Source organism: Homo sapiens, chromosome 2, assembly GCF_000001405.40.
Source record: "Homo sapiens chromosome 2, GRCh38.p14 Primary Assembly".
In the NCBI taxonomy this organism is placed as follows: Eukaryota; Metazoa; Chordata; class Mammalia; order Primates; family Hominidae; genus Homo; species Homo sapiens.
In genome coordinates this window covers 136,453,870-136,507,190 of record NC_000002.12, presented here as the reverse complement: position 1 = coordinate 136,507,190, position 53,321 = coordinate 136,453,870, and the positions used below count along the sequence as shown (strand labels likewise).

The following is a 53,321-nucleotide window of genomic DNA, read 5'->3' as shown; positions in this document are numbered from 1 at the left end:
ACCCTCCAGCCTGGGCAACAAGAGCAAAACTCTGTCTTAAAAAATAATAATAATAATTACAGGGGTAGTTTTTATTGTTAGGCATGGAAAAGAAGCATAGTGTTTAAAAGTCAATATCCTGAAACATTACCTCTGGGTTAGATTTTCAGGTGAAATAAACAAACGTAAAGAATCTGTCCCACAAATAAAAGTTGACCCTGGGTCCCTTAGACTTATGTAATGGCTGCTCAGACACTTCTGGAAAACAAAGTAGATGACTGAAAAGTGCTTGTATTGCCCCTGGGTGCCATCCATCAGCAAGAGAAGCCTAACCCCAGATTTTATTTTCTATGTTAAGAGAAGGCCAAAAGAAGGGGAAGCAAAACCAATTAATGAAAATGTAATTGACTTCAGAAATTCATGAACACAGAGCGTCATTCTTTTACTCTTCAAGGAAAGCCTTATCTGCATCAAGTGTGGTTAATAACACCAAGCTAAAACACTTATTTATTTATGTTAAAAATATGCTCTTCTTTTAAAGCCTCAGGAACAAAGTCTAATCAAGTCACTGCATAAAATACTGACACTGGATTATTGCTGCAGCAATGAGCACAATCCCAGTAGCAATACGGTGAGACCTGCTGAGGACCCCTCAGTCTAAAGGGGATTTCAAAAAGGGGCAATGTGAGCATCTGGCTCAGGACTTTTAAAATGCAGGAGCATGTCCAGACCTCACAGTCCAGCCATTAGTGTCTGGCCACACAGGTGCCTGCCACAACCTGGGGCACTCAGCCTCCACCTACCCCACCCCTTCCTCCTGGACTCAGACACCCTAAATCCCAGCTTTGCCACTAAGAAGGTTGAGTGACACACCTGACCTCTCTGAAGTCTCAGTTTTCTCAGTTGTAAAATGGGGAAGACAATATTGACCATTACCCAATCAAAGATTGTTTGAAGATTAAGAGAAAATGCATGCACAGTCCTTAGTTCAGTGCCTGGCACACAGTGAACACCCAATAGCTTTTTCTCTCTGTTCTTTGAGTCCCCATGACTCTTACAGACTGCCACCTCATGCTCTTTCCTAGAACATTATGGTCTGGGTTTAGCAATTTTGTCTCGCTCCACCAGGATACATCTTTTCAACCTAACAACAGGATAAATTATTTAAAGCCAGAGATTGTTACTTAATAAACACATAGCATGTTTGTGCCAATCGTGGCTCTAAAACTTTACAAGCATTAACTTGTTAAATCCTCATAACAACTCTATGAGGTTGTTACTATTAGGATTTCTGTTTTACAAATGAGGAAACTGAGGCATAGATAAATGTAATAACAGATAAATGTAATAACAAGGTGGCAGCTCATCAGCTTCCATGTTGAGATTTGAACTTAAAATGGCTGGCTCCAAGATCATGCTCTTAACCACCAGACACTCTGTGTTTTAGACTTCTGTGCCCCGCAGTGCCCATCACATGGATGGCCCTCAACAAAGACTCTTCAACAGACAAACGACTTAGTCAACAAGTATCACTTTGCAGATAAGGAAACTGAAACACAGTGAGGTCACACAGCGTCTCCAAGGTTAGAAAGACAATTGGGGAGCAGACAGTAGCCTAAAGTGTCATATCTCTAGTGGCTTGCACTTTCTTTCATGCCATCCTGATGATATTCTGAAGGAAGAGCCACCCACTGGTGGAAGGAGAGAACATGGACCTCTGTCTATGATCCCAAACCTGGACCAGGTGAAGGCCACACTTCTTTTATCCCATGACCTCAGCCACCATGTCCCAAATGGGGTCTTTACACTTTGGGTCAACAACGACTCCTCATTGTTTTATTTATTTTCGGAAATACCTAGAGTTGGGCATGTACATGACAGCCAGCTGACTGAGTGCACAGGCATCTGGCAGCCCAGGCTAGCAAGGTAGAAGGTTAGTGCAGATGCCCTATGGGCTATGGGCTACTGCTTGGGTCAGGCCATAACTGACTTCTAATAAGTACCCCAAGCAGATGAGATTTTCCAAGCCACATCTTGCTTCTGAAGTGCTGCAACATATTCAGAAAACTATATGCTCTAAACTCAGTAGACTAAATCCCTGATTTTCACCCTTTGCATTCTATTGATGTCTTACCATGTGCTGCTAGGGAAGCTCACTGTTCTGTGAACCTTGTCACAATCTTGGGAGCCAGTTTCCAGGGTTCAGATCTTAGCTCCAGAACTTTGTAGCTGTGGGGCACTGCCCAAGTTCTTTAACTTCTTTGTGCCTCATTTTTACCGCATTTGAAGGGCAAATAATTATAGTACCTACCTCAAATGCTGTTTTGAGGATTAAATGAGTTTATGTGTATGTGTATATATGTATACGACATGTATACATATATACACATGCACAAATTTATATGCGTATATACTAAACATATGTATACACACACAAATACACACACATATATATATATATACACACACACATATATGACTATATATGTGTTATGGGTTGAATTATGTTCCCCCAAAATTCATATATTAACATTCTAAACCCCAGTACCTCAGAAGGTAACTTTATTTGGAGATAAGATCTTTGCAGAGGTTATCAAGTTAAAATGAAGTGATTAGCATGGGCCCTAATTCAATATACTTGGTGTCCTTATAAGAAGAGAAAATCTGGACACAGATACGTACAGAGGGAAGACAATGTGAAGACACAGGGAGAAGATAGCCATCCACAAACCAAGGAGAGAAGCCTAGAACAGATCCTTTCACCACGGCCCTCACAAGGAACCAAACCTGCCAACACCTTGATCTCAGACTTCCAGCCTCCAGAACTGTGAGAAAGTAAGTTTTTGTTGTTAAACCCACCAGGTGTGTGGTATTCTGTTGCATATTACAGCAGCCCTAGCAAATGAATATACATTAAGTCCTCTCTTAAGATCATCCATAGGTTTTGGCAACTGCAACTTTACCAATTTTACCACAAGCTAATTGATATAAATGAGTTAAGTTCCTACAGCATATTTCCAGGAATGAAAACATCACCAAACTTCCTAATGAAGACCAAAACACTTCTAATATTAAACATTGAAATAAATGGGAGCTGTACAGACATTTAAGAAAGATTGGTAAAAATAAGTAAGATAATTATTTATCCTCTTATTCCAGCTCAGGGTCAAGGGTGGCTGGAGCCTATCCCAGCAGCTCAGGGTGCCAGGCAGGAAGCAACCCTGGACAGGACACAGTTCCATCGCAGGGTGCACCCTCACACACCCACATTCACTCATGCTGGGACAATGCAGACACACCAATTCACCCCATGTGCACAGCTCGGGGATATGAGAAGAAATTGGAGTCCCCAGAGAAAACTCACACAGACATGGGGTGAACGTGCTGACTCCACACAGGTAGTGGCCCAGCAGGAATTGATTCTTTTTTCTCATCGACGTTATGATGAAACAATGTTGAGCAAAATGACATTATTTGAGGTCCTACCGTTACATAAAGTTTGTCCCCAACTTACAATGATTTGACTTAAGATTTTTTCAACTTTACAAGGAGGATGTAACCCATCGTAAGTTGAGGAGCATCTGGAAGTGAATGGTTCAACTTAATTTTTAAAGCTATCGGTTTTATCAGGGCATTAAATGCATCTTGACTTGTGATATTTTTGACTTATGATGGGTTTATCAGGACATGGCCCCACTGTGGAGTAAAGAGCATCTACGTTTGTGTGTGTGTAGGTGTGTGGATGTAAGTGTGTGTGTAGAGACAGAGAGTGAGAGAAGGTGTCCACCATTCAAGAAAGTGTCCAGCACATGTAAGGAATAGAAGTAAACTGTTAGCTAGTAATAACAGTAACTATGTTACTAACCAGAAAGTGTGTTGTTTTACATTGCACCTTTTGAAAAATTCCAACCCTGTGGATAGAAAACCACATCAGAGGAACAGTATGACTGCTACAGTCCACATGTCCATCACTCAAGTGCCAGGCCAGCCAGGCTCATCTCTTCAGATCTAGATCCAACTGAGAGAGCTGCATGATGACAAGTGACAACGTAGAGTTTCTCTACAGCTTGTTTTAAGTCCTCAGTGCTTTTTTATGATGCTTATAAGTAAACATGAGTCCATATAATCACTTCTTTAACCTTGAAACAAACATCCCCTACTGTTTCTCCTTTTGTCTTCCAAATGAGTTTAATGGAAACACATTCTGCTATATCAAGGCAAGCCACACATAAAAAGTTACATTTCATAGCTACTTGTCTGTGAGACTTCTGTGAGTATCATGCAATCAAGTCACAAGGCAGAAGGTTGGGCCCTGAGGCTGATGTAAGATTGCAACTGCCCTCCATAACCCCAGATTCCATATTTTTGTGTTCACCAAAAGTCTCATTTCCCCTCACTGGCTGTTTACAATAAGTAAATAATCAACCTGAACTCTTGATACTACATAGATTGATACTAGTACAGAATCCTGATTCTTATCTGTCTCCTGAATTAAGGTTATGTTTGAAAGATTATGTTTGAAAAAGAAGGGGATTGTGATGGTTAATTTTATGTGTCAACTTGACTGGGCCACAAGGTGCTCTGATATTTGGTTAAACATGATTCTAGATGTGTCTGTGAGGGTGTTTTGGATGAGCTTATCATTTGAATTGGTAGACTGAGTAAAGCAGATTGCCCTCCCAGCTGGGCAGGCCTCATCCAATCTGTTGAAGGCCTGAATAGAATGAAAAGGCTGAGTAAGAAAGAATCTGCTCTCTCTGCATAACTGTCTTTGAGCTGGGACATCAGAAGGCAGAAGCCTTCGGACTAAGATTCAGACTAAAACATACACCTTCAGCTCTCCTGCTTCTCAGTCTTTGAATTTGGAGTGGAACCACACCATCATTTCTCCTGGGTCTCCAGCTTGCTGCTGCAGGTCTTGGAATTTCTCAGACTCCACAATCACATGAGCCAATCTCTTATAATCAATCTAATTTTATCTCTAACTCTATCTAAATATAAATATCTATTTAAAGATAGATAGGGAGACCAAAAGAGATTTATTATAAGGAATGATGTATCCTTATATTTGTGTATGTGTGTGTATGTGTGTGTGTGTGTGTACACCAATAGGATAGATTAGATAGATTAGACAGATAGATTAAATAGATAGATTTGATAGGTATAGACAGATTACATTAGATAGATAAATAGACCCATAGGTTAGATTAGATAGATTTGGTAGATAGACAGATGTGATAGATAGATAGATAGATAGATAGATAGATAGATAGATAGATAGATAGATAGATTCTGTTTCTCTTGAGAACCCTGACTAATGTAAGTTCTGTTCTGCTACTTTGGGAGAAACCACCTTTTGAATTTCATTCAAATAAATTTTGTCTCATCTAATCACCGTTGCTATGCTCCTTCCCTTCTGATTAATGAAAATGCCTCCCTCTCATTTGGCAGCTGGGAAGCTCAGACAAAAGGTTCTGCTCCCCAACCACAATAGCATCGCCCCTTACAGCTGGCCTCCTTGCTTTCTCTTCATTCTCAGGCTACACGATAGGTTATGAACCTGATTTACTAATCTCATTGTACATACCAAATTCTCTTTGGGAAAGTGAGAGCGTAGTCAATAAATAATTTTGGTGAACCTCTAGATCCAAATTTCATTGGCCTCTACCTTCGGTCAGGTATTTTTTATGAAGGAAACTAGTGGACAACATTTGGCTTGTCTTTTCCTACTCTCTTTCCGTTCCATCTATAGGTTTTTCCTCTATACTAGAACTGAATAATGTGAAAAGTTATGATTTGAAAATGTCCCACCACCTTACAGCATCTGAAGCATCACCATGTTCTCTTACAATTATTTTTAACTGTAGGCTCAACAGGCAGATATACTGGCTTATCTCCTCCTGCCCAGGTTCCTTCAGCAATTACTGTTAAAGCAAAGAATTACAAAAATCATGCATCTTTAATGAAAGACACAGGAATAGAAATATTATCTAGCTCAGATGGTTCCCAGTTTGACCCTCTCATGAGCCTGTCCTGCCAGTAATTCTAGGGGGAGTAGAAAGAGCTTTGCACTGGGCAGTCAAGATCCTGGGGTTCCAGTCCTGAACCTGCATTTAAGCACCTACATGACCTTGGGAAGTCAGTTATTCTTTGCAGCCACAGCTTATCATCTGTAAAATACAAAAAAATGTGGAACACAGCATGATTAAGGCAGTTTAGCATAGTGATCAGGGTGTGGTCTCTGGGCCAGCCAAGGTGACCTTGGATAACTTAATTGTGTCCCTCAGTTTCCTTATCTGTGAAATGGAGACAATAACAGACTTCCCTCAAAGACTCCTCATGAGAGTTAACAGAAGGTACATGGAAAGTGCCAGGACAGTGCCTGGCCCAGAGTAAAGCCCTTTCTATATGTAACCTATTATGATGATCTTCAAAGTGCCTTTCAATTGTAAAATTATTCAACTCTATGACTCTGATACCTCCTCCCAAATTTTTAGTATCCTGGGATTTCTCTATTGGGATGGAAAGTGAACACAGAAGAAAGTAATGAAATTGAAGAATCATCTTTGTCTCCCTGTATCAATAGATTAATAGAAAGTTTAAAGTAACATAAAATTTTTAGGTATAAAAGAGATAAAATACCCAATAAAATAAGCAATTTCACATAACAGCTTTAAGAGAATTAGAGAAAAGACAGAAAAGATGTTTTGTCTCTTAAAAGAAGGAAACAACATTCCCTGAGGACCCAGTAGCTGTTGGGTACACTACAACCTCATGATATCGCCATGAGGCAGTCCTTGCTGCCCCCATTTTACAGATGAGGAAACTGAGGCTCAAGGAGGCAAATGACAGTCACTGGGTTATATGGCTCTTCGAAGTCAGATTCAGATTCTACCCAGGCCTGACTGCAAAGCCTGTGCTTTTTCCACACCACAAGGCTGGCTCCAGACCACAGCCATTCCTCAGCCGGGGTGGTAGTGGTCAGGGAGAAGTTGGTTTTTCTAAAAGAAATTATTATTTAAACACACTAATAGAGTTTTTCTTTCATTTATTTATTTTGTTTATTTGCGAGACAGATAGAGTCTCACTCTGTTGCCCAGGCTGGAGTCCAGTGGTGTAATCATGGCTCATGGCAGTCTCAATTTCCTGGTCTCAGGTGATTCTCCCACCTCAGCCTCTGTAGTAGCTGGGACTACAAGCACGACCCACAACACCCACCTAGTTTTTGGATTTTTTGTAGAGGAGGGGTTTCACCATTTTGCCCAGGCTGATCTTGAACTCTGGGCTCAAGCAATCCACCCTCCTTGACCTCCCAACATGCTGGGATTACAGATGTGAGCCACCAAACCCAGCTAGAATTTTCTCTGTAAGAGAACTCTTACATAAGTTTTGCTATGAAGTAAAAAGCAAGATATTCTACAAAATATTATATCATTTTCTAACTTCTTAATATCAGTAACAGTATCTTAATAAAAGTAGAAACAGTTGTCAAATTGAGGATTGAGGTGGAATAGAAAATAGGAATGGAATGGAACAGTATTTGAAATCAGATGACATGGGTTTCAACCCTAGTTTTGATATTTACCAGCAGAATATAGTCACTACCTCAAATCTGAATAAAGGTAATTGCTGGACATTCCTCATGAACCTATGAGGATACAGTAGAGGATAAGAAAGCCTCCAGTCTCTGCAATGGTACTTCTAATTATTTGGTTTCATCTTAACAAAGGGTTTCTAAAGTGTCTTACAGATCTATTGTATAACATGATGACTACAGTTAATAACAACGTATTTTATACTTGAATATTGCCAAAAGAGATTTTCACATGTTCTCACCAAAAAAATAAAAAATAATTTAAAAAATAATAAAATGTCTTACAAGTTCAAATACTCTGATGCAATCTGAGTTTGCATTCTTTCTAGACTCCTCCAAGACCAGGCACAACTGTGAATTCACTCCTTCTCCCTTATTTGGGCCTTGACGCCCAAAGACCCAGCACCTTTAAGAACTGACTGCAGGTATGTCTCTGGCAACCAGGAAGCTCCTTCGTATTTTGCATCTTGTACACCTGGCACTAATGATATACAGATCAGGTATTCGGTCAATGTTGCTGAATTAATGCATCAATCTCTGAATTCCACCTATCTGTACCTGGGTACAGAATGAGCTACATAACTTATGGGGCCTGGTGCAAAATGCAAATTTGAGACCCCTTGTTCAAAAAGCAGGAAAAAGTAATACTGAATGATACAGTTTGGCTGTGTCCCCACCCAACTCTCATCTTGAATTATAGCTCCCATAGTCCCCTGTGTTGTGGGAGGGACCCAATGGGAGGTAATTAAATCATGGAAGTGGGTTTTCCCATGCTGTTCTCAAGATAGTGAATAAGTCTCATGAGATCTGATGGTTTTATAAAGGGTAGTTTCCCTGCACACGCCCTCGTCTGCTGCCATGTAAGATGTGGTTTTGCTCCTCATTCGCCTTCCACCATGATTATGAGGCCTCCCCAGCCATGTGAAACTGTGAGTCCATTAAACCTCTTTCTCTTTATAAATCACCCAGTCTCAGATATTTCTTCATAGCATTATGAACATGGACAAATACACTAAAGGTACTAAAATATAAATCTTTTTTCTTTGTTCTAAAGTCTCTCTCTTGACTTGTCATGATATCTTTTATTTGCTATTTAATGTCATTCTAAGTAAAAAAAAAAAAAAGTTAAATATTGAAATTATTAGTAAGATTTTATTGTTCATCTTTATATTGTATAATGTTAGTTTTAAATGAAACTTTAAGAGTGAGACAACACAAGTCATGTGCCCATGAAGTTGGCCCAGCCTGGGTACAGTCCTAACAAATTAAGGAATACATGGCAAAATTCAAGTATCTCCTGGCATGAACTCACACAACAGTAGAAAGCAAAGTCGAAGAAATCTGCATGTGATAGGCAGAGGGCATTGCAGAATAGCTTTCTTCAATTTGTAATAACACTGAGAAAAACTTTCAATTAACTGATTGCAAACCAAATTTATTCCCATGAAGATGAAGTCCTTCAACAGTATATAAAATGCTCACACAAATAAGTTTCTATCTTCTTTGGGGGAGAAAATAGGAGAGAGAATAGAGAAAAATAAGCTATTGATATAAAGAATTACGAATGGAGAAAATTACTGGGTTTAATTTACTCATATTACATTCTACCTCCGCGCATGCAAGAGGCTGGCAAGTTATTATATCATAATTATGGACTCCCCTAGCAGCTTGAGTCTCAATGGTTCCTATTGTTCCAGGCCTTTAGCAAGCCCATAAGTGCCAAGATTGCATCACACAGAAAAAGAGCAGGAGCTAATTGCATTGCATATTTATACTTCCACAATTCCTGCCATTACCCACATAATTCCCAGTGGGTTCTAATTAGCTCAATCAGGGCTGGGGGAATAAAAATTCAAGCAATTTCAAATAAATATGGGGTTTGCTACCACCACAGAATTTGGCAAAATGCTAACCTTACAACTACAACTTAAAACTATGATTTATCTCTCACTTCTAAAAACAGTGGATAGCTGTTTTGTTATGCTTAGATTTAGCCTAATACAATAGCTTTTTAAATATTACAAAACTATATGGTTTGCATTTTGGTGTTTTTCTGTAATTAGAGGGGAAAAATCCATTTTGAATATCATTTTTGTTGGGCTCTTAAGCGATACCTCTGATGACATGCGATAACTTCTCTGCTCTTTCCTCCCTCATTTTATAATCTGCATTAACCAGAAGTCTTACCTTTCAATCCTATGCAACCTATAATGAACAGTGCTTAGGAAAATGATTTTCCTGAAGGGCCATACTCCGGGAAGATGAGCTTAATTGCTCTAGTCATCATCGGTGGTTTAAAATTTAGAGAAATAATCTTTTTTTTCAAGTGAAAGCAACTAACATTTCTCTTAACATAAACAAGAGAGCTGTCACGGAGTCTCTCTTTCTCCCCATCACCTCATTATTAATTCATCTGGCTTCAGGATCTCAGTTCTAATCAGGGAGTTGGCTCCTGCAGCTTCACTTACAATCAGCTCAATGCCAAAACGGCCTCATGCAATCACCCTTCTCAAATCTACAGATGACTCCTAGTGAAGAAAATTATTTGAAAGGAAACGGGTATGCTAAGACCCAGTGTGCAATCTCTAGTGGCTGGAGTTTGGAGGCTCACACCAGCTTTCCTCTTCTCAGATGTCCAGCCTTGATCCAGGGGAAGGTCAAGGAAAGTAGAAAGAAGGGAAACTCAAAGAGACTTCCAGAGAGTATCTGAGGCAACAGCCTAGACCAAAGGCCAAGCCTGGCCACCCAAGGACTGAATGCAATCCACAGACACGTTACTTTCCCTCTCCCTTCCTCTTACTGGTACATAGCATAGTGTTTTATGAGTGGCTAACATTTAAATATTAGAAGCATTTACGTAAAACTCCAGGGTGCCAGCTTCTTCTGAAAGTGAAGTAAAGGAGGCCTGTATTCTGGCATGTTAAAAATTGGTCAATTCTGAATGGAGGTGACCGTATTTCAACAAAACAAAGAATCTTCATCACTATGGTCCCACCCCACCAGGCTTGCTCACCCTTTTACCTGCCTACCTCCTGTAGACATTGGCGTCTTTCCTCTGAAGCCTATACCCAGTATTCTCTAAGTAAGCCCCTTCTCCAAGTTTCTTCAGATGGTGGTTAGGCTAGTCCAAAATACCAGAGGGGTAAGCAGTCCAAAAAAAAAAAGAGGAAAAGGAGTAAAACAGAAGCTTTTCTGAAAACAATTTACACTTAGAAACCTAACTAAAGGATGAGACATCATCGTCTCCTCATGTAACCTGCATTTTCTGGGCACCCACCATGTGCCTGGCATGGTTTGCAGAGCAGAAGAGACAGCAGTGACAAGACCAGACCCCCTTTCCTCACCAAACTTTCTTCCTCTGTGACACAGGCAATCATCAACTAAAAACTAAATATATATTACATCTGGTAAACAATAAGTGCTGAGAGACTGAATATACAAATGGACAGTGGCCAGACTGTGTATAAAAATAGAACCAGTCCAGGAAGACAATCTACTATATATCTAAAGTTATCAATTCAGGAAGTCAGACTACTATCTGTAGCAACCAGTCCCGGAAGCCAAACAACAGCCCAGGTAATGATCAGCCCCAAATGGCAAGGCCGGGATTAATCACTGACTGTCCTTAATTTTTGTTCCTGCTCCCAACTCAGGACAAACCAGAGGAAGTCAAATATGCGTCCCTCACCAATCACATAGGATGCTGTGCTTCTAGTGAGCTGCCTATGGCTTTTCCACACCAACAGCCTCCAGTCAGGGTGCCCCTGAGAACTTCCCTTTTCTCCACTTTCAAGCTTTCTCACCCCTCTGCCTGCCCGCGAGTCTCGGCCCAACAGAAGTGATGGTGGCTGCTGCCTTGCTATAGCAAGCTCTGAGTAAGCAGCCTTTGCTTATTCTCATTTGGGTGGTCTTTGTTGATTTCTGTGGGGTTTTGAAAGTAAATAAAGCAGATTAGAGGAACAGAATGGTAAATGGATGGGAAGTTTGGGAAGGTGGTGGTGTTGGAGTCAAGTCCTGAAAAGGGAGAAGGAGGGAGTGGAGGATAGAGTAGGAGGGAGGGAGGGAGGGAATTAGAGAGGGAGGAGGGAATTAGAGAGGGAAGGAGAGAAGGAGGGAGGGAGGGAGGGAAAGAAGCAGGGCAGGAGGGAACCATGTGACTCTGGTGGAAAAGCATTCCAAGCAGAGGGAATAGCAACACAAAGCCTGGAATGGGCAATAAGCTGGCATCTTCCAGAATTAACAAGGAGAAGAAAGGAGGGAAAGAGTTCTGGGGGAGGGGATCGGAGAGGCAGCCACCAGCCAGATGGCAGGTGGCATGGGGCTTGTCAGCCACAGGAAGGACTCGGAACCTCCTCAGACGCTGTTAGTTGTGAGCAGGGCATATCCACACTCCACCTGCTGTGTGAAGAACAGGGGTCATGGGGGGAGACTGAGACTAGGTGGGAGGCCACGGCAATGATCCACATGGAAGATCCTGGCAACCCCGACTAGTGTGGAATAATGAGGGTGGTAAGAGGTGGCCAGACTTGGGATGTAGATATTGGACTTGCTAAAGTGTTGAATGTGAGGTGAGAAAGAAGGTGAGAAACCAAGGATGGCTCCTACTCTCCTCCTCTCCTGTTCTCCAGCCAATATGAGTGACCCCTCCACACCCCCACACTCTCACTACCATTCCTCTTTAAAGTTCCTTGCCCAGCAGTACAAACAGAGATCAAAGAAAGCAGCCAATAGTGAAGGAAGCCAAGCATGTGGCAAGTTTCTGTGGAAGAAAGGACAGAGTAGTAACAACCAAGCCAGAGTGGCTTTTGCACAGAAAGACCTAAAGGTCTAAAATGCACCACCCCAGTCAGGAAACCCCAGGCCCCTCGGTGCACCTTCCTTCAGAGGGCCCAAGCTTCTTTTGTTTTCTCAGTCAGCTTCACCACCCTTTTCTGGTGGTGCCATCACTTGTAGCCAATATTGTCAGTGCTCACACCCTCCAACCCCCTTACCATGTCTGTGCAAGCCTGCTTGATCCAGACTAGAGGGGCCTGGGAGTGACTGCACCTTCCCACCCCCATCCATCCCTCTTCTCTGCACTCCCCTACCCACAAACAGCAGCCCTGGACCTACAGCTGACAGGTGTGGGGTATAAATACCCCAGCTTTCTCATTCCTGACTAGGATGGTTTTGAGGTGTGTGTTTTGCACCATTTTCCAAAGTGTCTCCTGTGGAACCAGCCTGTCAGTACCCTTCCTATCTCACTCTCTCCTCACCTAGCAGCACCCATGATCCTCCCATCAAAAGCTTCCCCTTTAATTCTTGGCTCAGGGTCCGATCCTAAACTCAGATCACCTATGATATATTTTTTAAAATTTCACGCCTATAATCCCAGCACTTTGGGAGGCCGAGGCGAGCAGAACACCTGAGGTCCAGGAGTTCGAGACCAGCCTGACCAACATGGCAAAACCATGTCTCTACTAAAAATACAAAAATTAGCCAGGTGAGGTGGTGCACGCCTGTAATCCCAGCTACTCGGGCAGCTGACGTAGGAGAATCGCTTGAACCTAGGAGGTGAAGGTTTCAGTGAGCCGAGATCACACCACTGCACTCCAGCCTGGGAGACAGAGTGAGACTCCATCTCAAAAAAAATTTTCTTAATTGTTTTTTAGACAGTGTCCATGTGATGCAAAATTTTAAAAAAAGATCTTGTCCAGACCTTGGTTACTAGACAATACCATTGTCCCCTAAAGGGATCAGGCTTCTTGGAGGAAAGGCTGACTCCAGGGTGTGGCAGGGAAGGTATGAGACAATCATGGAACATCTTACTGTACCAAAAAGTAAGGATCTGCTCAAGAACAATAGGGACATATTAAAGGGACATGACAGCCAGCTTTAAGGAATTCTTACTGGCTAAATTTGGGACGATTCAAACAACAAAAAGAAGTAACAGTAATGGGCCATAACTTATCAAATAAAAAAAGAATCTAGGAGTCTATACAGATACTAAAGATATTAAATAAGTAAACACAAAAGAAGGAAAAATGTTTCCTTTTAATAGAATGCTGACTAATAAATATAGAGGGAATGATAGATTAGTAAAACTCTATTTTACAACCATCAAAGCACAAATTGAGGCAAAAAAGTCATTAATGAATGCTAAATCTAGGAAGGAAAATTTAATAAGGAATAGGATATTTATTTGGTCTCAAAATCTCTCCCCACAAATTACTAATTTATAAAAGAAAAAAATGGTAACTATACAGTAGAAAAAATGGACAAAACAAAGACCATTTCCTTAGACATGCCTAATGATTCCCACTTCTTCCTTCCTGAGGAGGAAACGGAAAATAAAATCAGAACCTCACTGACTATCTCACGTATACCTTCGTTATATATGCTGTGCTTACGTTATGCACTAGTTACATAGACACGGGGGTAGCACATTTCTAATACTCCTTTGACAGTTTTCATACACTTAGGTTTTGTTAGAGAACCACACCACATCTGGTGAGCCCTTACGCAATCATTCTTCAAAACCATCAGTGTTCAGTGTCAAGATACAAAAAGACTGAGTGGTTGAAATTGAGCGAGCTAACCCTTTACTGATGAGTTGTAATGAGGCCAATGGTCCTCAAGGGAGCTACCATCACGTTCAGTCCTGGATAAATATGCATTCTACTCCTTTTGTGCAGCTTACACCACCTTCCCTTCCTGTTTTATCTACATATTCAAACATCACATGGCAGCATAATTGTATTTCTCTTCCTTCCCCTCCAAAAGGTTGAGGCTTTTTCGTTTTTTTTTTTAACCAATTCTTTCAGGTTCATCATTTAAGATTTAAAAAGTTTCATACCTTTTTTAACAGCATGTAATGGGCTGAATGATGAGCCCAAAAAAGATATGTCCACATCCTAATCCCTGCAATGTGTGAATGTCACCTTACTTGGAAGTCTTTTGTAGATGTATCTCAGCTGAGGATTTAGAGATAAAAAGATTATCCTGGATTATCCCTGTAAACCCTAAACAACATCACAAGTATCCTTATAAAAGACAGGCAGGGGGTATTAGACACCTCTACAGAGAAAAAGATGACATGAAGATGGAGCAGAGAGAAGCAGACACAAGCCAAGGAACGTGGACAGCCACCAGGAGCTGGAAGAGGCCAGGAACGGGTTCTCCCCTAAAGCCTCCCACAGGAGTGTGATGCTGGGCACCCTGTGATTGCAGACTTCCTATCTCCAGGACCATAAAAGAATAAGTTTCTGTCATTTCTGACATTGCCACCAACCTTATGGCAATTTGTTATAGCAGCCACAGGAAACTAATACACAGCAGAACCTGTCTTTCAAATGAAATCTTACACAGATCCCCCCACCAATATGTAAAAGGAGAACTATTGTGGTCAAGTGGGAGTGTGAAGCAGCAGCCTCCCATCCCTTCCCTTGCAAGTCATCTCTCCTCTCCCACCCTCTCCCTTCCCATTGATGGGGAACACTGAAGGCAAACTCCCCATCCATGTGGGAGCACCAAAGCTGCTCCATGAAACAGTCTGAAAACCAGTCTTCCAAAAATCCTCATCATAGTCATTATTCCAATGCTTTAATTCCCTGGACATTCATCCCATGCATCCAGTTTTTCTCTCCTTGCTTTTCTATTTAACTAACCCTTGCCTTGTGTGTGTGCCTTTTGTAAAAGGGGCATGCAGGTTGCACAGCTGGCTCTCAGTCTCTAAGCCACACCCCCCAGGAACTCTCTGCTGTTAACGACAGTTCATTCTGGTTTCTCTCCTGTTTAAAACTTGTAGTTTGGTGTCACCCTCTCTTCTTCAGCATCCCATTTTGATCCCAACTCCACCCCTCAGGGTTTGTTCTTGGCCTCCTCCAAAACCTTTCTTTTGACTTCTTTTGATGTTTTTCAGTCTCAGACTCATGACTTGACCCTGGCTTGTAGTTTCATCTTGTGCACACCCTGAAGCTCTCTGATCCATCCTGCGTTTCCTGGCACCCTGCTCCAGGCCACACATTTCTTCCCCATGAAGTCAGCAGGGGTATCCTGCCATCCCTTGCAGGCTTTCTAAAGCCAGTAGAATTATTTCTTCAAGCACTGTCCAGAGTTGGTGTGCATATTTCAATGTCATTGATAAGCCATGATTCACACCCAAGACGGAAAGGTAAAATCACTTGCCTTATTAAAACTTAGTGAGTAGGACCTGGACAAATACAAGAACCAAAGCACCTCTCATTCATGCATTTTTTTAGTTGGCTCCTGCCCTCAGTATTCCTCTTTTCAGAGACCTCCCAGGATTCAAGTAAAACTTGGGGGTAGGTGGGGATGGACGGAAAGGGTAAAATAGAAGTGAGGGCAAGAATTAGAACTGTCTATCAAATAACCAACTTTGTCATGCAATTTGTGTTCCTGTTAGGTCATAATTTGAAGGCTGCCTACACATTTTTCTCAGCATTTTTATTGTTCAATTTTAAATGGCATTGACATAGCAGCTGCCCATGCAAACTCTCCCAACTTCTCACAAAATACAGAGGCTGCTCAGCTTTCATTAATTTGCCTTCCAAACAGTCTGTACATTCCAAACACTACATATTATCACTCCAAACCTCTCTGTGTATGCTAAATTCTGATTGTCATGCAACTGCCTAGAAATAATCAATTCAAGCTATCACATAGTGGTGTTACCTGCGGTTCCATTGTTTACTTCAGTCTAGAAATGTTTATGCAATTGTTTTTATGTTTATTGTATTGTCAAATTGTTTTATAAAAATGAGTCAAAAACAGAAAAATGAAAGTGCTGATACCAGGGATAAGAAGTATAGGTCATATAAACTTAACAATTGAGACAAAGATGAAAATCACTTAAGCAGCCTGAAGACAGAGAATCTTTCACCTTAATCAGATTCTCACTGGACTCAGACAGGTCAATTGCATGTTCAATTAATTGTGAAGGAACAGAACACAATTAAAGAACATGTACCAAATGTTGGCAATAAATCATAAATGATTGTGTTTAAAAAACGGAGGTGTAATTAGTGGTTTCATCACCTTTTTAGCTTTCTAGGAATGGAACTCCTACCTCTTTTATATCAAATAAGTCTATTGTCTGGCTTTCCACATTCAACCCTTGTACAAACTTTCAAGAATATACGAAAGGAAAGAACAGCTTGTACTTATGACAACTGACGTCTAAACTTGCATCAACCTAACACCATGTATCCAAAATGAATTTACTTATACTATAAAGCAAGTAGAACTTGAATGAGAACATCTGACCATGGGCTTCTCCACAGGACAGAGACCACATGAACAAAAATACAATGACAAAGAGCCTAAAAATAACTACCTACGTAAAAGGTTACTTAAGGCTGTGGCATTTGTCAAAGCAAAAGTCTGGAAACCCAAATGTCTCTCCATAGAGGGCTGTTAAGTAGCCTATGATACACCATAGGGAACCATGTAACCATATAGCAGAATCAAGATCTCTATGAATAAATATGGAGTAATATATATTCTATAATGCATTGTTAAGCAAAAAAAAATCAAAGTATAAAATGTTATTAGAGCTCAGCATGTTTTTGTAAGAAAAATGGGGGAATGAGTATACAAAGACACACACACAATTTTGCTTATTTTTTAAAGAAACATAAATATTGACTAATGGTTGTCTACAGAGAGTGGTGATTATAAGGATTATAAGGTGGAAAAGAAAGGAATAGAAACTTCTCTAAAATATATTTTTGTATATAATTTTGATTTTTGAACCATGTATAATATATATATTTTACATATTTAAAAATTAAATTAAAAATAAGCATAAATTTTCCATAGAAAATATGAGGTCTTGTTTCCTTGCCAAAGAAACAGCACTGGATGCCAGCAGATAAAAACCATCTACCATCCCCTAGGTGGATTTCAGAGAGAGATAATGGAATGGAATACTCACCTTCTCAGCAGTAGATGCCATGAGCACTGGTCCTGATGCTAGTGCTCACAAGCCTATGTAAAATCACTCAACCTCTCTTTCTTCTCATCTGTCAAATAGAGGTAATGTTTACCTTATATGAAAAAGGAGTAAATAATTTAAAAGATTTTATGTAAAAATAGGCCTTAAAATCACACACAATTGGAAACAAATGAGTCTAATTGCATATAAAATTGGTAATCACACAGAGAAAATCAGTATTTAAAATTTCTTTGAATACAAAACTATGACTGTACCTTCTTAGGGGTATATATTCTAAAAGTAAAAAATAGCAAATAAACCTTAAACTTAGTTGTTTTACTATTAACATTAATATTAGAATTTTAGTTTTTAAAACTATTTTACAATTACTATTTCAAAGGAGGAGGTTTTAGGCCAAGAATTGTATACCCAGCAAACTTGTTTCCCAAGGCAAAGTTGCAACAGGCTACCAAACATTCCATTGTGGAAAAAGAAGTCACTAACAATGTACTCTAGGAACCAAAAGAAGAATCACATTTAAGAGCTCAAAAATGTGTCAGTTATGGGATAAAATCACTTCCCTTACTCTGTTTGGGCCACAAACTTAATGTCTGTTGGATTCCATGTCCTCAGATGGATTTCACATCCCAGGGGAAGCTTGGCCCAACAGTGCTACTCTTGGCTGCTTTTTCTCCCTTATCAATTCCAGAAAACATCCATTCTTGAATTCTGTTCTCTATCCCAGAGTTCAAATAAAAGCTTTTGCCATGTTTGAGTGCCACTTAAAATGACCTATATTACTCTATTCCGGCACTTGCTCTAATAATAGCTAAACTCTTTACATGGTTAAGATGCTGTGCTGGGAGAATCACTAAAATATTTTTCTTTTTTCTTCCATAAAAGTAGAGCTACATAGAGCAATATAATAAGCATTTTCATTGCCAAAGAGCTCAAGTAATGATTTTCTGCAACTTTAAAATTCATATTGAATGGCCTAAGTCTCAGAGTTGTCTTTTTTTAATTGGTGAAAACCAAATAAAAACTAGTCTATGGAAAATATCATCTCCTCCAAACCCTATCCCATCCTCCACCTCACAGTTACAAATGTCCCTGCATTTACTATATTTTAAACTTTGAAACAAATACATTTTTAAATGCATAGAAAAAACTATATGATGATACATTAAAATAGAACAACAGCATTTATCTCCGGATGGTGACATTCTATGTAATTATTTTTTCTTTATACTTTTACATTTTTCAAGTTTTCTGCAAAGCACATGGATCACAAGAACAAAAATAGATGTTTAACTCAGTATATGTAATTTTGTATATAGAATATGATCATAACTATGTTTTTAATCGGCAAAAAAAATCAACAGATAAACTTAATCCAGTTACTTTTTCCTGAGTGGTAAGAAAAAGATGATGATTACTTGTTCTCTTTTTTCTCTCTGCTTTTCTATATTTTCCAAGTTTTCTGTGATGAATGTATATTATTTTTATAATGCTTAGGGTATTTTTGTGGTTGTTTTCATGGTGGGGCAAATAACAAGTCAAAATCAGTCACTAATCAGTTGAGTAACAATGAGTAACAACCAGACTAGTTGTTACTCTTTGGAAATGAGGTCAGGGGATAGGAAAGAAGGAAACATCAAGCCACTTTCATTCTCAGACACACTGACCTTCCACACCTACTCCAGCCACAAAATGAGCAACAAACAGAAGTCCTTATTTGATTGATCCTACCAACCTACCCTTCTCATCCCCAAATTTTCCACCGTGCCATGAAATCGGCACAGCCCAAACACCCACATGAACATTCTTTCTGCCTGACATGTGCATTGAAGAGCTGCATGTTTATTTGCAAATAAAGATGCAGTTGCTCTGTAAAGCCCAGAATTAAGTGCCCTAAACAGATTTTGAGTTTACAGGACTCTTTCTAACTGCATTACTTTTTCCCTAATAAAGTTTCCCCCTTGCTGCCACAGTAGAGAAAAAACATTTTATGACTCGCCTTTAAAAATGATATAGTGGGAAGCTAATAGCACAACAAGAAATTTGATTCCCCTGATGGAAAAAACAGCCCTAGCAGACATTACTCTGTAGCAACTAATAGCCTGTAAGTACAAATATCTCTGTTTTTTAAAGCATCTGAGGGTAAATGCCTGCTGTGCATTTTGTAAAAAATTGACGAGTTTTCTTTTGCTATTGTGTTAGCCTGGGTGAGCTAAAAGGAAGAGAAGTGGCTGCTCTACCATGGGCTTCAGAACTATTTTTAATAATATGTGTTGCTTCTGCACTACATGATGACAAGGAACATGCAGGGGTGGGTGCTATTACAAGTCCTCACCCTTCCAGTGTTTATACTAGCATTGCACTCGTGATCATTTTTCTTCTGGCTTTGCTGTGAGCAGAATAAGACTTTTTGTTGTTTTATTTTCCCTAATCTCCTTCACTGTGGTATCCAATATTTCTTGGGGCCCTTTGGTGCACTTTGGACCAATGTCTTCAAGAAACTCATCTATGATGCTTTACTAATCTCATTCTTGGATCGTCATTTTCTCAGTCTCTCCCCTAGTCCACACTCCAAATGTGAGAGACAGCTTTTCTCATAGCGGAAAAAAACCTGGGCCTTGGAGCCAGACAGACTTTGATTCTAATCCCAACTCAGCTACTTACTAGAGTTTATGAGTTAGAGCGGGTAACTGAGTATCTCTAAAATTCAACTTCGTCACTTGAGAGGTGGATTAATGGCACATCACAAGACTGCCACAAAGAAAACGGATACCCTATATAAGGTTCAGTAGCAGACCTATTGAAAGGTAGCTGTTACTCCAATCAATCACACCATTAACGTTTATCCTCACTGACCTCACCTGTCAATGTCCTGCCTTGTAAGATATTGCTAAAGGTTTTTTTTTTTTTTTGAGATGGAGTCTCGCTCTGTCGCCCAGGCTGGAGTGCAATGGCGCTATCTAGGCTCACTGCAAGCTCCGCCTCCTGGGTTCAAGCCATTCTCCTGCCTCAGCCTCCAGAGTAGCTGGGACTACAGGCACCCGCCACCACGTCCGGCTAATTTTTTTTTTTTTGTATTTTTAGTAGAGACGGGGTTTCGCCGTGTTAGCCAGGATGGTCTCGATCTCCTGACCTCGTGATCCGCCGGCCTTGGCCTCCCAGCGTGCTGGGATTACGGGCGTGAGCCACCGCACCCGGCCTGCTAAGGGCTTTTCTTACTGCCTTGTTATCTCACTGCTTGGATGAGTTTTGTGTCGTTCTGGGCTCTAGATATGTTCTTTTGTGCTTCCTCTTTTTTTCTTAAAACTCTTAAATATCTTTGGTCTCAATACCAGTCTTTCTCATTCCCCACTGTTAAACATTCTCTTGCAAAAAGTTTTTTCCTCTTTTTTTTCCTGCATTGACTCATGCTTTTATTCAGCAAACATGACTGAGTGCATGGGACTTCCCAGACCTGTGTGTTCCCTGAACCAAACGCCACATGTTCTCAATCATGGGTGGGAGTTGAACGGCGGGGGCACATGGACACAGGGCGGGGAGCATCATGCAGGGGGGCCTGTCGGGGGATGGGGGCCTGGGGGAGTGATAGCATTGGGAGAAATACCTAATGTAAATGAAGAGTTGTTGGGTGCAGCAGGCCAGCATGGCACATGTATACCTGTGTGGCAAACCTCCACGTTGTGCACATGTACCCTAGAACTTAAAGTAAAAAAAAAAAAAAAAAAAAAAAAAAAAAAAAAAAAAAAAGAATCAAGAGCCTACAAATTATATATACGCTGGTATATAGAACTTGGTATATAATAGTACTGAAAAAATTACCATTTATTAAATAAAATTGGAATAATAGGATATTTCAGTGGGAAATAGAGAAAGTAAAGTTTATCTTACATGCAAAAATATGTTAGTCTTTGTAATAAAATGAATGCCGATTCAAAAATAAAAATATTTATTTAAAAATAAATTTTCAGAATCAACAAAAAATGAGCTCTAATTGTGTAATCCTCCAATTTAATAAAGTGTCAATTAAATAGTGCCTTAAAATGATGTCATAATTGGGAAATTTATGAAACACTCCAGTTTTATTAAAATGTACTACAAAATCACTATTGTAATTAAAACAGTTAGCTTACCTTAGAACTGCAATGGAGGTCAAACTAGTAACATATTTATAATGCTAAAATAAATGCATAATCTTTGGTAGTTCATTTTGTAATTTGGGAGCTAAAAATCCTTCCCAAAGGGAAGAATTTTTTTTTTTTTGACCTCTAACCTTTCAATTTTTTTTTAATTTTACTTTTGATTCTGGGATACATGTGCAGAATGTGCAGGTTTGTTGCATAGGTGTGCATGTGCCATAGTGGTTTGCTGTACCTATCAACCTGTCATCTAGGTTTTAGGCCCTGCATACATTGGGTGTTTGTCCTAGTGCTTTCCCTCCCTTTGCCCCCCACCCCTCAACAGGCCCTGGTGTGTGTTGTTCCCCTCCCTGTGTCCATGTGTTCCCGTTGTTCAGCTCCCACTTACGAGTGAGAGCATGTGGTGTTTGGTTTTCTGTTCCTGTGTTAGTTTGCTGAGAATGATGGCTTTCAGCTTCATCTATGTCCCTTCAAAGGACATGATCTCATTCTTTTTATGGCTGCATAGTATTCCATAGTGTATACGTGCTACGTTTTTTTAATCCAGTCTATCGTTGATGGGCATTTGGGTTGATTCCCAGTCTTTCCTGTTGTGACTAGTGCTGCAATAAAAAAAGGAGCTTCTGCTCAGCAAAAGAAACTAGCATCAGAGTAAACAGGCAACCTACAGAATGGGAGAAAATTTTTGCAATCTACTCATCTGACAAAGTTCTAATATCCAGAATCTACAAGGAACTTAAACAAATTTACAAGAAAAAAACAAACAACCCCATCAAAAAGTGGGTGAGGGATGTGAACAGACACTTCTCAAAAAAAGATATTTATGCAGACAACAAACATATTAAAAAAAAAAGCTCATCATCACTGATCATCAGAGAAATGCAAACAAAACCACAATGAGATACCATCTCACGCTAGTCAGAATGATGATTATTAAAAAGTCAGGAAACAATACATCCTGGTGAGGCTGTGGAGAAATGGGAACCCTTTTACACTGTTGGTGGGAGTATAAATTAGTTCAACCATTGTGGAAGACAGTGTGGTGATTCCTCAAAGATCTAGAACCAGAAATACCATTTGGCCCAGCCATCCCATTACTGGGTATATACCCAGAGGATTATAAATCATTCTAGTATAAACACACATGACTCTCCATCACTTTTATCTTCTCTTTGATCATACCTTGTGTATCGAATTCAGTTAATTTGTATTATTTTATATTTATTTACACTGTCATCATCAAGAGAGATATGTAACATCCAAAAAAAAAAGGAAAGTGAAGCACCTGCCTGGCTGCCCAGAGCTCGCAGTCTAGAGAGAGAAAGATGAGCACACCCATGACTATGCCAGAAGTGAGGCTGAACATTTTGTAAGAGATTTTTACTTTGTGAGATCAAATAGTCACAAGACAGTACACTCAATATGACCTGCATAAAGCCTGAAGCCATGCTAAAGCAGAAAATGCCTCAAAACTATCTGATATTTCCAGGTTAATAATAAAAAGAGGAGGTGGTGAAGAAAATATAGTATGACTTCACTTATATGAAATACCTAGAATAGCCAAATTCAGAGCCACAGAAAGTAGATTAGAGGTCGCCAGAGGCTAAGAGGCAGGGGAGAATGCAGAGTCATTGCTTCACAGTTATCGAGTTTTGGTTTAGGGTAATAAAAAAAGTTTCTGAAACAGTGCTGATGGTTGCACAACACTGTGAATTTAATTAATGGTATGGAATTGTACACTTTAAAATGCCTAAAAGCACAGATTTTATGTTATATATATTTTACAACAATGAAAAAAAAACACACAAGGAGGTGAAATCAAAATACAGAGTTAAGGACAGCAAAATATTCCTTCCCACCACATCCCAGACCCGCCTGACTACCCATGGTTCCATATACACACCTTTCAGAGTAATTTAGTCAGTTCGTGTTTTCTGAAAGCTCACTGTGTGTCAGGTACCATGTTGAGGGCTGAAAGAAGAATAAAAAACATTTCATGTCCGTGCTCAGACCAGATCCACAGCTCAAAGTGCCACTGGCCTGTATGTCTTGCTCAAATGCCACCTCCTTCAAGAAGCTTCTAAGATGAACAGGTAGAAATGAATTGCTGTCTCTTCTGTGCCCCCGTAGCTTTTGTTGCCCCAATATGTAAGCCCTCATTATAATCCCCCTTGTGTTCTGCCCTTTGTATGTCAGTCTCTGCCCTATGCCATGCCTGCCTGACTCCAGCTCTACCAAACTCCTTCAAGTCTATAGTCAATCTCTTCAACCTCGTGCCCATCCCTTTACATGCTGCATAGGCACAGTAAGCACTCAGTGCTTGGCTTCTGCTATCTGGAGAGCAACATTTTCAGAGCCTGCCAGCAGCCCAATAGCAGGCCCCTCCCATTCAGTTATTAATCACTTAATCCTCTCATCCTTCCTCATGGCACTGCCTTCATAAGCTGCTTCTTAACCAGTAGTGAAAAGAGAAAAGGTGACTATTTTTCCTTTGTAAATTAGCCTTAACATCAGGAGTGCTAGGATGTACTCAGCACGGGTCTCCTATTCCCGGCTGATAAAAGGAATACACCTATGAGTGTTCAATGCACAATAAGTATTTTAATTCCTGATGAAACCAATCATTATCAATCAAAGAAATAATGTTGGCAAGATTAAGAAGAGCAGAAAGGGGAAATATTCAACTGCACAAACAAAAAGAATGTTTATAATAAATAATCAGCAGTCCTAGAAAGCTGATTCCTCCTTCATTGAGCTCTAACCAAAACACTTATACATGTGAAGACAGAAGAACCTGGATGCGTTTATATTTATATTTTAATGTACAAGCCTTTTGTGAGGACAAAACACAGCATAGTTTTGAACCTGTAGTAATAAGAGCTACCTTTTATTAGGTACTTACTACATGTCAGATACTATTATAGTTGACATATATTAGCTTATTGAACCCTCACAACAATCTAGGGAAGACATAAATACTGTCACCCTGAAGACACCAGCACCCAGAGAAGGTAAGTCCCTTGTCCAAGGGTCATACAGCTGGGAAGTGACATAGGAATTAAACAGGTTTTCTGATTCCAAAGTTAATGTTGTATTCAGTACCCTAAATCAACTCTTTGCTGGTCCCTATTACTTTCTGCTTTTGCCTGTCTTTTTACTTTTGCCAAACACCCAGGGGGTTCATCTTTGATCACTGCCTTTATTTACTCCCTATACAAAATGAATCTGCCTCCAACATACATCCTGAATTTTGACTACGTCTCTCCTCCTCCAGTGCGCAAATTCTGGTCCAAGCCATCATCATATCTGGCCTGGATCCCAGCATGGCCTGCCAACTTACTTACTTACTCTGCTTCCATTCTTACTCCCAACATCCTTTTTTTCCATGTGCCAACCAGAGTGATCTTTTTAAAGGATGAATCTGATCTTACCACTCCTCTGACTAAAACTTCCAAAGTTTCCCATTGACTTTAGAGTAAAAATCCTAGCTCTCACCATGACCCACAAAGCCAGCCAGTATCAGAGCTCCCTCTCTGACCTCATCTACTAGTCTCCCCTCCCCTGTATCCCCAGTCCCCTCCACTGTCTTTCTCCCTGCCCCTTCCAAACATGCAATTTTGGCTCACTTGCCTAGAATACTTCTCCTGCAAGCCTACTTTACTTCCTTTGGTCATCTCCGAGGAACTTTTCCCATCCTTTCTAGCTAAAGTGCCAGCTCCCTCCCTGCCACTTCTCCTAGTCATTTTCTGTCCTGTATCACATTTCATTTTCTTCCTAGTACCTTGGTATTCATTGGGGTTTTCCAGGGAAACCGAACAAATATGAGATACATATATTTGAGGGTTTGTTATGGGAATTGGCTTACACTATTATGGAGGCCAAGATGTCCCGCGCTCTGCCATCTGCAAGTTGGAGAACCAGGAAAGCTGGTGGTGTCATTCAGTCTAAGCCCAAAGCGTGAGAACCAGGGGCACCACTGGTGTAAGCCCCCAGAGTCCAAAGGCCTAAGAATAAAGATCTCTGATGCCTGAGATCAGGAGAAGATAAGTGTCCCAGCACAAGGAGAGAAGGAGACAACTTGTTCTTCTTCCACTTTTTGTTCCATCAGGGTGCTCAGTAGTTGGATGATGCCCATCCACATTGGTAAGAGCCATCTGCTTTACTCTGTCTATCCATTTAAATCATAGACTATTCCAGAAACACCTTCTCAGACACACCTAGAAATAATTACCAGCTACATGGGCACCCTTAGCCCAAACTGACACATAAAATTAATCATTACAGGAGAGACGGATCAAGAGGGCTGACTAGATGAAGGTAGTGTATGCCTTCTCCATAGAGAAGAGCTAGAATAGTAAGCAGAAACTCAGATTTTGAACAGATCATGTAGGAGAGAATGTTGGGATTCACCAGAGAAGAGATGGAAAGCACAGAAGTAAGTAAGAGGGTTCAAGGCAGCTCGCCCAGCCAGGAACCAACTGAAAACCAAGGAAGGCTTCTGGATGCAGGAAAACAGTAAAAGAGAAACCCCCAGGGTTCCAAAATGGGCTTTTACAATCTTGGCTACCAAAGAAACCTTCAACCCATTAGGCTTTGGGCCTGACATACGGAGCTGCCTGAAGTTTGCACAGAGATGTTGCTCCAGAATGGGAACCCAGACAAAATCCCACAGGCATCTGAGCCTGGAGAAGGCTCAGCTGGCAGCCATTTTGAGAGCCTTGATACTGGGGATCTACAGACATGGCTGCTGCCACTGTGCTGCCCCAAGGATGGGGAGGGGAGACAAGACCCTCCCACATGCCCCTGGGAGGGTCCCTGCCACCCTTCTGCGGGCTGATGTTGAGAATGAGACAGGAGCAGACCATACTCCCCATAGCTTCTTACCCACACTGCTTGCCTGGAAGGAACCCCACCTTCTCTGTTTCTAGGCCCAGGGCACCATTTTCTGAGTTTAACACTGGGCTGTGTCCTACCCTCAGCCCGAGGTTGGGCTAACACAGCTGCAGCAACCACCCAGCCAAGGAGAAACAGGGAAACCAGGCTATCCTATGCATATCATATCTAAGGTGAGACCCATTACTCTGCAATAGGCTGCTGTTTAGACTGAGATGTGAACAGGCTGCACTCCTCACAGTTTCCTGTCCACACTACTTCCCTGAGAGGTGCCTTGCCCTCTCTGGTCCCAGGACCAAGATGCCATTTTGACAGTTTAACATTGGGCTGCAACACACCTTCAGACTGAGATTGATCTGACATGGATGCAGCTGCCACCCACCCAAGGAACAACAGGGAAACCAGGCTATTCTATACACATCTAGGACAATATCCATGGCTCTGCAATGGGTTGCTGTTGATATTGAGTCACAAATGAACCACAGTCCCCACAGCTTCTGGCCGATGCTATGCTGCCTGCCTAGGAGGAGTCACATCCTCCCTGGTCACAGGCCCCATGCACCATTTGTGAGTGTAATGCTGGGTTACATCCTACCTGTGGGCCAAGTTTGACCTGACATGGTTGTGGCTGCCTCCCTGTAGAGGAGAGACAGGGAAGCCAGGCTCTCCTATGCATACCTAGGACAATACCCAATGCCCTGTTGTGGGCTGCTGTGAAACTGACACTCATGCTGACAGCACTCCCCACAGCTTCTTGCCCATGCTGCTCGCCTGAGAGGGACCCCGCCCTCTCTGACCACAAGCCCACAGCTGGCACCATTTTGAGAGTTTAACACTGGGCTATGCCCCACATTCAGGCCAACTTTGAGATGATGTGACTGCAGCCACCACCCAGCTTGTGGAGGAACAGGGGACAACCAATGCTCCTAAGCACACTTAGGACAATACCAACCACCCTGCTATGGGTAGCTATGGGATTGGAGATTATACCACCCAATCCATCACAACTTCCAGTAACATCAACACAGTGTGCTTGGGTCCCATTGGGTTGCTCCACTACCACTACTGCCATTACCCACACAATACTAGCTGCCCAGGGACCTGAGGATGCACCCCCACACTAGGCCCATCTCTCCTACCACTACCTTCTAAGCAAACCACCTGGAGCTGCTCAAGAATCAGTGCTCCAGGACCTACTAATACCAAGCCAATATCAGCTGCTGTGGGGTCTAGACACAAGCACACCCACCCAACTTCTGCCACTACTGGGGCCCAAAGACTGGCTCAGTTGGTGTCTAAGTCCCCAGGTAAACTTCATCACAACCTCAACTAACAAGTATACCCTAAGTCACTGAGAAAATCACAGAGACCACTGACGAGGGTAATGTCAAAGAGGTAATACAAAGATCACATTGCCTCAGACACTCAAAATCAAAGACAAAATATCTTAATCAACAACACATATACTTAATTAGGAAAAAATTCACCCATACAAAAGCAATTTCAAAAAATTGCAATAAGCAAGTGCTACATCAGATGTGCAGAAATCAACAGAAAGACACAAGAAACATGAAAAAGCAGGGAAATATGACACCACCAAAGGACCACAATTTTCCAGCAGTAGACCTCGATCAAAAAGAATTCCTTGCATGCCAAATAAAAAACTCAAAATATTGATTTTAATGAAGCTTAATGAGATTCAAGAGAAATCTCAAAACAAATATGAAGAAATCAGAAAATAAATCCAGCATATGTATGAGAAATGTATCTAGGAGATAAGACATGTTTTTAAAGACACCAAGAGGAAATTCTGGAAGTAAAAAATTCATTGAAGGAAATGCAAAATACATTGATAAACTTCAATAACAGACAAGGCCAAGCAGGAGAAAGGATCTCAGAACTTGAAGAGAGGTATTTTGAAATAATCCAGTCAGACAAAAATAAAAGCAAAAGAACTGAAAAGAATTTTAAAAACCTGTGAAATGTTTGAGACTACATAAAGTAACTGAACATACAATTACTAGTATTTCTGAGGGGGAAGAGAGAATATTCAGAATGTCTAAAGTCAAAGTGAAAGGAAGAATTTTAAAATTAGCAAGAGAAAAGTGTCTAGTCACCTACAAAGGAAACCCCATCAGACTAACAGTGAACTTTTCAGCAGAAATCTTACAAGCAAGTAGAGAATGAGGTGGAATTTTCAAAGTGCTGAAAGAAAAAACTGTTAGCAAAAAATTTTGTAGCTTGTCAGAATAAGCTTCATAAACAAAGGAGAAATAAAGTTCTTCCCAGACAAGCAAATGCTAAGGGAATTAGTCACCATTAGACTGTTCCTAGAGGAAATGCTCAAAGCAGTCTTAAACATGGAAACAAAAAGTTGACATTCACCCTCATGAAAACCCGGAATTATAAAACTCACAGTTTATATAAAACAATGACACAAAGGGGAAAGAGGAAGGAAACCAATGGCAACAACACAGAATTTCATCAAACCACAAAAACAAAAAGACACTGAAAAAGAAAGAAACAATTTATAAAGCAACTTGAAAAAAATCAATATGATGACAGGAACAAAGCTTTACATATCAATATTAACCTTGAGTATAAATAGATTAAGTGCTCCACTTAAAATATACAGATGGGCAGAATGGATTAAAAAACATGATCCAACTATATGTTGCATACAAGAAATTCAACTTACCCTTAAAGACATGTATAGACTGAAAGTAAAGGAATGGAGAAAGATACTTCACATGGACAGAAACCAAAAGTGAGCAGATAAGACAAACTTTAAATCAAAGTCAGATACCTATATGAGGTAAGACAGACTTTTAATTAAAAAAAGAAAAAAAAAGACAAACAAGGTCATTATATAATGATAAAGGATGCAATTCAATAAAAGGATGTAACAAAACCTAAATATATATGCACCCAACATTGGAGCACCCAAATTGGAGCACACAAAATAAATATTACTAGACCTAAAAAAAGAAGATAGACAGCTGTGTAATAATAGTGTGTGATGAGGGGTTAACATTCCACTCACAACACTAGACAGATCATTGACACAGAAAATGAACAAAGAAACATTGGACTTAAATTGGACTTTTAGACCAAATGGACTTAACAGACATTTACAGAACATTCTACACAATAACTGCAGGGTATACATTCTTTTCATCCACACATGGAACACATGAGTAGTGATTGTATCAGCAATAAAAAATCTTCCAATTTAAAGAAAAAAAAAAGGCTCTGGACCAGACAGATTCACAGCCAAATTCTACCAAATATACAAAGAACTAATACCAATCCTCCTGAAACTATTTCAAAAAAAATCAAGAAGGAGGGAATTCCCCCTAACTTATTCTATGAGACCAATATCACCCTGATGCCAAAACCAGACAAGGACACACACACACACACACACACACACACACACAACAGACTAATATCTCTGATGAACATACACATAAAATACTCAAAAAAATACTAGCAAATTGAATCCAACAGCACATCAAAAAGATAATACACCATAATCAGGTAGAATTATCCTGAGGATGCAAGGATGACTCAACATATGCAAATCAGTAAACACAATACATCACATGAACAGAATTAAGGACAAAAACCATAAGATAATCCCAATAGATGCAGAAAAAGTATTTGATAAAATTCAGTATCTCTTCACAATAAAAATTCTCAACAATCTAGGCATAGAAGGGATATACCTCAACATAATAAAGGCCATATATGACAAACCAACAGTCAACGTCATACTTAATGGGAAAAAGTTGACAACAGTTACTCCAAAAACTGGAATAAGACAAAAATGCCCACTTTAAACACTCTTATTTCACGTAGTATGGAAGTCCTCACCACAGCAATCAAGCAAGGGAAAAAAATAAAAGGCATCCAAATTGGAAAAGAAGAGATCAAATTATTCTTGTCAAATTATAACTTGTATACATATACATACATACACCATCACTATATAAACTACTATATATATATCACTATAACATAAATCTTTTAAAAAGTGAAATATATATGTATATACTGTAAATATAGTGATATATATACACATAGTATATATGCGCATATACACACAGTATATATGCGCATATACACACAGTATATATGCGCATATACACACATAGTATATATGTATATATATCACTACATATTACAGTATATACAGTATATACATATCATTATACTATATATATATATATATAGTGTGTGTGTATATATATATATACCACAAATGCTACTGAGCCATAAAAAAAGATAAAATCACATCTTTTACACATCTTTTACAGCAACATGGATGGAACTGGAGGCCATTATCTTCAGTAAATTAACTCAGGAACAGAAAGTCAAATACTACATGTTCTCATTTGTAAGTGGGAGCTAAACAATAGGTACACCTGGACATACAGAATAGAATCATAGACATTGGAGGCTACAAAATGTGGGAGGGTGGGAATGGAGTGAGAGTTGAAAAATTATCTATTGGATATAGTGTTCACTATTTGGGTGGTAGGTACACTAAAAGCCCAGACTTCACTACTATGCAATATATGCATACAAGAAACCTACCCTTGTACCCCTAAATATATAAAATATATATACAAATTTTAAAAAACCATCACACTTTTAACTAAATTTTATCATTTATTTATTTAGATACTCATTGTTGTCTACCCATCTTCACCCTTTAACTAGAACATAAACTTCATGAAGGCAGATACTGTATGTCCAGTACTTGGAAGACTGGCTAGTATACACCAGATGTTCAGTGATTACTGATTCAATTAATGTGAGTGGTTCCCTCTATATATCCTTCCATCCCATCTGCACCTAACTCCTACTTGATCCTCTAAACCTAGCTGAGAGATCACCTTTTCTGAAAACACCCTTCCCAGAGGAATTTCAGCTACATTTCCCTCCCCTCTGCACCCTCTGCTCTATTCTATCAGAACATTTCTCAAACTCCACTGTAAATGTCCACCTCCCATACTGGATCATTACCTCCTCTGTCTTTTATCTCTATATCCCTATTCTCTAATATAGTCTGACTACTCAACAGCTACTTGACATATGTTTGTAAAATAATAAACAAATGAATCATTTAAAAATTGGTTTTATGGAGGTAAAAATGTTTGTGTGGGAATACTTCTTGAAGTGCTTTTCGAAGACACTACACTAAAAAATCTAAACATTCAAAAAAATTATGCTTAATGTCTTAAAGTTTACACTGAGAACAGCAGTCAAGTTGAAAGTCTTCAGTTGGAGGGAGGGAATGCTATAATCGTGAGTAATAATACATAGGAAATAATTAGTAAATCCTGGTTGGTTAATTGACAGGGTGAGATGAATAAGGCCTTCCCAGACATAAATGTCTCAGGCACCAGCCACTGCAGGCAGCCAAGGTCATGGTGAAGCCTCATAAAGCCTTTCCCAAAACAGAGCACAGAGCACACTTTTCAAAAAAGCCTGGATAGCTAAAATTCCCTAGATGTTCTGTCTCTATTTGCACAGCATGTGTAAACCAACAAATTCTAAATCCTTGCATACCCTCTCTCTAAACCCATGGCAATAGTCTCTCTCTTGAGAGCAGTCTTTGTCCATATTAACCCACCTTTCAGGCTACACCCATACCCCACTCTTCTGATTTGGGGCTTTGTTTTTTTAAGATGTGTCTGAAGATATCTCGTCTCACCAATGTATGGTTGCTTTTTCTAGCTTGTCTTAAAAAGCTCTAGGGATACATCACTGCTGACCCTACGCCACCTATATGACAACAGTCTGGAATTTTTTTTTTTATTATACTTTAAGTTCTAGGGTACATGTGCACAACGTGCAGGTTTGTTACATAGGTATACATGTGCCATGTTGGTTTGCTGCACCCGTTAACTCATCATTACATTAGGTATTTCTCCTAATGCTATCCCTCCTCCAGCCCCCCACCCCACAACAAGCCCCAGTGTGTGATACTCCCCGACCTGTGTCCAAGTGTTCTCATTGTTCAGATCCCACCTATGAGTGAGAACATGCGGTGTTTGGTTTTCTGTGCTTCTGATAGTTTGCTCAGAATGATGGTTTCCAGCTCCATCCATGTCCCTGCAAAGGACATCAACTCATTCTTTTTTATAGCTGCATAGTATTCCATGGTGTATATGTGCCACATTTTCTTAGTCCAGTCTATCATTGATGGATATATGGGTTGGTCCCAAGTCTTTGCTATTGTGAATAGTGCCACAAAAAACATACGTGTGCATGTGTCTTTATAGTATAATGATTTATAATCCTTTGGGTGTATACCCAGTAATGGGATCACTGGGTCAAATGGTATTTCTAGTTCTAGATCCTTGAGGAATCACCACACTGTCTTCCACAATGGTTGAACTAGTTTACACTCCCACCAACAGTGTAAAAGCATTCCTATTTCTCCACATCCTCTTCAGCATCTGTTGTTTCCTGACTGTTTAATGATCGCCATTCTAACTGGTGTCAGATGGTATCTCGTTGTGGTTTTGATTTGCATTTCTCTGATGGCCAGTGATGAGCATTTTTTCATATGTCTGTTGCCTGCATAAATGTCTTCTTTTCAGAAATATCTGTTCACATCCTTTGCCCACTTTTTGATTGGGTTTTTTTGTCTTGTAAATTTGTTTAAGTTCTTTGTAGATTCTGGATATTAGCCATTTGTCAGATAGATGGATTGCAAAATTTTTCTCCCGTTCTGTAGGTTGCCTGTTCACTCTGATGGTAGTTTCTTTTGCTGTGCAGAAGCTCTTTAGTTTAATTAGATCCCATTTGTCTATTTTGGCTTTTGTTGCCATTGCTTTTGGTGTTTTAGTCATGAAATCCGTGCCCATGCCTGTGTCCTGAATGGTATTGCCTAGGTTTTCTTCTAGGGTTTTGATGGTTTTAGGTTTAAGTCCTTAATCCATCTTGAATTAATTTTTGTGTAAGGTGTAAGGAAGGGATCCAGTTTCAGCTTTCTACATATGGCTAGCTAGTTTTCCCAGCACCATTTATTAAACAGGGAATCCTTTCCTCATTTCTTCTTTTTGTCAGGTTTGTCAAAGATCAGATGGTTGTAGATGTGTGGTGTTATTTCTGAGTCTTCTGTTCTGTTCCATTGGTCTACATATTTGTTTTGGTACCAGTACCATGCTGTTTTGGTTACTGTAGCCTTGTAGTATAGTTTGAAGTCAGGTAGTGTGATGCCTCCAGCTTTGTTCTTTTGGCTTAGGATTGTCTTGGCAATGCGGGCTCTTTTTTTGGCTCCATGTGAATTTTAAAGTAGTTTTTTCCAATTCTGTGAAGAAAGTCATTGGTAGTTTGATGGGGATGGCATTGAATCTATAAATTACCATGGGCAGTATGGCCATTTTCACAATATTGATTCTTCCTATCCATGAGCATGGAATGTTCTTCTATTTGTTTGTGTCCTCCTTTATTTCATTGAGCAGTGGTTTGTAGTTCTCCTTGAAGAGGTCCTTCACATCCCTTGTAAGTTGGATTCCTAGGTATTTTATTCTTTTTGTAGCAATTGTGAATGGGAGTTCACTCATGATTTGGCTCTCTGTTTGTCTGTTATTGGTGTATAGGAATGCTTGTGATTTTTTGCACATTGATTTTGTATCCTGAGACTGCTGAAGTTGCTTACCAGCTTAAGGAGATTTTGGGCTGAGATGATGGGGTTTTCTAGATATATAATCATGTCATCTGCAAACAGGGACAATTTGACTTCCTCTTTTCCTAATTGAATACCCTTTATTTCTTTCTTTTGCCTGATTGCCCTGGCCAGAACTTCCAATACTATGTTGAATAGAAGTGGTGAGAGAGGGCATCCCTGTCTTGTGCCAGTTTTCAAAGGGAATGCTTCCAGTTTTTGCCCATTCAGTATGATACTGGCTGTGGGTTTGCCATAGATAGCTCTTATTATTTTGAGATACATCCCATCAATACCCAATTTATTGAGATTTTTAGCATGAAGAGCTGTTGAATTTTGTCAAAGGCCTTTTCTGCATCTATTGAGATAATCATGTGGTTTTTGTCGTTGGTTCTGTTTATTTGATGGATTACGTTCATTGATTTGCATATGTTGAACTACCCTTGCATCCCAGGGATGAAGCCAACTTGATCGTGGTGGATAAGCTTTTTGATGTGCTGCTGGATTCAGTTTGCCAGTATTTTATTGAGGATTTTTGCATCGATGTTCATCAGGGATATTGGCCTAAAATGTGTCTCTGCCAGGCTTTGGTATCAGGATGAGGCTGACCTCAAAAATGTGTTAGGGAGGATGCCCTCTTTTCCTATTGATTGGAATAGTTTCAGAAGGAATGGTACCAGCTCCTCTTTATACCTCTGGAAGAATTCGGCTGTGAATCCATCCGGTCCTGGCCTTTTTTTGGTTGGTAGGCTGTTGATTATTGCCTCAATTTCAGAGCCTGTTATTGGTCTATTCAGAGATTCCACTTCTTCCTCGTTTAGTCTTGGGAGGGTGTATGTGTCCAGGAACGTACCATTTCTTCTACATTTTCTAGTTTATTTGCGTAGAGGTGCTTATAGTATTCTCTGATGGTAGTTTGTATTTCTGTGGGATTGGTGGTGATCTCCCCTTTATCATTTTTTATTGCATCTATTTGATTCTTCTCTCTTTTCTTCTTTATTAGTCATGCTAGCGGTCTATCAATTTTGTTGATCTTTTCAAAAAACCAGACCCCGGATTCATCAATTTTTTGAAGGGTTTTTTGTGTCTCTGTCTCCTTCAGTTCTGCTCTGATCTTAGTTATTTCTTGCCTTCTGCTAGTTTTTGAATGTGTTTGCTCTTGCTTCTCTAGTTCTTTTAATTGAGATGTTAGGGTGTCAATTTTAAATCTTTCCTGCTTTCTCTTGTGGGCATTTAGTGCTATAAATTTCCCTCACACACTGCCTTAAATGTGTCCCAGAGATCCTGGTACGTTGTGTCTTTGTTCTCATTGGTTTCAAAGAATATCTTTATTTCTGCCTTCATTTTGTTATTTACCCAGTAGTCATTCAGGAGCAGGTTGTTCAGTTTCCATGTAGTTGAGTGGTTTTGAGTGAGTTTCTTAATCCTGAGTTCTAATTTGATTGCACTGAAGTCTGAGAGACAGTTTGTTGTGATTTCTGTTCCTTTACATTTGCTGAGGAGTGCTTTACTTCCAACTATGTGGTGAATTTTGAAATAAGTGCGCTGTGGTGCTGAGAATGTATATTCTGTTGATTTGGGGTGGAGAGCTCTGTAGATGTCTATTAGGTCCAGTTGGTGCAGAGGTGAATTCAAGTCCTGGATATCCTTGTTAACCTTCTGTCTCCTTGTCTGTCTAATATTGACAGCAGGGTGTTAAAGCCTCCCATTATTATTGTGTAGGAGTCTAAGTCTTTTTGTAGGTATCTAAGGACTTGCTTTATGAATCTGGGTGCTCCTGTATTGTTGCATATATATTTAGCATAGTTAGCTCTTCTTGTTTAATTAATCCCTTTACCATTATGTAATGGCCTTCTTTGTCTCTTCTGATCTTTGTTGGTTTAAAGTCTGTTTTATCAGAGACTAGGATTACAACACCTGCCTTTTTTTGTTTTCCATTTGCTTGGTAGATCTTCCTCCATCCCTTTATTTTGAGCCTATGTGCGTCTCTGCACATGAGATGGGTCTCCTGAATACAGTACACTAATGGGTCTTGACTCTTTATCCAATTTGCCAGTCTGTGTATTTTAATTGAAGCATTTAGCCCATTTACATTTAAGGTTAATATTGTTATATGTGAATTTGATCCTGTCTTTATGATGCTAGCTGGTTATTTTGACCATTAGTTGATACAGTTTCTTCCTAGCATCAATGGTCTTTACAATTTGGCATGTTTTTGCCTTGGCTGGTACCAGTTGTCCTTTCCATGTTTAGTGCTTCCCTCAGGAGCTCTTGTAAGGCAGGCCTCGTGGTGACAAAATCCCTCAGCATTTGCTTGTCTGTAAAGGATTTTATTTCTCCTTCACTTATGAAGCTTAGTTTGGCTGGATATGAAATTCTGGGTTGAAAATTCTTCTCTTTAAGAATGTTGAATATTGGCCCCCACTCTTTTCTGGCTTGTAGAGTTTCTGCCAAGAGATCTGCTGTTAGTCTGATGGGCTACCCTTTGTGGGTAACCGGACCTTTCTCCCTGGCTGTCCTTAACAATTTTTCCTTCATTTCAACCTTGGTGAATCTCACAATTATGTGTCTTGAGGTTGCTCTTCTCAAGGAGTATCTTTGTGGTGTTCTCTGTATTTCCTGAATTTGAATGTTGGCCTGCCTCACTAGGTTGGGGAAGTTCTCCTGGATAATCTCCTGAAGAGTGTTTTCCAACTTGGTTCCATTCTTCCTGTCACTTTCAGGTACACCAATCAAACATAGGTTTGTCTTTTCACATAGTCCCACATTTCTTGGAGGCTTTGGTCATTTCTTTTTACTCTTTTTTCTCCAAACTTCTCTTCTTGCTTTATTTCATTAATTTGATCTTCAATCACTGATGCCCTCTCTTTCACTTGATCAAATCGGCTACTGAAGCTTGTGCATGCGTCTCACAGTTCTCGTGCCATGGTTTTCAGCTCCATCAGGTCATTTAAGGTCTTCTCTACACTGTTTATTCTAGTTAGCCATTTGTCTAATCTCTTTTCAAGGTTTTTAGCTTCCTTGCAATGGGTTCGAACATCCTCCTTTAGCTTGGACAAGTTTGTTATTACTGACCTTCTGAAGCCTACCTCTGCCAACTCATCAAAATCATTATCCATTGAGCTTTGTTCCGTTGCTAGCAAGGAGCTGGAATCCTCTGGAGGAGAAAAGGTGCTCTGGTTTTCAGAATTTTCAGCTTTTCTGCTCTGGTTTCTCTCCATCTTTGTGGTTTTATCTACCTTTGGTCTTTGATGTTGGTGATCTACAGAAGGGGTTTTGGTGTGGATGTCCTTTTTGTTGATGTTGATGCTATTCCTTTCTGTTTGTTAGTTTTCCTTCTAACAGTCAGGTCCCTCAGCTGCAGGTCTGTTGGAGTTTGCTGGAGGTCCACTCCAGACCCTGTTTGCCTGGGTATCAGCAGCAGAGGCTGCAGAACAGCAAATATTGCAGAACAGCAAATATTGCTGCCTGATCCTTCCTCTGGAAGCTTCATCCCAGAGGGGCACCCACCTGTATGAGGTATCAGTCAGCCCTTACTGGGAGGTGTCTCCTAGCTAGGCTACACGGGGTCAGAGACCCACTTGAGGAGGCAATCTGTTCGTTCTCCAAGCTCAAATGCCGTGCTGGGAGAACCACTGCTCTCTTCAGAGCCGTCAGACAGGGACATTTAAGCCTGCAGAAGTTTCTGCTGCCTTTTGTTCAGCTATGCCCTGCCCCCAGAGCTGGAGTCAACAGAGGCAGCAGGTCTTGCTGAGCTGCAGTGGGCTCCGCCCAGTTTGAGCTTCCCCAGCTGCTTTGTTTACCTATTCAAGCCTCAGCAATGGCAGACGCCCCTCCCCCTGCCAGGCTGCCACCTTGCAGGTCGATCTCAGACTGCTGTGCTAGCAGTGAGCAAGGCTCCATGGGTGTGGAACCCACCACTGAGCCAGGTGCTGCATATAATCTCCTGGTATACCGTTTGCTAAGACAGGACAACAGTCTGGAATTTTTATTTTGTCATTTATTAAATCCCAGTGTTCTCCAGCAAAGATGGATTATTTCCTCTTGCTATCTAACCCTTACCCTTTCCTGCATCTTTATTTGAGTTGTTGATAGAATTTTTCCCCCTTGATCAATTGTGATTTGTTTGTGCAATGGCATGCAGTAAATAACCCTTGTCTCCAGGATTGTACTGGCTACGTCCCTAAATTGCATTCTCAGAAGAAATTGCCTCATTTCTCTGAGTTGAATCCATTTAGTCAATCTGGGGGTCAAAAGGCTGGCAGGTTGGGATTTATGAAAGTTCCTACCTACAGTTTAATAGTAAATTCCTCTAAGACATCTACCAGACACTACAAAGGTGGATTCTATTTTGCTCGCCCTTCTTGCTACAGATGTTGATGAAACAAGTTATTTCTTTGCCAATGCCGAAACCCAGTATATCTCGCTTTTATCAGTTTAAAACTAGGTTGCTTGGGGTGGGGAGATGTTTTTGATTTTGTTAAGATTTTTTTGTTGTTGTTCAATTTTGCAGGTTAATATTTGCTTGTTGTTGAAAAAAAGAAATGAAAAAAAGGCCTTATTGATGGCTTTTTACAGTCTCAGCTCCTATGCCAAAAATCAGCCACCTAGACATCACTCCTCATAATTCTGTCACCAAACATTATCTCATGCCCCTCCATGTCAAGATCTCCTATTCTGCAAGGGAAGTAACAGAAAAGGAGGAATCACAATGTCCTGAGTTTTCCTCAGTGTCAGGACTCTAGAATCTCTCTACAATACTGGTAAGAAGTGAGCAGAATTGAGGAGGAGGTGCTTCTAGCCTGAACATTATCCTGTGGGATTTTATTACAGAAAAGCCTAAAAGACCTTATCTAATGTGGTCTCACAATGTAGACTATGCCATGTCATGATCCTGAAGCTCTGAAATTGATCTTTTAGAAGCACAATAAATCCATATACAGATTTTCCTCAACTTATGATGTGGTTACAACCCAAAAAACTCATCATAAGTTGCAAATGCATTTAATACCCCTAACCTGCCAAACGTTATACCTTAGCCTAGCTTCCCTTAAACATGCTCAAAACACGTGAGCCTACAGTTGGGCAAAATCATCTAACACAAAGCCCACTTTATAATGAACTGTTAGATATCTTATGTAATTTGTTGAATACTGTACTGAAGTATGTTTCTACTGAATGCATATTGTCTTCACATCATCATAAAGTCAAAAAAATCATAAGTCAAACCATTATAAGTTGGGGCTGTCTGTACTCAACTGCTCTTTTGGGGAGGCTGAGAGGAAAAAAGGTATCATCAACATGAATGATATTTGGAACATTCTGAACAACATTTCTAACTAGTGAAAAAATATTCTTGTACCCCAAGGTTACTTGAGTCATTTGATTTATAGTCATTGGTATCCAACTTAAGGTTTTAGCTTGATTTGTATAGAGTAGTGATAATTCTCTTTAACATCGGGAGAAAGGGAAGAAAGTTAACATCAAGAATTTGCCAAGTAAAATTTGCCAAGGCTCAATTTAACTCAATAAACATTTACTGATCACCTAACTATGATCAGGTGTTATACAGGATGGTCTAGATATAGAAATGCATAAGACAGTCTTGCTCTCAAGGGGTTCACAATCCATGGAGAGAAATAGACACATAAGGACTTAAATACAACTTGGAGGTGAAATAATAGATATATACACAGGATAATACAGAAACTTGTGAAAGGACATCCAACCCAAGGAAAGGGTCTTGATGGAGCATAAGAATTATAATCATTATTAAATTCCCTGCTCCTTATAAATTCATACCCAAAAAGACCACAGTAGTTTATGCCTCATCAAATTATTAAAAAATGATTTTATATGAGCCTTTGAATCATCAAAGCAGAAAAATTTGTGTGTGTGTGTGTGTGTGTGTGTGTGCGTGTGCATGTGCGCACATGCATACTTGGTAAATGTAAGCTTAGATAACAGATACTTTACTGTACATTTAAAGCATAAGTTGACAGAATTAATCAAATAAGCATTACAACCTGCAATTGTGTAATATATTAGTATTCTCACATATTTAGAGATAATCATCAATCTGCCCACACAGGCAAGAATCCATAGTGAAATGCACTCATAGATGATGTTAGTTCTGCCTCCTTCATTTCAGAACATTTGCCTTTTAGGAGAAAGAGTATTATGCTCTAGTCTTAGTGAAATGTTTGGTTTAAGTTCTAGCTTTTCTCATTGTTTAATCTCACTTCTTAAGGGAAAGGAAAATAACAATAGTTGAGCACCTACTGTGTGCCAAATGTAGCTATTTTACCTATACATCAATTTATTTTTACTGCAACTCCACAATGAAGGTATTGATCCTAGCCCCTGTACCCACTATAGTATACACATTTTACGGGTAAGGAAATATAGATTTGGGGAGGTTAGGCACTTGCCACAGGTGCACAGTTAGGTCTGATTTATTCTAAACATGTATATCCTGTTTTCCCAAGCATATAAAAGATTCTCCAGTGCGAGGTGTGTGCCTTCTATTTCACCTGTATCTCTCCACAGTACATCCCAGAAACAATAGTACCAGTCAAAAGTAGCTACATTGGGTTTCCTCTATCTCAATTTTGTTAGAAATAATAACTCCTTAATCCCCACCTCCAGCCCCTGTCAACCAGCATTCCACTTCCTACCTCTATGAATTTGCCTACTATAGGTCCATCATGTAAGTGGAATCATTCAGTATTTGTCCTTTGGTGCCTGGCTTATTTCACTTAGCATAATGACGTCCTTAAAGCTCACCCATCTTATAGCATGTGTCAGAATTTCCTTCCTTCTCAAGGCTGACTGATATTCCATTTTATGTATATACCACATTTTGTTTATCTATTCATTCATTCGTGAACATATGGGTTGCTCCCAACTTTTATGAATACTGCTATAAACACGGGTGTACAAATTAAATTAATGTTCGTACAGATGATTGAAGGCTCAAGGATCAAATGACTCAAGTAACCCCCAAATAACAGCTAGGGAGAAGACAGAGGAATTCAAGGTAGTGAGGTAGCATATTAAATTCTGAGAGATGAAGTCCCCTCAACTGAAACATTGAGGATAGAATAAAGAAAAGTAGAAACCCAGTGTAAATGCACTCAGGGGACTACTAGTTCAAGCAGAGAAGGAAAGCGAGAATCCCAATCCAGCCAAGAGAAGTATAATAGAGGAAGCCCTGATAATACCAGGACTAGGTGTAGGGGCTGTGCACACCCAAACCCCAGTGAGAAGAAGATGTGATCCATACCAAAGTAGGCAGACTACGAAGCTGAGGTCTGAGCTCTCTGCAGATAAAAACTGACTCTGTATAGATCCCTCTTTGTTTGAGGTGAGAAAGCAGAAGGGTAAGAAATGGTATTTATGAACAATTACTACAGAACCAGAAAAAGTAACACATGGAGAAAAACTAAACACCTCTGAAGATGATTTTCTACTGCTATGATCTGAACATCCCCCAAAATTCATGTGTTGAAACTTAATTGCCAATACGACAGTATTAAGAGGTGGGACATTTAAGGGGCAATTAAGTCATGAGAATGAAGACCCCATGAATGGGATTAACGACCTTATGAAAGGGCTGGAGTGAACTAGCTAGGCCCTTTTTTGCTTTTCTGTCCCTTCTGCCATGTGAGGACACAGTGCTCCCCTCATCTGGAGGATCCAGCAACAAGGTGACATCTTGGAAGCAGAGAGAGAGCCCTGACCAGACACTGAATCTGCTGGCATCTTGATCTTGGACATCAAGTATCTAGAACTCTTTCTGTTACTTACAAATTACCCAGTCTGGGATATTTTGTTACAGCAGCACAAACGAAGGCAACTACTAAAACTAGAAGAAAACTATTAAAATTGTCATTCTAATTAGAATGTCTAGAGACATAGCCTTTGTGGAACAGAACAAAAAGCCATAAGAAGAAAGATTGAGATGTAAGAATGACAGAATGAGATGAAAATGATAACTTGAGGAAAGGTGGCAAGGACACTATAATGCAATAAGAGGATTTAAACCCACAACAGAGGCAATAAATAACAGAAGCACATTGTATAAAACCAAATCAGTGACTAAGAGAACAAACCAAGAATTATAACAGCTTATGGGAGAGAAACCAGAATAACTGAAAAACAAGAAATATCAAAAACTTAATAAAGGCTGGGCCCAGTGGCTTATGCGTGTGATCCCAGTGTTTTAGGAGGCTGAAGCAGAATCACTTGAGGCCAGCCGTTCCAAACCAGCCTGGACAACATAGTCAGACCTCATCTGAAATAAAAATTATCCAGATGTGGTGGTGCCCACCTGTAGTCCTAACTATTCAGGAGGCTGAGGTCAGAGGATCACTTCACTTGAGCCCATTTCAAGGCTGCAGCAAGCTATGATTGTGCCACTGCACACCAGCCTGGATGACAGAGCAAGACTCTGTTTCAAAAAATAAAAAAGAAAAAAGAAGACATTCCTAAAAAATGGAAACTGAGATTTCAAATTGAAATAATTTATTAATTAATTTATCTACTTGCTATTAATGAGTGCCTACAGCATGCCAAGTTTTGCAGGTGAACACAATTGCATTCCAGGGAAAGTAACTTTAAGAAAGACCCACACCTCATTTTTACATGCTAAAATGTTTGAACGGTTAAATGAGGTTAAAAAATCTTACATATATTGGGTGCCATGTTCTCTATCTGGGTGACAGGATCATTGGAAGCCCAAAACCTCAGCATCATGCAATATATCTTTGTAATAAACCTGCACATGTACTACATGAATCTAAAATAAAAATGGAAATTTAAAAATAAATTAATTAAATTAAATTAAATCTAACATATTTCTTAGCAGAAACAAAGGGTGAAGGGGTACGGCCTGGAAGGAAAACATCTGGCTGGCCTCAAATTCTCTACTGAAATAGGCTATGGAGAGACATGTCCTGAATTTTGAGAGTAATTTTGAGCTAAGAATTTTATACACAACTAAGAATTTTTGCTGATATGAAAACAACAGAAAGACATTCTTAGATACATAGGGTTCTAAAATAGAACCCCCACAAAATTAAAAAATTTGAAGAGATACTCCAGCCAACTGTAAAATTGAATGAGTAAATCTCCTCTCTTCATCAAAATCTTAGGCTGAATGCAAGTTTTTGCTCCTAGTCCTAAAACAGATCGTAGTGGCAGTAAGAAAAAGAATATATTCCTCCAAGTCCTAAGCCTTGGAGGGAGGGATACCAATAGACCAAAGGTCCTAATTAGTTTCTGAAAGATGGAAGAAGTCAAATTGGATGAACTCGCAGAAATGCCACTGCCTGATGCATCCACTAAGGAAGGCTGCAAGGAGCAGGGAGCCTTTCCTCTTGGATGAACTCTTCCAAGTCAGCAGCAATCCAGAACAGAAGTAAGATGAGGGACAGGAATTCAGGAATTGAAGTCACTGATTGAAGAACTGTACAGATGGCATTTGTTCATAGGCTGAAGTCACAGAAATACTCTCTGAAGAAACTAAGCAATCCAAATTGTGCAGGCTGAGGCTCTTGTGTAGGGGCTGGCAGCCCAGAGGTGAGACCATCAGGGGTCGAAGGAAGGGGTCTGCCTGCTTTCAGATTCCTATTTGTATCCTAATATGAAGACTTCTAATAGATGAGACCTAACCACATAAACAGATGCATTCTCAGCTCTCATTCAGTTCTGTACTGACTGAGGAAGTCTACCCAACTACCCATTAAGCAACAATCTTTCTATCATAAATATAAATACATAACCAAGGATTACTAGACATTTGGGAAAAAACAGACAGACCATAAGACAAACTAGTATAAAAATTAACCTGAAGGACGTATTAATGTAAGGAAATGTTTTAAAGGATTAAAAATGTATAATTAGGCCAAGCGTAGAAGACACATGCCTGTAATCCCGGCACTTCGGGAGGACTGCTTAAGGCCAGGAGTTTGAGGCCAGCCTGTGCAACACAATGAGATCCCATCTCTAAAAAAAAATTTAAAAATTAGTTGGGCATGGTGTTGCACACCTATAGTTACAGCTACTTGGGAAGCTGGGGTGGAAGGATCCCTCGAGCCCAGGAGTTGATAGTGAGCTATGATCTCACCACTACACCAGAGACCCTGTCTGAAAAAAAAAAAAACACGTATAATTAACATTAGAGAATATATTGTTCCAGATGATAAGATTATACTTCTGAAAATGGGATAATATAAGAATAGAATTAATGGAATTTAAAAATATGATAGTTGAAATATTCAGTAAAATGACTGGACAAAAACATTTAAAAAATACTGTATTGAAAAGTGAAAAGTCAAAGCTTAGAAAAAAGAAAAGAGAACATAAAAGAGGATCAATTCAATCAAAAGGGCCATATACATCCAGTGGAAGTTCTGGAAAGGAACTTCCACTAGAAGTTTGAGAATATGGAAGTCACAAAAAAATCACAGAAATAATTGAAGATGATTTTCCAAAATGCAAATAATCACAGCTGATATGGTTTGGTTGTGTTCCCACCCAAATCTCATCTTCAATTGTAATCCTAATTATAATCCCCATGTGTTGGAGAAGGGACCTCATGGGAGGTGATTAGATCATGGGGGCAGTCCCCCCATGCTGTTTTTGTGACAGTGAGTGAGTTCACAGGCGATCTGATGGTTTTATAAGGGGCTTTTCCCCCTTCACTCTGCATTTCTCCTTGCTGCCAACCATGTGAAGAAGGATGTGTTTGCTTCCCCTTCTGCCATGATTGTAAGTTTACTGAGGCCTCCCCAGGCCTGCAGAACTGTGAGTCAATTAAACCTCTTTCCCTTATAAATTACCCAGTCTTGGGTATGACTTTATTAGCAGCATGAGAACGGACTAATACAACAGCTTACCTAATACTTAAGAATGCTAAATCTAAAAACAAGATCTAGAATTAGGGGAAAAAGAAGTTACCTGCGATGAATACATTAAAATTTAAAAATTGACCATTTATTATTGCGATTTGGAATACTAGAAAACAATGAAACAATGCTTTCAAAGTTCAAAAGAAAAAATGATTTTGAATGTAGGAGTCTATACTGAGCCAAACTATCAATCAAGTGCAAGAGTAAAATAAAAGACATTTTCAGACAAGCATTAACTCAAAAAGTTTACCTTCTATAAACATTTTCTGAAAAAATTGAGACTATACCCCACTAAAACAAAGTAGAGAAAAAAATAATTATTACAGAAAAAGATACAGGATTCTAGAAACAGTATGATCAATTAAAAATACAATTTTTTAAAACCCCAGGCTGATAGCTGTGGAGCAGGCCCATAAAGACATTTGGTATCTCAATAAGTGGTTTGCTTTAAAAAGCTGAATGAGCTTAGGAATATGGTGAAGAAAGCATATGTTCTTTCAGGCAACAAGAAACAAAAAAGGAAGGCAATCAAACTTTCAGTAAAGCAATGCATATTCCTAGACCATTATATTCCAAATAGGAAGAAAAAAAAAGGCATGATTTTGAAAAAAATTCTGGTTGACCTTGAAGCTTGGAGTATCTTCCTCTGTATGGCCCAAGTTTAGTGATATATTACACAGTATTTTCTAAGGGTCTAATAACACCCACTAGTTCTATAGTAAATATTATAATGCTGCTCAATATTAATTTTACTCAATTGAAATGTAACATAATGCACACATTATAAACCTTATCAATAAAAATGTATTGGTATGGTTGGCCAGCTGAGAAGTAGAGGAAGGAGATAGAGTAGAAAGGGTTAAGGCACTAAATTTCTCATCTTACAAAGTATAGATTTAAAAATTTAATAAATCACAATAAGGAGAAAAGAAGTACTGGATTTTTTTTAAAAAGGCAATGTAAGTGAATTACATCCTCCTTTTAGTAAGATGTCAATCATTTAGTACAGTTTAGGTCAAAAAATTGAGAAATTGAGGTAAATACTTATTTAGATTTATGTGTTCAGGGTGCTAACAGAACTGGGTTAGGGGATGGTATGGCTTGGATGTTTGACCCCTACAAATCTCATGTGGAAATGTAATATACAGGGTTGGAGGTGGGGTCCAATGGGAGGTGGATCCTGAAGGCAAATCCCTCGTGAATGACTTAGTGCCATCTCCTTGGTGATGAGTTCTCACTCAGTTAGTTCATGCAAGATCTAGTTATTTACAAGTATGTAGCACCTCTCCCCTCTCTCTTGCTTCCACTCTTGCTATGTGATATGCCTGCTCCTGCTTCACCTTTCACCATAAGTAAAAGCTCCCTGAGGCCTCCCCAGAAGCCAAGCAGATGCCAGTGCCATGCTTGCACAGGCTGCAGAACTGTGAATCAATTAAACCTCTTTACTTATAAATTTCCTAGTCTCGGATATTTCTTTATAGCAACACAAAAACGGGCTAACACAGAAAGTTGGTACCAAGGAATAGGGCATTGCTATAAAGACACCTGAAAATGTGGGACCACCTTTGAAATTGGGTAACAGGCAGAGGTTGGAAGAGTTTGGAGGGCTCAGAAGAAGACAAGAAGGTCCAGAAGAAGACAAGAAGGTCCAGGCATGATGGCTCATGCCTGTAATCCCAGCTCTTTAGGAGGCCAAGGTGGGTGGATCACCTGACGTCAAGAGTTCAAGACCAGCCTGGCCAACACTGTGAAACCCCATCTCTATTAAAAATACAAAAATTAGCCAGGCATAGTGGCAGGCGCCTGTAATCTCAGCTATTCGGGAGTCTGAGGCATGAGAATCACTTGAATCCGGGCTGTGGAGTTTGCAGTGAGCCAACATCACGCCACAGCACTCCAGGCTGGGCAATAGAGCGAGACTCAGTCTCAAAAAATTGATAAGAAAAAGACAGGAAGATGAGTGAAAGTCTAGAACTTCTTATAGATTGGTCAAATTGTTGCGGCCAAAATGCTGATCAAGATGTGGACAGTGAAAATCAAGCTGATGGGGTCTCAGATGGAAATAAGAAACTTACTGGGAACTGGAACAAAGGTCACCCATGTATGCCCTAGCAAATAGTTTGGCTGCATTATGACCATGTCCTAGGGCTCTGTGGAAATTTGAACTTAAGAGTAATGGCCTTGGGTATCTGGTGGAAGAAATTTCTAAGCAGCAAAGCATTCAAGATGTTACCTAGCTGCTTCTAACAGCCTATGATCAGATGCAGGAGCAAAGGAATGACTTGAAGTTGAAACTTATATTTAAAAGAGAAACAGCATAAAAGTTTGGAAAATTTGCAGCCTGGCTGCAGAATTCAAGCAGGCTGCAGAGCAACCACTTGCAAGAGAGATTGTCATTACTAAAAGAGAGCCAAGTGCTAATATTCAAGACAGTGGGGAAAAGGCCTCCAAGGCATTTCAGAGATCTTTGAGGCAGCCCTTTCCATCACAGTTCAGAGGCCTAGGAGGAAACAATGATTTCAGGGGCCAGGTCCAGGGCTGTACTGCCCTGCACAGCCTTGTGATACTGCTATCCACATCCTAGCCACTTCAGCTCCAGCCATGGCTCAAAGAGCCCCAGGTACAGCTCCAGCTGCTGCTGTAGAGAGTGCAGTCTCCCATAAGTTTTGATGGCTTCCAGTAGTGTTAAGCCTGCAGGCACACAATATGCAAGAGTGAAGGAGGCTTGGCACCTCCTCAGATTCTAAAGGATGTATGAGAAAGCCTGGGTACCCAGGCAGAAGACTGCCGCAGGGGCACAGCCCCCACAGAGAAACTACTAGGGTAGTGCTGAAAGGAAATGTGAGGTTGGAGGCCTACACAGAGTCCCCACTGGAACACTGCCTAGTGGAGCTGTGGGAAAGGAGCCACTGCCCTTCAGACCCCAGAATGGTAGAGCCACTGGCAGTTTGCATCCTGAGCCTGGAAAAGGCACAGACACTCAACTTCAACCCATGAGAACTGCTACATGGGCTGCACCTGCAAAGCTACAGAGGTGGAGCTGTCCAAGGCCTTGGGATCCCACCCCTTGGACCAGTGTGCCCTGGATGCAGGACACAAATTCAAGGAATATTTTGGAGCTTTAAGATTGAATGACCACCTCACTGGATTCCAGATTTGCATGGGGCCTATACCCCTTTCTTTTGACCAGGTTCTCCCTTTTGGAATGGAATTGTTTACTCAGTGCCTATGCCACCATTGTATCTTGGGAGTAAATAACTTATTTTGATTTTACAGGCTCATAGGTGGAAGGAGGTGAGTCTCAGTTGGAACTTTTGGACTTTGGCTTGATGCTGGAATGAGTTAGGACTTCAGGGGACTATTGAGAAGGGATGATTATACTTTGCAATGAGATTTGTGGGGTCAGGGACAAAATGATGTGGTTTGAATATATGTCCCCTCCAAATCTTATGTTGAAATGTGAATCCCAGTGTTGTAGGTGGGGCCTGGTGTGAGATAATTGGATCATGGGGGTGGACCTCTCACGAATGGCTTAGCATCATCCCCTTGGTGATCAGTGAGTTCTCACTCTCTTAGTTCATGGGAGAGCTGGTTGTTTAAAAGTATGTGGCCCTTCCCCTCTCTCTCTCTTGCTCTCACTCTCATCATGTGATGAATCTGCTTCTGCTTTACCTCCAGCCATGAGTAAAAGTTTCTGAGGCCTCCCTAGAAGCCAAGCAGATGCCAGGAGCATGCTTGCCCAGCCTGCAGAACTGTGAACCAATTAAACCTCTTTTTTTAAATGAATTACCCAGTCTCAGGTGTTTCTTTGGTTTTGTTTTTGAGACAGGATCTCACTCTGTTGCCTGGGCTAGAGTGCAGTGGCATGGTCATAGCTCACTGCAGCCTTAGAAGACCTGGGCTCAATTGATCTTTCCACCTCAGCCTCCCAAGTAGCTGAGACTACAGGCATGCACTACTGCACCCAGCTAGTTTTTTATTTTTTTGTAGAGACAGGGCCTTGCTATGTTCCCCAGGATGCTCTTGAACTCTTAACCTCAAGTGATCCTCCTACCTCAGCCTCCCAAAATGCTGGGATTACAGTTGTGAGCCACTGCACCTGGCTTGATATTTCTTTATAGTGACACAAAAAAACAGACTAACACAGGGAGAGTGCTGTGCTAATATTTTAATTTGCATATACATCTACTATAATAACAATAATATAACAGGAACTGCACATTTACCACTCTACTGGCCCAAGACGCAATTGCCCACTGGTTCTATCCAGTCCCCGCTTAGCCCCATCTTTATTAAGGGCAAGCTTTCTCTTCAGACCATCATCTCAGCCCACCAGGGGTTATCTTTTCCCCAGTCTCTATCTCCAAGTTATGATTGGGACAGGGAAAAAGGCTGAATGGGCTCTCCATAGCCCTGACAAGTGTCACTTCAACCCAGACACTCATGGCTAACAGGCTGACCACTGGCTGTTGGTGACAGCAATAAGCAGGACAGCTGAGTGACCTACACATGATTCTCTGATACTCTCCCCAGAAAGTCCCTGTCATCATTCCCAGCCACCAGCCCAACCCAGAGGGTTTCCAACTCTTTCCTCCCTACTCCCTCCTTCAAAGGTGCCTCTCCTTCCCCAATTCAGACTGATGTAGCTTATGGAAACAGGAAAATTCATTTTGCAAGCCTGCTTTCAAACTTTGTATCTGACTCTTTCATCTAACACTTTTACAAGCAGCTTCCTTAGCTGCTGTTTCTGAAGTGCAAGCCCACAGATCAGAGTGCTGGGAATGGGAAAAACCCTCAGGACCTGCATCAGAGACATTAATGAGTCTAGTGAGGAAGAGAGACACACAGATATAATCCAACTGTGACACGAACAACAAAAAAACAAGAATTGCAACACTGTGCAGATTTTAAATTCAAGAATTCTCATACCAGGTGTGGTGGCTCATACCTGTAATCCTAATACTTTGGGAGGCTGAGGTAGGAGGATCACTTGAGCTCAGGAGTTTAAGAGCAGACTGGGCAACATAGTGAGACCTTGTCTTTATAAAAAAATTTTACAAAGCAGTCCAGCATGGTGTCTTGTGCATGTAGTCCCACCTACTTGGAAGGCTGAGGTTGGAGGATCGCTTAAGCCTGGGAGGTCAAGGCGGCAGTCAGTTGCAGTCACGCCACTACCGCCCAGTCTGGGCAATAGAGGCAGACCCTATCTCAAAAAAAAAAAAAAGAAAAGAAAAAAGAAAGAAAAATGCTTCTACCCTACCATATTAGCTGTAAGCATAGAAAAACACTTAATGTCTCTAGGAACCTGACATGTATCTCTATCTATATATCTATCTCACTATAGATATGAAATTATTATTTTAGGAGAGTATAAGATTCATAAGCTTTGAGTTAAAGTGGGAGTGACTTTGTACCCTTCCTAAACAAATGCTAAGATTAAATTCTTCTGGTACTGTGGATAACGAAGTCCATTTTAAAAGTATATTGAAGCCTTCCTGTATTTTCCTCTCTCTTCCCCTTTTCCCCCTTCCCATTCTGACCTGAAGAATTCACTCCAAATGCCCCAGATGGGGGAGAAATTTGCAAAGCCCCAGAGTGAAGTGTTGTAGCCTTCCCAGGGTGCAGAGAGCATTCCCATGAGTGTGTGAGGGTGTGAGGAGGGGAAAGAGCAGAGAATAGCTGGATGCTTTGTAGAGCCCAGGTGCAGTGAGGAAGGGGAAGGTGAAGGAGAAGGGGTGGCGGCCCAGCCCAGCCTGTGATTCTGGAGACTCAGTGGGGCCAGGAGGGTGGCGGTGCAGAGAATCAGAGCCCTAGCTGCATGAAGAGGTAGGTCTTGTGTATATGTGAGGGGCAGCCCAGCCCGTACCGTCAGAGTCTGAGCAGGGTAAGAATGATATCTATGTAGGAAAGAGGTCCAGTGTGGGGTGTCAGAGCCCAAGTGGAGTGAAGAGAACAGCCAGGCAGAGGGCCAGAGCATCAGAAGATGCACAAGTGGGATGTGAGACATCTGTGCAGGCCAGAGCAGTGGCAGATGCAGCACAGTGTCAGAACCCAGCAGGAAGAGAGGAGGGTGTCTATGCAGAGTGGAGCAGCCATGGTGAGGGGAGACTGGTGTAGACTGGGAGGCTGATCAAATATATAACACAGTAAAGAGATTAGGAATCATCTCTCTCACCATCACAGCAGGAAGCTGCAAATACAGAAACAGAGAAAACTAGAATAAACTCTGTGGTATTAGACTGGAATTGGAGATAGCAGTGTGAACTCATCGTCTTTAATATGTATAGCTGGATATTGAAGCAAATACAGATGTAAGTGTGTTTGCGTGTACATACACATATATATAGTCTCTAGCTCTGTCCACTGAGTGGGTCTGGAAGCAGTAACACCCCAGTAGCAATGAGAACATCTAGCGCCCAGATCTTGATTTCTAAATATCATCTGCCACTAAAACAAAACAAAAGAAACAAAATGAAACTACGGCTCCTTAGGAAACAGCCGAGTCTAGGGGAGAAAACATAACATGATCCTGGAATATCTTTTTGCACCAGAAAGCAAGGGAGGGCTCAGCAAATGAGGACATGTGAAAAGGACAGAGAAGCAAGTTTGAAAGGGCTTCCACTACCCCAATCTGAGACAGTGTGATCATAGTGATAATGATAGTAATGGATTGCAACCCATTTAATAAAACAGAAATCCATGAGTCCCATGCCCAAATAAATAAATGAATGGATGGACAGACAAATAAATAAATAAATGGAAGGTTTAATAAGGAGTATATTTACATAATCTCAACATTTCTCACCACAAAATACTTATTAATTACAGAATGAAAATGTCAGCTGCACAGTGGAGAAGCCTGATGGGCTTCACCTTCATCAAGTTACCAAAGTAAACATCATGAGAAATGAGACATGAAATTGAAATCATGCACCACCTGATGGGATATAATGAGAAGATCTCAGCTTCACATTCATGATATTTCTGCCAGAAGTGCATCACCTGAATCTGATCATGAGGAAACATGAGACAAAGGCAAATTGAGGGACACGCTGCAAAATCACTGTTCTGTCACCTTCAAAGATGTCAAGGTTATGAAAACCTAGAAAAGATTAAAGAACAGTTTCAAACTAAAGGGTTTTGAAGGGACATAACAAATGCAATGGGAAGCTCCGACTGTCATCCTTTTGCTATGAAGGACGTGAAAATTGGGGAAATTGGCAGAATGCAAATGCATTGTGAGAAGTAGAGGTAGTAATGCATTGGTATTAATTTCCTGATTTTGATGGTTCTATTGAGATAATATGGGACACTCTACAAAATACCTGGGGTGTAATCCTGAGTGTTCATTAGGATCACCTAGAGGACTTGTTAAGATGCAGATTGCTGGACCCTATATCAGAGTTTCTGATTCAGGAAGTCTGCAGTGAGACCCAAAAATGTGTATCTCTGAAAAGTTATCAGGGGACACCAATGCTGTTGATTCAGAGACTATTTAGAGACACTGATGAAGGAGAATATTTGTATTTATTTTTAAAAAAGCATACTGCCTTCAGGAGCCATAGGCTGTTGTTCAGCAACTTATTCTCAAGTGGTTTAGAAAGAGATAAGTTATTTGTAATGTACTTGGAAGTTTTGTTTAATTTTGAAATTGTTTCAATAAACAAACAACCTCACTGATTCCAAAGCCTCCAAATCAGAATTTAGGAGAACTGGACAGCAAGGCTGTTGTGAGTGAGCACTGCCAAGTATGCCCTTTCTTAACAGGTATAGCAAAGTGAAGTAAATGAGATAGGATGGGAGCCATTTAAGATACCTAAGAGAACACAACATTTTCAGGTTGTTAAACATTCATTGACAACTGATATGCCAAATGCAAACACTCCGTCTCTAAACACTAAAGTAGGTGTCCTCTATGAAGCACCACTTTGAGTTTTCAGTGGCCATTTCTCTTCATGTCTCCACGTTTCCCCTTTTCCATTTTGCTGCTGCCTCTAGTTCTAAATTATAAGATTAAGAAATACATTCCAATGAAAGGGCTGACACTCTTCCTAAAAATCATTTGATACTATGGTAAGGGGCTGGCAAGAAAATCAAATCCAACCATTCTTTAATCTCCTACCTTTCCAAAAGGTGTGCTGATTCCTCTGCTTATCATTCATGTGAACTT

General features: G+C 40.3%; 3 annotated features.

Moving 5' to 3' along the window:
* Positions 11,286-11,485: an enhancer, noted in NCBI's record as "active region_16591". NCBI's record gives its function as "activates an Ori minimal core promoter by ATAC-STARR-seq in GM12878 lymphoblastoid cells {active_cell/tissue: GM12878}" and the evidence as "EXISTENCE:reporter gene assay evidence [ECO:0000049][PMID:35858748]".
* Positions 20,881-20,940: an enhancer, noted in NCBI's record as "active region_16590". NCBI's record gives its function as "activates an Ori minimal core promoter by ATAC-STARR-seq in GM12878 lymphoblastoid cells {active_cell/tissue: GM12878}" and the evidence as "EXISTENCE:reporter gene assay evidence [ECO:0000049][PMID:35858748]".
* Positions 23,818-24,076: a silencer, noted in NCBI's record as "fragment chr2:137240685-137240943 (GRCh37/hg19 assembly coordinates)". NCBI's record gives its function as "represses an EF-1alpha promoter that drives an FKBP-Casp9 reporter gene in an ReSE screen in phorbol 12-myristate 13-acetate-treated (for megakaryocytic differentiation) K562 erythroleukemia cells {active_cell/tissue: K562(+PMA)}" and the evidence as "EXISTENCE:reporter gene assay evidence [ECO:0000049][PMID:32094911]".